Source organism: Ambystoma mexicanum, chromosome 6p (genome assembly GCF_040938575.1).
Source record: "Ambystoma mexicanum isolate Mex_15411 chromosome 6p, UKY_AmexF1_1, whole genome shotgun sequence".
Lineage (NCBI taxonomy): Eukaryota > Metazoa > Chordata > Amphibia > Caudata > Ambystomatidae > Ambystoma > Ambystoma mexicanum.
Window position 1 is genome coordinate 418,343,307 of NC_090935.1, and position 72,089 is coordinate 418,415,395.

Here is a 72,089-nt window from a genome sequence, read left to right on the forward strand (position 1 = left end):
CCTTATGGGATCTTATTAGACATAAGCTATCAAGGACAATTGGGGAAACTATTCCAGAATGTCCTAAGGTAGTGTTGTAACATATATAGTGGGGAGTCTGGGATTAGTGCCAGGGACAAATCCCTGATTAGAACAGCCATGGTACTGAGAAAGAAAAAGGTAGCAGTAGAATGTTGTTCCCCTACACCTCCAAGCTTTTGGAGGTGGTAGAGGAAATGGGCCATTGTGCAGAGTTGGGAAGGGTCTATAGGGACATGGGATGCCCGCACAAATTCAAACAAGTATGGGGCCGGAGGCTGGAGCTGGGATCGGCCTTTTCTCAAGTGCTGAATGATTGGGGGATGTGAGGGAGGGCAGATTATAGGGGAAGGTGGCGAGCATACGGGAGAAGGGATGTTGAGAGGGAGGGATGAGTTGAGTGGGGAGGGGGGAATTGGTACAGTAACAGGGATGCACCTGGTTATTGGGCTGGTTAACCTCTGGTTAAGTTGGTTTATGTTGATGTATGTGTTATTTGCAAGGAAAATCAAGAAACTTTATTTTATTTTTAAAAGTTACATTTACCTTTGACCATACTTTTTCATTTTCCCAGTCCAGGTACGCTACGTATTCCGCAATCTATTTTATCGCTGGGGACAAAGATTTTGCCTGGCTACCCATTAATTGGGGAGGGAGTTGTTACATAGGGTATTTCCTGCCTGCAGTGCATCGAACTCCCACCTTTCCAGCCCAGTCCCACTCAGAAGAAGTACTGCCTAGGAAACCTTGATTGCCGGGGTGGAATAGCTTATACCAGTTCTTGGAATTAAGATAAATAGAGACCGTTTGATCGAATTGTCAAGGTTAGTGGAGGATATTGCAAATGCCACTATGTCCTACTTGACTATCATCCTGGGAACAAAAAGCAATAGAATCCTGAACCGGTTCTTCAGAATCGTATGGCTCTAGACATTGTTCTGCTCTCACAATCGTAAAGAGTGAGTGCTGTACTTTCATACCAGGTTACTCAAGCAATATTACTGACATTGTCACCCACACATGTCATACTTTTGGGTCTTAGATTGAAGGTCTATTGGGACCTCTGGGTGTGTCTATTGGTCAGATATTACTCCTAACACTAGTTATAATTCTAGGTTTGTCTTGTCTGTCGATGGTTTGCAAGTGTATCTTTTATCGGGTATGCAGCACTTGTTCTGCAGTCTCTGAAACTGCCCAAGTGCTTTTGTCATGTCTCCCAGCATACGGCAGCATCACCCACCTGACTTGGCAGACACCATCCACCACCGGCGCTCACATGACTCCCGTGTCCATGCACACGAGCGGCGGCGACATCCCGCCAAACAAAGGAGACCCGTTCATGGCTGCCCGAGAGTTCTTCGCCCCTTTCTTCACTGGCACCTGCCATGGAGATTCTCACATGGCTGGCGCTGCCGCACGGGTACACACAGGGTCTCGTGTCACGTGACGAGGCATCCACAACAGCCGCTGTCAACATCACGGGTCACGTGACGCGGACCCTCACGTCTGCCCGTGATACGAGTCATGTGACTCTTCACATAGTTAAAGGGAGCAGAGAAACACGGAAGCACCGCTTCACAGCTGCTTCCTTCACGGACTGTTTGGCGTTTTGGATACTTTTGGATTCATTGCTTTGCTACGACCACGGAACGTTGTACGGATTGCCTTATCTTTGTCCCTGGAATCAAGTCGCTTTTGTTTGCCTTCCTGGAATGCCAATCCAAGATTTTCATAACCTGCTGGTTTTCATTGCTCGCTACTGGCTGTTGACCTCGAATCTGTTCCCTGGAGTGTCCACGGATTTCCTTTGTACTGAACACTTGAACTATTAGCTATCCTTTGGCTCTCGACCTCGGATCTGTTTTCCTGGACTGCTCACGGATTATCCTACGTATTTGTCTCAGGTGTTTTCCATCATTCAGAGTGCTGCCAGAACCTATCGACCAGTTTATGCTGTGGCCCCATTTGCCCATCCTTATCCATAGAGGCCGTTACCTTCCTCACACTTAGGTAAGCCCATTCTGAATTCTCAGATACACAGCATTATTGTCCATTGCTGCCCTGTTTTGATTAACGCTCATTGCCTTACAGTGGTCATGGGTCCTTCCGGCGTTTCTGGTTCCTGATTGACGGCACTCCTCACCTGTGGCCTCAAAGATTGCACGGGTAGTGTTCTTGATGTTCTACCCGTGTGGTACTTGGGGACTGAGGTAACACTAATCTGCACGACCATCAAGATCAGAACAGACTGTGAAGCCTTTTTGGTCATCCAGATTATGAATACCTCCACCAGGGACCCTGTGACCGCTCTAATGCAGGCAGTCACGGCCCTTAGGACAGACATGGCCGCAGCCACAACTGCAATCCACCACCACCTTGATGCTCTACAGAGTGCTTGTCACCCTTTACCTGAAGACGCTGAGTTCGGGGACACCCCGGCCCAAAACCCACTTCCTTCTACTCCCCCCACAACACCTACACCCTTGGTTCTCCCAACCCGGTTTCCTCTTGCAGCTCCGGAAAGATACCAGGGCGATCCTAGGAAATATCGCACTTTCTTAAATCAGTGCAAACTCCATTTTCTATGCCGACCCCAAGCATTTCCAGACTCCGTTACCAAGGCCACTTTTCTCCTCTCCCACTTGTCGGGTGTGGCAGCCACCTGGGTGACTGCTATGTTTTGCACATTCGTGCATACTTGCCAACCGTGACTATGGACTTGATATTGCTTGTTTGATAATTCTTTTTGGTGTCTTCGTGACTTTAACTTGTGTGACTTATGATTATATACAGGCCCTGATGAAGGATCTAGTCCGAAATGCATTGGCCTATCCCAGAAAGCATTTGCATTAAGAAGAAATATTAATTGATGACATTTGTTTGTTTTTTTGTTCGAATAAACAGTATATATATAATATAAGCATTCTGCATCAGATTGTGAGTACTAGTGAGATGGTTTTTTGACTCACTGAAAATAAGCCACTTTGCAGTGGACATAGGAGTGCAGCCCGCACCGCTGGCCTCACGGCCAAGGTCTTTGAACATAGCCACCTGGGTGAATCCTTTATTAGAGAGCGACCACCCTGCGCTTTACGATTTTGACCTTCTAGTAAATGAGATGGCCAAGGTGTTCGACACTAGGTATAAAGCACACTCCCGGGACCTGGAATTACTCGATCTCACACAGGGTAGACAAACACTCATCGAGTACATTACTCGGTTCAACCAACTCTCTGCAGAGACATCATGGCCGGAGAACAAAAAGGCTATTGTGTTCTACAGGGGTCTCTGTAGCGCCATGAAGGACGCTCTCTCTGTTGTTCCCTCTCTCCCGACCGTTTTTTCAGATCTGGTGGACCTGGCCCTGCAGGTGGATGCTCGACGCACGGAGCGGAAGGCAGAGGCCGATCTTTCCACTCAGTCGCCTTCTTTGGGGGACACAAACGACAAACCCATGCAAATAGGTGGGATTCAAAGTCCTATAACCCAGGCTGAGTGAGAACGCAGAAGGACAGATAACGCCTGTTTTTACTGCGGTATCAATGGACACTACGTCAAGGAATGCCCCCATCGCCCAAGAAACAAGAATCCGGGTTTTCCGAAGGCTCGCTCCTGAGACCGGGGGGACAGGCGAGCATTTCTTTGACCCCCACTGAGGCCTCCTTCGGTCCCATTAGACCAGTTGTTGTCCAGGCTCTGTTGAAACCCACCGGAAATTGCATCCATCCAGTGCATATAGTAATCGACTCAGGAGCCACGGGTTGTTTCATTGATATCACGTTGGCCCACCATCTCAACCTACCTCTGATAATGAAGGAACACCCAGAATCAGTACAGGCGGTGGATGGTACCTCCCTTGCTTCTGGCCCAATCAGGCAATAAACCGCCCCTCTGGAAGTGGTGATCCAGGACACCCACAAGGAGATTATGTCCTTCGATCTCATTGCCACACCGTAATTCAGGATCATTCTGGGTATTCCATGGCTGAGACAACACAACCCGTTGATTAATTGGGGCACCGGACAAGTTTCATTCGAGTATGAGGTCTGCCAGCATTACTGCCTGACAGAACCCGAGACACCTTCCAGTCCCGCTAGCGTCCTTGGGGCCATGGCTTCTTTACGCATGGAAAACGGGGACCCGACTGTTACAACACCGCATGCAGTCGGAGCTGTTCAGGCTGGAATCCCCAGCGAATATCATGACTTCCTGACTGTTTTTGACAAAACCTCAGCAGAAGGCCTGCCACCTCACAGACCGTATGATTGCCCCATTGATTTGGTCCCTGATGTCCCGATACCAAGAGGCAGGATATATTCACTATCCCAGTCAGAGGAACAGGCCCTAAATGAGTACATGCAACAAGCCTTGCGATTAGGTCATATCCGACCATCCAACTCACCGGCTGCCAGTCCTATTTTCTTTGTTCCGAAGAAGGAGGGGGACCTGTGCCCGTGTGTGGACTATAGGCGATTAAATGCCATCACTGTGAAGAACCGATATCCCACTCCCCTCATCTCCACTTCTAGACCGATTAACGCATGCATCCATTTATACCAAACTGGACCTCCGGGGGGCATACAATCTGGTCCGTATGCGCCAGGGGGATGAGTGGAAGACGGCGTTTTGCACCCGACAAGGCCTTTTTGAGAATACTGTGATGCCTTTCGGCCTATGTAATGCCCCAGCTACCTTCCAATGCTTTATCAATGAGGTGTAATGAGGTGTTTAGTGACGTCCTAGACGCATACGTTGTAGTCTAGTTAGATGACATTTTGATCTTCTCCCCCACCCTAGAAGATCACATCGTCCATGTTAGGGAAGTCTTGTCTCGCCTCAAGAAAAACGCCTTGTTCGCTAAACCTGAAAAGTGTCTATTCCACACAAAGGAGGTCGACTTCCTGGGTTTCCACATAACGCCCGGGGGTCTATCCATGAACCAGTCAAAGGACCGTGCCATCACGGATTGGCCTGCTCCGAAGAATATCAAACAACTGCAATCTTTTCTGGGTTTTGCTAATTTTTATCGGAGGTTCATTGCTGGTTTCTCCTCCATAGTGGCCCCCTTAACCGCCCTAACCAATCCTCTTGTTCCGTTCTGTTGGACCCCGGAACATCAGAAGGCGTTTGAGGCCCTAAAAACCAGGTTCATAACTGCTCCGGTGCTCCAAAACCCAGACCCGGAATTCCCTTTTGTTATAGAGGCTTCTTCTTTTGCTTTAGGCGCAGTACTCTCCCAGCCCTGCCCGACCACGGGCCGTCTACATCCCGTGGCTTATCATTCACGGAAGTTCACTCTAGCCGAATCACATTATACAGTTACCGAATAGGAACTGCTGGCCATAAAGGATGCATTGCAAACCTGGCGTCACCACCTCCATGGGGCCAAACACCAGACCGTGATTTATTCTGACCACAAGAACTTGCGTTAACAGCCGGCAGGTACGCTGGCATCTGTTTTTTGCAGCGTACGACTTTGTGATTAGGCATAGACCGGGTGCGGTCCACGGGAAGGCGGATGCTCTTTCACGTTCTCCAGGGGGGAATCCCTTCCGTTTTTTCCTGACACATTACTAGAAAAGGGCCATGTCATTTGAGTCTGTACCCCATCCTCATCCATGCTATCCACCATTCGCCACTGGGTCTCCCAACATCCACACGCGCTGGTGGAATGGGACCTGGTCCTCCAGGGGGGCTTACCGTTTATTCAAGACAAGCTCTTTCTTCCCACAAGTGACTCACGCAACCAGGCACTAGAGTGGTCACACGATGCCGCTATCAATGGTCACGCGGGGCAGCGTCGCACCCTAGAACTACTGAAACGTTGGTGCTGGTGGCCATCGATGAAACGCGACGGGGAGAACTACGTAAACACGTATTCGGTGTGTGCACAGTGTAAATCACGCACGGGTCACCTGCTGGGACTACTCCAGCCACTACCGATTCCCCCCAGGCCTTGGCACACTGTCTCGATGGACCTCATCACGGACCTGCCCCGCAGACAGGGTTACGACACTATTTGGGTAGTGGTAGATTCCTATACTAAGATGGCACATCTTGTGCCCTGTACAGGTATACCCTCCGCTCCTACACTGGCCCAGTTATTCTTTAAATAAGTTTTTTGCCTCTTCGGTCTGCCACAGGTCATAGTGTCGGATCGTGGTACGCAATTCACGTCCCGTTTCTGGCTAGCCCTTACCAAGCTACTAGGCATTGATGCTCGTTTTTCCTCGGCATACCATCCGGAAACCGATGGGCAGACTGAGAGGGTGAACCAAGCCCTAGAACAGTACTTACGCTGTTTGACTCTCCAGTACCAAGACACATGGCTCAATTTACTACACCTGGCGGAATTCGCTTACAACAATTCCTTACACTCCTCCACTGGCTTTTCTCCTTTTTATTCCATGTATGGTCAACATCCCCGCACTCTTCCACTCCCTGATTTCGCTTCCTCCGCTACCCCTGCTGCCAATGCCTGCGCCCGTGACCTAGTCTCGGTCCATGCACAGACACTTGTCCACCTGCGCGAAGCCCAGGTTTCCATGAAGTTGGCTGCTGACAGGAATCGGGTGGCAGCTCCCGAGTATCGGGTGGGGGATCGGGTATGGTTGTCTTCCCGTCATTTACACATCCCTGGCTGTCACAAGTTGCTTCCCCGGTTTGTGGGTCCCTACCGTATTGCTAAGATCCTGAACCCTGTGGCTCTACGGCTGTCCATTCCCTCTACCTGGCGTATCCATCCGGTTTTCCACAACGCCCTGCTCAAGCCTTGCCCAGGTCCTACCCACATCGCTGCCCCTCCTGCCCCTGTCTCGTTGTCCTCCCCTAATGTCTTTGAGGTCAGTGCCATTTTGGGTTCCTGCTTTATTCGGGGTCGCCTGCATTATCTCGTAGACTGGTTGGGTTACGGTCCCAAGGATCGCTCCTGGGTCCCCTCCAGGGATGTCCATGCCCCTCGGTTGGTTGCACATTTCCATCGGGATCATCCGTCCAGCCCACAGGGTCGTGGGCCTTTAGGGGGGGGGCTCTGTCATGTCTCCCAGCATACGGCAGCATCACCCACCTGACTTGGCAGACGCCATCCACCACCGGCGCTCACATGACTCCCGTGTCCATGCACACGAGCGGCGGCGACATCCCGCCAAACAAAGGTGACCCGTTCATGGCGGCCCGAGAGTTCTTCGCCCCTTTCTTCACTGGCACCTGCCATGGAGATTCTCAGATGGCTGGCGCTGCCGCACGGGCACACACAGGGTCTCGCGTCACGTGACGAGGCGTCCACAACAGCCGCTGTCAACATCACGGGTCACGTGATGCGGACCCTCACGTCTCCCCGTGATACGAGTCATGTGACTCTTCACATAGTTAAAGGGAGCAGAGAAACACGGAAGCGCTGCTTCACAGCTGCTTCCTTCACTGACTGTTTGACGTTTTGGATACTTTTGGATTCATTGCTTTGCTACGACCACGGAACGTTGTACAGATTGCCTTATCTTTGTCCCTGGAATCAAGTCGCTTTTGTTTGCCTTCCTGGAATACCAATCCAGGATTGTCATAACCTGCTGGTTTTCATTGCTCGCTACTGGCTGTTGACCTCGAATCTGTTCACTGGACTGTCCACGGATTTCCTTTGTACTGAACACTTGAACTATTAGCTATCCTTTGGCTCTCGACCTCGGATCTGTTTTCCTGGCCTGCTCACGGATTATCCTACGTATTTGTCTCAGGTGTTTTCCATCATTCAGAGTGCTGCCAGAACCTATCGACCAGTGTATGCTGTGGCCCCATTTGCCCATCCTTAGCCATACAGGCCGTTACCTTCCTCACACTTGGGTAAGCCCATTCTGAATCCTCAGTTACACAGAATTATTGTCCATTGGTGCCCTGTTTTGATTAACCCTCATTGCCTTACAGTGGTCAAGGGGTCCTTCCGGCGTTCCTGGTTCCTGATTGACGGCACTCCTCACCTGTGGCCTCAAAGATTGCATGAGTAGTGTTCTTGATCTTCTACCCGTGTGGTACTTGGGGACGGAGGTAACACTAATCTGCACGACCATCAAGATCAGAACAGCTTTACTGTAATGCTGCAGAAGAAATAATCTACTATGACCTGCCGGATGTGATGTTTATTCCCTTAGAGATGTATCTAATGAAACTGGAGTGAAGGTCTCATAAGAGGGGACTGTGGGGTACAGTTTGAAATTGAAAATGTTATGTACTCACCTTGCACATTACTGCATTATAATATTGAGGAGATACTGCAAACTGCCATGTTTAAACAACTGATTCTTGCTTGTGTGAGGTGAGGCTTTAGATTTTACTGCACATGTCTTTGTGATGAAGGCTCTTTGCCTAGAGTGTAGATATGCGGGCCTTCACATCTGTCGCTTCTGACGTGTTTCCCTTTGAGCATATGTAAGCGTGTTTTAGGCTCATGCTCTCTTAGCAAAAGCGGCTTTCGCAGACGGAAGTCATCATACTCTAAGCATTCTCACCTGCCTCATAGTGTGTGTGAACCTTTGAGGAGTACATTCAACTTCACTAAATGTATCATGTTATGCTGTCCTCCCTGCTAACACTGTTTTGCATGTAAGAACGCAGCTGCTTGCAGCATTGTTTCACTATGATTCCTTGCACTGTCAGAAGCACCCCTTCCATTGAATTTCATGTGTTCCTTTGGGTATAAGAAAGCGGTGCACAGAGGGATGGGGGTTCTCACTTGCTCTGAAGTCGTGCACTGTTGTTGGTTTGTTATGTTCTTTTGGTCAGTTTTTACTAATGAATTGTCAACCAATCCACCGAAAATACCATTTCTAAATGATTTAGGCAAACGCTGTTTCAGTGCAACCATTTCTGTGAAAGGAATCATTCCACTATGGGTAAAGTAACTTTTTGACCACCCCACCGCCTGCGTATATTTTATTATGCTTCCAAGGATAGTCTCTTTCCTTCCCTGGCAGCAATCCCCTAGGCTTCTGCCCCTGGTATCTCACAACACAACATCAGGTCCTTGTCCTGCCCTACGCCAAATGTATGTTATTTGGCACATGACAGAATCATATATTCACAGTCTAAACAATGTGTGTGTTTGTGTGTGTGTGTGTGTGTGTGTGTGTGTGTGTGTGTGTGTGTGTGTGTGTATGTTTCTGTGTATGCATGTGTGTTATGAAAGAAACTGCTTCATATATGCTACTGTTGTCTACAAAAAAAGACAACCCCCTAGATTTTACTTGATTATTTTTATTATTTACATTTTAAATACAGCAATACGACACGTGCGATACATACACAAAGATGCATGGCATTTTACAGGATGTCAGATGCATTGAAATTGCACATATGACACTAGACAGCAGTTACATAACTATCAAAATGAACTCATTATGAGGTACAATGACACTTTAACTAAGTGTACAGTAAAATAATATGAAGCTTTTATCTAAAGCATTTAAGTTGTATACTCCAGTGTAAGCCCACCACAGTGATTACTGAGTCAGTGTTGTGAGAAATAAAACATGTGATTATCAGGCATGGACAGGGTAGACTCGGTGCCCTTGTGGTGATATGGCAGGAGTAGGAGATCTATTAGGAAACCAAGGCTCTTACAAAAGGTTCAGTGCTGCAGATGTGAAGGGAGGTGATGCATGTTCATAACAGCAGTTCATATTCCGAAAATAGTGTGTCGGCAGGTATTTTAAAGATGGGAAACCCGAAAAGCCTTGAGAGACTATCATGCAGTTCTATTGTGGATCTTAACTTGTTTAATGAACAGCAAGTGTGTTCCCTTTATCCAATCAGTAAAGATAGTATACCTGAGATCTGCACGACTGCATCCTTGGGTGATGGCCTGTGACCCATGTGCCCACCATCGGCCAGCGTCTACGTAAACTGTGCTGGTCACCTGCCATTCAGCCAAATTGATTTATTTTGTGCAAACAGGTGGATTTTGTTAGTGTAAATTTGGACTCAAGGCACCTTAAAAAGTAAAGTTAGTGAGAACTGAACTTATAACCTGCTGTAAATACTTATTCAGTGGGAAAGGGCTGAGCAGAGACAGGCAACATGGAGGTGAGCGGATTAGCGGAATTGAAGGGCATTGAAAGTGAGCGCTTATTGTGCACCACCCACCGCTGACATGCCGCACAGGAGAAGGAGCAGCAGAGACCCACCTTGAGCCTATGCCAGCCCCAACCCCCATATTCTCACTACCAGAGGCAGGCCCCTGTGAATGCACTGTTGGCTTTGAAGCTGCACTATCCCCAAACCTAGAAAAGGCAAGCCTGTATCTAGAAGAGCAAAAGATGTGTCCATCTTTCCTGGATCTATGAAAGTTACATGCAACTCTGATACTACACATTGTAAAATGCAACTTGTTCATACTGTGCCGAAGAGGAACCATCTAATAACTCCCTGGAGCAGGGACCTACCTTGCTCTGAAAGCTTCCAAAAGACAACATGTGTACCAGAAGTGTCTCATCCATGGTGAGGCACTAGACTTTGAACAAGATGGCGTGTGGGCTTTGGGGGCAGGATGAGATTGGAACACAGACAGGAAGACGGATAATATGTAAGAGGGACAAACAGTGAACAAATATGCTACTATAGAGTTACAAGCTGAAGCCATTGCGTGGGCAATTACCAACCTGAAATACTACCTCATGGGCCAGAAATTCCAATTGGTCATAGGCCATTGTGCACTTCCATGGCTGGGTCTGGGGAAAAACTCTGACGCTAGAATAATGCGCTGGTTTCTAAATCTACAGACTTACTGCTTTCCAGTAGAGCATAGAAAGGGGAAAGAGCAAGGCAACATTGATTTCCGATCAACTGAGAAGGGGAAGCCAAACCTCCAAGGGAAAGGGTATGTGACAAATCGAGGGATTAAGTCACTTCTCCCCAGGAGGGGGAGCCTTTTCTTGTGAGGCTAGAGAGGTGATTCCTCTATGCAATACCATCCCTAGGGGTAGAGGCAAGCGGGACCGCACTGGAACAGACTCCCCCTGGAGATCAGTACACCCATTCCAATGAGGAACCCCCTTTCCAAACCAACCAGGATTATTCTATTGGAAGAGAACAAGAGAAATATACCTACATTTCAAATGTTATCTACAATGAAAACCAACTACCACCTAAGATATATGTTAAACAGTGTTCGAGGTTATAATGTTTGGAAGTTAGCCAAGTTCAGTAAGAACAAATAACCCAAGTTTAGTGAGAACAAATAACAGTTCACAATAATCACTGCTAGACTTATGCCTGAAATTGTCTTGGCGTGCTAGCAATTGCAAGGGTTTACAGTTGGTTCTCACATATTTGCATAATCAAGTTTGCTTCCTCTCTCACTGGACACAACGCGATTAAACGATTCTGCAGTTGGTTGTCACACATTTGCATTGCATTAAATGTGTTTACAATGTCCAATTCGGTTCCCCTCCTACTGAGAGACAAGATATGAATGATTATTTGTGAAGTGACAGATATTTGTTGATGACCGAGCTCACTCAGGGTGCAGCCTGCGCCTCATTCCTTCCTGTCTGCAGTGTCTTGATAAACTTCTTCTGCACCCTGTGCCTGCAAGCCTGGTCTTCAAGAGAAGAATCCTTATACAGGGCCTCATTACGAGTTTGGCGGTAGCCTTGCTGGTAAAACCGGCAAGGCTACCGCCAAACTCGCATCCGGGTCCGGCATCCACGAATGGGCTATTACGGGCCAGCCGGACTCAGTAATTGCCCTTTCGCTGGTGCCAGGCCCGGTACATCCCCATTCCCATTGAGCCCATAGCCCATAGGGCTCAATGGGAATGGGGAGGGTGGTAGCACCAGTAGCGTTAATAACGATACCGGTGCTACCATCATGTTCAGCTCACGGGTGCTGGTACGGCCACCAGGTCAGACCTGGTGGCTGCAAGGGCACCCGGGAGCAGAACTCGTAGTATGGCGGTAAGGTAGCAACGGTGCCGGTAATGATACCCTACGGTACGGTAGCAATGTTGTTGCCTTCCCTCTGATCTTTTTCCAGACTTGGCCTGACTGTAAATCAACACCTAACTCTGGCGTAACCAGTTATTGCACAACACAAATTTGGCATAATGCCGGAGGAAGGAAAAGATGGTATGACTTGGTACTGGAAAAAATATAGTGCGTTTCTGTCCTTTGAGGAAGTCATTATCCCTGCTCTTGGTCTTAAGGAGCTTTGTACAAGAGGTGCAGCAAACGTTGATGATGCCCTCAGTCAGAAAAAGAAGAAACACTGCCTTCCACATGTTTGCATTTGCTCCAGGGCCGGCATCTTTTTTTAAAAAATTAATAACATTACATCATTGAGTCATTGGAAACTTGGGCACTTTGCAACTCTTGTCTGAGTGACTGAGAATATTTGTACAGCACATGAAATACAGGTGTTAGCACGAAACTGGAGAAGGAGCACAGGCCGTGGAGGAAGCAAGCCCCCGTCATAACTGGGATGTTTGGAGCAAATGCACATAAAAAAAGGTGTTCACCCCAAAAGCCCTTTTCCTGAAAGAGGCCATGTTAAAATATGGACACGTCTGTAGGGCCAATATTCTAGGATTTCATTAACGTAATGCAGCCAACCTCACGTGTGGCCCCATTAACCAATGGGAGCAAGTGTCATTTTCCCTTTTCCCTGTGTCACGTGGCCTGTGTTCCCCCATGCCTTCACTTTTCTGCATTTCGATAAACTGATTTATTTACCATATGTTGCTATTGGATCAAGAAAAGTTTACAATCTATGGTTTACTCATTTAATAAATCTGTGTCCCAAGTTGCTCTCTTGGAGGTGGCCTGAAGCAAATCTCGAATGAACTGAAAACGTGTGTATCTATATCTTGCACTTTTTCATCTAAGAAGGAAGAAAAATAACAGTTGACAGTACATTGCGTTATAAAAATGTGTTATGCACAAGCGCCTGGAGGCCATACTAATGGGATAAAGACGCTATATAAATGACAAACTACTACTACTACTACATAACATGTACACTGTGAAGTTACCCCTTGGAGGCTACGCATAGTCCACAAATTAAATGCAAGGTCAAGGAAAAGAATGTAGGTTTCTGTATTTCTTTCTAACGTACTTCAGTCCTTGTGAAGTCACAAATCACAATAATGACATGAATCCTCTAAGATGTGCTCTTCTGCTCCAGCACGGTTTGCCAGGACCTTTTGATGGGGGTGCTTCTGGTGAAAGTTTGTGCCATCAAGGGTCTTTCTGTTTAGCGATTGATTGAAAGTTTACATGGTTCTAGGGCAGGGATCTGCAACCTTTGGCTCTCGAGATGTTATGGACTACAAATCCCATGATCCTGGATCATGGACTATGCTGGGTAGGGATGAAGGGAGTTGTAGTCCAAAACATCTGGAGAGCCAAAGAGTTGCCGACCCCTGTCTACACCCTGTACTCTTTCGAGCACTGACTTTCTTCACTGCCATGGAGACAGCTGGCTGCACATAAAACAACCTTCCACAGTACAAAATTGCAGCCTCTGTTTCTAGAATTTTGCACTGCTCCTTTGTGCTGGCATACTTCCGATCCTTTATGTAGCTCGCTAGTTCACTTCTTTGAAACGGCAAGGGGTGGAATAAAACTGCAGTCCGCAGACACCATTTGGTTACCATACCAACTTGAAGGTAATTGTTGATCTGATTCAGCAAGTACCAATGACTTCACTCAAATTTACCAATTATAGAGAATGGAGGGTGTGGGGACACCAAAATCCCATTATTTAAGTTCATCTTTTTCAACAAACAAACTGTCCACTGTCTCCACATTTAAGTATGGTGAAGAGCAAAAGACCTGTACAGTGGGGCTTTGTTTCCTGCTTGCAACATTATTTCAATATGATTCCTTGCCCTGTCTGGACCACCCCATCCATTGAAATGCATGTGTTCCTTTGGGTATAAGGGAACAGCCAGCGCCTCTCATTAGCCTTTGATCTCTGTGTATACCAGTCTTGCCGGTATGGAGCACAATTAGATTTAGAATGCTTAGATGGAAGAACACGAAACCTATGGATGGGAGAAAAAAAGCTGTAAAATCGTTTGCTTTTCAGCAGAATTCCACAAGTGTCTTTGCATTGTAGATTCCTTCTTTGACAAGCTGTGCACTTAAATACTATAAGAAACAGCACAACATAGTCAGACTGTTCGCAGAATTCCCCATCATGTTGCTAATGTCTGCACAGCATGCGTTTACTACTTCTGGTAAATGTCATTTCCTTCTGTCCTGGTGCTTGCAGCAGCCTTCTCCTAAATCCTTTTCCTTGTTTTAGATCTCCTCCTTTTTGTTTTGCTTCTCTTTGTGGCACTATAATTCTTCCTCTTGTTACCTCCGCATTTGAATTTCCTCCATTTCCTAACGTGTTTGTTTTTTGGATTTACACACAATGTTTTTTTTTTTGTGTAGAGCCTGCCAATTAAAACAAAAAAACTGTTATTATGATAGCAACTTGACCATGCCAACAAAAAGAAACATTGATCAATAGGGTAATGCCAGCATTGTTTTTTGTGTCACCTTTATCTTCATGAAAAGGTTACATTTAAAAGATACAGTAATCAATAAAAGATGCATGGACGCCTGCAATATCTGTATACAAACTCCTATATGTTTGACTTTTAATACAAAAGCTACTCTTTCCAATAATAAAAGCCAGGATTCATGGAGGACATATTCCACTTCCATGGCATCATAGTAGGGGAAAACAGCATTTCCTCTGCCTTGCCCAGGTATCCTAAACCAGACGAAAGCAGAGAAAGTCCAGTGCACTTCGCAGCACGACTCTCCTACAGTGTCGGAGCGGTGGGCCTTTCAATTTTCCAGACCGGCCACTCGTGCACGGTCAAACACCAGGAGTTATGCACCACATTAGGACTTTGGCAGTGCCGGGGCCGTGGCTTTCCAAAATCTCAATCAGATAAACATAAGTTAAGGGGGTTCAAAGTATGTACTTTAAGTAGATGGTATGGCATGTTACCTCTAAGGAGCACTGTTTCTTCAACATACATCAAACCGATGCAAATATACCGTTGGCTCATTGGGCTCACCAATGTACTTGTACTACTAACATTTATTCACAAACACAGTCCAATGTCACTCACTTGAAGAATATGTCACCTGATAATACACCTTTACAATGTCTTACCCCTATGTGATGTTCCCATAGTGACTGGCATTTGGTGTCCCAGAAATGACCTTAGGTCCTCTGTAAGAACCTTGATCAAATTCTTTAATGGCTTTTGAAAGCTTTCCCGCAACACTGCTAATATCTTGGAGACAAGGTATACCCTCTTGGCTGTGCGCATGATAGTCCTGCTAAGTAAGAGGACACCTGCCTATCATCTATGATAATATTATTTGTGGCGTTTGACCTCTTTTTTTGCCTAGATATACCTCAGCAAATAATCCATTTGTTTTCAGATCCCCTTGTGGACACGTGGTCAGCAATATCAGAGTAAAGTTTCTATCCTCTGAGTGTTGCCATGCTAATACATCCCTTAATTGATCAAATATTCATCTGTAAATTCATGTCGGCAAGATCAGCTACTCGATCTTCAGGTCAGCAACCTCTGCATAGACCCATCCTCTGCCGCCGGATGAGAGACCTCACAAGTCCAGGCCCAGCAGCAGGTAATTCCTGTTATGCCGGGGGAAACCTGGCAGTAGATTAAAGCAACTTAAATGTGATGTGTGGTTTTAAGTTTGGGGTTTAGGCAGCTGTTACAATCACTGGACTGGTTCGACAGCACTGAGATTTTCTTTTACATTGGAAAAATATTGTTTGCCCTGTGCCTGACCCCATCAGCTTACCGGGTCTTCACCATTCAATGCAGGTGCAGGGTAAACAAGTCATATTTTATCTTAAAGCAGGTATGCCTAGGATTCTGACAGTTCAAATAGGGGCCACTTAAAAGCAAAAACGTAGGAATTTGGCAGAATGGAGTTATATCACTTACATTGAGCACATTCCAAAAAAGGAAAAGGTAAGGATTGGGCCTGTACTCCACTGCACTAACCACTTCCTTAATTGAATGCCCAAAGATTATCTAGTTATTGAAACTTATAGGTTTTGTACCTAAGGCACCAAAGGGTCAAGATAAAGGCTTCAAACCCACAATCCTCAAAATTACATAAAAGACATAAGGTGTCTACCCTAAGCACCATGCACCTATTCAATTTTAAATCATAACCAATTTTAGCAGAATTAAAAAAAGCAGAACTGGGAGCAAGAGGAGGAAGAAAGCGGGGTGACGTAATGGCAGCTTGATGGCAAACATTATGCACGTGTGGTCAGAAGTAACTGAGAGTCGGGAGCCAGGAAATGTAATTACATTTCATCATTTGGATAGCACCTTTCACCATGTGTATGGTCCCAAAGCACTGTAGTTTGAACGCCCTGGGAGGGACCGAAGTCTGGAAAGTTAGGAGGTGCTAGTACGCGTGTGTGCATAATAGCCATTAAATGTTATGCCCCAAGCTTCAGTGCTTATACGGCAAAGGATATGCCAAGTTTCGCAATGTTGAACATGATCAATTCTGGAGCATGCTGTATGGGGCTGAATCGCTTGTTGTAGCCTCATGGGCGTACCATATTTGGAAGCTTGTTAAAAACAGATTATTGGACTGAATGGGTCTATAAGCTGTTTTAATTTTGTAATATTGTATATTCTATTAAGGAACTGTGTTGAATTGAAAATGTTAGATATGTATTTTATGAATGTCATTTTTATATTGTAGTGTGAAAGGTTAATACACCAAATGCACTAAATAAATAAAAGACTAAAACAATTAAAGGTTGTGAGGGCTTGGCCGGGTCTTTGCTAGCCAGCAATGTCTAAGGTACAATAGGAAAATATGCAGGGGGTGTTTAAGAGGATAGTCAATTATGTGTGCAGCTATAGTTCGAATTTTTTGTCGTGAAAGGTAGGTACGTTCTTGTGAAAGCTGTGTTGTCCAGAGTGTCATTCGAGTTCTATCTGAGAACAGATGCGTGTAGAGTGAGGTCACGCCTTTGGCTAATTCCAAAGGCGCAGATTGCAAGTCGAAAAAAGCACTGGTCACAATCAAGAGAAAGCCTAGAATTGTTAAATTCAGCATAATTCTAACACATCTGGGTTGATAACTGATGGTGGGTGCTTTCTGCATACCTCCAGCTATCATTAGGTGGTTACCCTCAAGACCCCACTTAGCCGTAGAGACAGCATTCTGCCAACACCTGCATTACAGGTAGTGGAGCACATTCTACAATCGCCTAGAGACCGTAACTAGTTCGCCCTCATGTACTTAGCAAGGCGTGGCACCCTGGTCAACTCTGAGACCGAAACTTTGGTCGTCATCATGGACTTGACTAAGTGCAAAACCCTGGCTACCTGCGCAACCATTCCAGGCTGTACATTGGCCATCCCCGGGGATTCCATCTAAGTGAAAAAGCTGCCCACTCTTGGTATCAATCTGAGTGCAATATATTGCCCAACCTCAGTGTTCATCTGAGTGTGAATATGCTGCCCACTCTCAGGACCGACTAACTGCAATATGTTGCCCCAATCAGACAGTTCGGGTGCAGAAAGAAAAGCCCACCTTCAAGATGCCTTAAGAGTAATTCATTATCCACCCCTAAGCAGTCCAGATGCAGCGCGTAGTCCACCCACAAGTCTGTCCATGTGCCACATATTTCTCACCTTCAAAAGTCAGTCCAAGTGCATTATTTTGCCCCCTCAGTGTTCTTCTAAGTGTGATACACTGTTCACTCTCAACTCTGTCCAAATTCAATATGTTACCCCCATCAAGTGTGTTCAAGTGCAGATGTAATGCCCAGCCATGGATAGCATTGAAGAGTAATACCTTGCCCACCCTTGGACAATCAGAATGCATCACCTAGTCCACCCCCTAATCCACTCAGGTTCGCCACATTGCCTGCCCTCAGGTAGTTGTTCAAGTGTGCCACATTGCCCCCCTCAAATCCATGCAGATGCAAAACCACGCCCGCTTTCGAAGGTCTTTCAAGTGGGGGAAGCCAGATGCCCCAAGACTCCACCGGGCACCATACCCTGACTCTTCTAGTGAGGGGAGAAAGTGGCACAGGGGAGCAAAAGGCGAGGCAGGGCCCCGATGAAGGATGGCGGACTGAAGTAAAGTAACTGAATGGGGGAGGAGGATCAGTGACACAGGGGACAGAAAGAGGAGAGGGTTGGAGCAGGGCCCAGAAGAAAGAGAGATGAGTGAAGCAACTAATTAAGTTGAGAAAATGAAGCGAAAGGGGATTTTGCAGTTGCAGCCCTGGGCTTGTGTCTGAGGGGTTGCAACTGCGTTTCAGGTTGTGTGGGGGGGCCAGGTTTTAAGGGCCTTCGTGAAAGATGGGTGATCCTCTATGAGACAGAGGGTGAGGGGAAGGCAGTTCCAGAGGGTGGGGGCTAAGATGGAGAAGGAGGAGCCTCCTAGTCTGGAGAAATTGAATGGAGGGGCCACCATGAGGTGTGCAGAACCTGATCTTAGGATTCGGTTGGGGCCGTAGCATGTTAATTGGTCTTGGAGGAATTCGGGCCCTTTCTTGTGTAAGGCATGATGGATAATGCACATGGCTTTGAAAGAGGCCTGACAGCTGGTGGGAAGCCAGTGGCGCACCCTCAGAGCAGGGGAATGTGTTCTCTGTGGTAGAGTGCAAGGAGGAGCCTTGCTGCAGAGTTTTGGATCTGTTGGAGTTTTCGGGTTGAAAAGCAGGGTTGCAGAAATAGAGAGAATTGGTGAAGTCTAGGTGGGATAGGATGATGGTCATGACTGCTGAGATCCTGTGAGGGTAGGAGAGATGGCGAAAGATATGCTTGAGCATGCAGAAGTGGCAGGATCTGGACACGGTCTTGATGTGGCGAGATAGGGTTAGGTCTGAGCTGAGGGTGCAACCAGATTTTTGACTGAGGATGATGAAGCGGTGGGTGTCCTAAGGAGGGGAAGGGGAGCGGTATTGCCGCAGATTAGGATTTCTGTTTCGCAAGGGTCGAGGAGGGGGTTGTTGTTCGTCAGCCAGTGGTCAATGTCTGAGAGGCAGGATGGAAGATCACGGTGGAGTTACGACAGGAATTTAGGAATCTTGAAGATTATCTGTGTTTCATTAGCATAGTTGAAGCAGTTAGGTTGTGGGAGAGGATGAGTCAGTGGGGATTGCTAAAGGTTGAAAAGGAGAGGGACTCTCCCTGAGGGACTCCATGGGGGACCGGTCACGGGGCATATTATAAAGGTTGTAGAAAGGTGATATGGGAGCGGTCGGAGAGGAAGGAGTAGTTCCATTTTAGGGTGGAGTCCATGATGCCTAGTGAGAAGAGTCTGTTAGAGCGAGTGGTGTTGTTGATCGTGTCAAAATCTGCCGATAGGTCCAGTAGGATGAGTGCAGCGCAGCCTTCTGAATCTGCTGTTCTTTTCAGTTCGTCCCAGATTGAAACAAGGGAGGCTTCGGTTCCATGGAGGGGTCTGAAACCTCACTGAGCAGGGTCTAGAATGCCAATTAAGTGAATGTTAAAATGGGGCAATAGTTGAATAAATGAAGGGGAGGGGAGGGTCAATAGGGTTTTTTAGTAGAGGTTTGACGTGAGAGGTTTCGTATGCTTCCGAGAAGATGTTTGATGTCGGTGAGTGGTTGATTAAGGATCTGGCAAGGTTGCATGCGCATGTGGAAACCCAGAGAGTTCTTGAGGAGGGCGAGATGGCAGCAGTCTCTGGGGTAGCCTGCGGAATGGCTATGTAAGAGGAGGCTTAGAAATTCAGAGTGGGAGATGGCTGAAAAGGAGCGGAACAGGGCATGTGACGGGGTGGAGGTGAGGAGAGGTAGGGGGAAGAGTGGGGTGAAGGATGCTAGTTTCTTCGGGATGGAGAGATTTCTTTAAATGGCTATACTGTAGTAGTGGTCTGACAGGGCATTTCGGAGTGCTTGGGAGATGTTGGGAGTGGGGGTTGTGCAGAGAGTGGACTTGAACTCTGTGATAATCTTGTTGAGTTCCTTACAGGGGTAAGTGGCGTTGGATATGCGTGAACTATAGAATACTTTTTGGGCTTTCCTGATTTCTATCCTGTAGGCCCTGGTCTGTCTAGCAAGGGGGACTTTGTTCTGGGGGATGGGAGTGCTGGCCCTCCATTGGCGTTCCAAGCATTGGTTGAGGGTTTTGTGCAATTTGATTGAAGGGGTAAACCACCTTGGAGAATTGTCTGTATGGTTGGAGCCGGGTCTTGTTGGAGTGAGGGGAGATAGGGCATTGGAAATCCATTGGTTGAACTGGTCGGGAGAGGGGATTCCTTCCTCCTTGTAGGGGGAGTGAGGGAAGGGAGAAGAATAGGGAGTCGGGCAAAAGCGGGGAGATAATTACCTTGTTCCAATGGGGATCCATTAGAGTGGGGATGTTGAGGGGTGGGGTGGAGTAGAACAGGCAGTTAGGAGTAAGAAATAGATACTGCAGTGATCAGTCCAAATTAGGAGGTTATTGAGGGAGGAGGAGTTTAGATTGGTGGAGCTGAACACTGCATCCAGGGTGTGACCTGCTATGTGGGTGGGCCTCGATATAAATTATAAGAGATTGAGGGATTGCAAGTTGTCAATGACGTGACGGGTCATGCGGTTGGAGGGGATATCGAACCAGATTCTCAGATCCACTAGAAGGGTGATTGAGGGGTGTGAGACCATGATGGCGGCTATGGGGTCAGAAAGGGAATCTGCAAAAGTTCAGTTATAGCCCGGGGATCTGTGAAGGGGTAAGGAGTGGGTGAAAGAGGGTGACATTTGTAATTTGACAAGCAGGGATTCTGAGTCGTTGCTGCAGGGTTGTTTCTCGGACTGTAGGGGTTTGAGGTGATGTTTGGGAGGATAGCGATACCCCCTGCTCTGCTGGATCTGTTGTGCATGATCAGGGAGTAACCGGGGGGGGAAGGCTTTGTGAACAGTAGGAAGGAAATTGTCAGAGAACCAGGTTTCTGTGATAAAGAAAAAGTCTGGATTTCCGTCGGATATAAGGTCAAATATCAAGGACTTGTTTCTACTGACGGATCTGGCATTGATGAGTATGCAAGAGAGGTGGAGGGGGCTGTGGCCGGAGTAGGATGGGGCGTGCATGGCACTAAGTGATGTGAAGGGGGGGATGTAGGAAGTGAGGCTGGCAGGGTAAGGGGGACATTTGAGATGGGGAGGAAAAGGTGGAGGGGGAGTGGAGGGAGAGGGGGGTAGTTTGAGGAGAAGCAGGCAGGCTTGCAGCTTGATGGGGGTGTGGAAGGGGGGCTCGAGGAGTTATCATTAGAGTCGAATAGAGGATGGCTTGTGTTTGGAGGGGTTTCTGTGTCTGTGATGAAAGGGGGTGCCAGGGGTGAGTGGGTGGGTTTGGAGGGGCTGTTGAGAGGGGAGTCCTAGCCAGGGCTATGCGGGCTACACTTCGAGATGTGAACGCTGAGTCTCAGGCAGGAGGGGGCAGTCTGGTGAACAAGTGCCAGATGGTGGGTGGCGAGTGGGGGGGATCAGTGATGAGGGGAGTTTTGGTGGGCTTGAAAGGGGTTTAGGGTTGGTTGGTGGAGGGGGCTGATTGAGTTATGTTGTGGAGGGGATGGGAAGGAATGGTGGAGGGGGAGTTGGTTGGTGGGATTGAGAGGGTGGGGTTAGATGAGGTTGCTGGCTGAGGTGTGTTGACGGGGGGGAGGGAAGGGAGTTGGAGAGGAGGTCTTCTGATTTCTGGTATGCCAGAGGGCTGCTCTGGCCTTGGAACTGTTTGGCATGGTGGAAGGGAGGTCAGGAAGCCGGGGGAGGCAGTGACACTAGGTTCAAAGTTGTACAGGGTCTGGCGATTACACCTAGAATCACAAGATGCAAAGGGTCATACCCAGCAGCATCAGTTAAATAGCAAAGGTGTTTAGTAAGTACACTTAGGTTCACAGGTACCTGGGCCTTATCAAGATGTAACAATTAAATGGTAAAGCTTTTTTAGAAAGTACGCCTGGATTCAAAAGATGCACAGGGTCTAACTAAGCTACAACAATTACATAGCAAAGCTTTTATAAGGTACACCTAGTTTCAACAGATGCACAGGGCTATTCGAAAGATCACTTAGAATCAGAGGAGCGCATGGCCTAAACCAGCAGCAACCATTAGATAGCAAAGCTTGTATAATGTAGAATGGCTACCTAGAAAGCACAACAAGCTTCAACACATTGTCTAACCAGAGAGTAAAGCAAGGTTCAACACAATGGATGTCTGTGGAGCACCGCAAGGTTTAACACAATGGCTAACACCACAACTCCTGCAGGGGACAGGAGTGTCCATAGATAGGGCACCATTGTGATGTATTAATTAGCAGCTTCGTGTCAGGGTTGTGATTCCTCCACTGCACCCAAATTGTGCTTAACATATTTCGAATCATGTGTATTGAATTTAGGTGTGCACTGATTGATGCTCAAGGTTAATTGTTTTATCTGGAAAGCGCGGCAGGGTTCAATATATTGCCTGACTGGAAAGTACAGCAAGGTTCAACAAAAAGGCTCATTGTAAGGCGCCAGATGCAAAATTATTACAGAAACCTTAATTTAGCCAAAATATTGAGTGTAAAACCGTTTCTGGAACATTGCTAGACTTCCTTGTAGGTGTGACAATACCGAAGCAGTAAACGTGTCTGGAATGCAGCTATGTACAGAGAGCAAAAAAAAAGCTGACAGCTCAATATCTATTTGTGTCTGAAATTCCTTCCTGTGCATTTTTCACATTTAAAGTCTTTATGTACCTGTTTTGACATAATAGAAATAACACAGGTCTACTTTAGTACAATAGTAGTCCCCAGAAAACGCTACACGTCAGAACAGACCCCATTGTTGACCAAGTATGTCTAGCCCATTGTTCTGACGTAGGGCTATCCCTTCCGTTACCAATGTACAGAGAGCAAAGCAGTGCCTGAAATGTGGTCAGAGGACGAGTGAGAGCAGAACCTTCACTCTGTTTAGGATTAGAATGTGAAACCAGCGCCCGAGCTTTAGAATTAACCCGTACCTACAATGCAGCTACAGCTAGAGAGCAAAACCGTACCTAAAATGCGGCTAGTGGGCACAAGTCTTATTTGTAGCTGTACTCAGATAATGTGATTAACTGTGGCTAAAATTGGAAAGTGAAACAGTTCATGAAATGGTGATAGAATCCGAAGTGTAAAACACCAAAGCAGTAAATCCGAGCCTATAGGCTGCTATATTCAGAAAGCATATCAGTACCTGGAAAGCAGAAAGATCTAGAATGGGTATGGAAACGTACGTGTAGTGGTATTCATGGCTGTATTTAACGGCAGCGAAAATAAGAGTGAGAAAAGGTTTCTAGGTTCAGTGGTGAGGCACTACCTAAGCAGTGAGCTGTACCTAGAGTGCAGCTCCACTCGGAGGCAAAGCGGTACCTGAAAGTTGCTAGATTCAAATGCAAACAATTACCAGACAGCAGGAGTCAAAACAGTGAGACAAATGGCGGCTGTTTTCAGAGCGGATATAGAGACTGAAGTGCTGGGTAGGAACAATAAGGAGGTAGTCCCTAAAGTGTAGCTAGGATCGGGTCATGATACATGTCCAAACAAACAGAAACGACGCGTTAATGCGAGTGGATTGAAGCAACTACACTCAAGTAGGAGAACAACTTTGATAATTACATTGGTGGTCATTGCCTTTTTGTGAGTAGACAATGTTATGATGGGGTGGCCTTGGTCAAACACGGGCAAATATGGAGTTTTCACTTGCCCTTTTCTGCAGCCCTTCTTGGCTGCCCTGGGGAATCCCTAGAAAAGGGTGGGTTCTGGTAGCCAGGGCCGGTGGCGACCCAATGGGAGCACCGTGAGGGAGGGAACAGTTGCACCAGTAAACACAGTGAAAAGGCCCAATAATGGAGGGGGGGGAAATGTAAACAAAGCGCAGGCAAGTGTGTGTGTGTGTGTGTGTGTGTGTGTGTGTGTGTGTGTGTGGAGCCCGAGGCTGATGCCTACCTGCTCTTCTGAGCTGTGTTGGGCGGGAGCTCTTCCCACAGAGAACTGGGGCACAATACCACAGATTTTTTTTTATCGTGAGAGTCGTAGCTGAGGATATTTTTCCTGAGTCCCTTCCTGGAACTGCTACACGAGGGCACTTACCAGGGCGACAAACAGAAGGACGAACTTAAAGGTCAGTCAGGGGACCATCCTGGCATGGTGCAGGCCGGTCTTGCAGGGCTGGAGCAGAAGGTTTGGCCCCACTCTATGAGTGATTATGGGACTGGTTGGTTTGGTGGTGGCAATGATATGGCCACAGCAACTAAGGTGGTGGCATTTGGTGCCCTGGGAGTTGGGCACGGTGCTGCCCTCCAGTCCTTATTCCCCCTCACCGCCCCATGTAGTGTAGACGCCATCCAGGTAGAGTTCCGCAGAAGCACTATTGGCGGTATTCTTTTCAGGACTTGCGGCTTAGCGCCTCCCCTCTGCTGACTTTGAGGACCTTTGGGATTGGAAGTGGCGTGTCATGGCAGCTCCACACCTGGCCTGTCTTCCTCCTGCCCCATCAGGGGCTTTTCTTTTGAAGGAGGTTCCATGCATCCAAATGTGCAATCATTATGGGCAAAGGGGCACTCCTGGGCGTCGCCTCTGACCACCACTCCGCCAAGTTATATCGGTTTTCTTTTCCTCATGCTGCCATACGCTTTTGTTGCCATTTGCTGTTTTCTGATCGTGTAATTGTTGTTTTACATAGTTTGTGTATTTGACTTATTGTACACCTTCTCTGCAGTGCCAAGATTCGTCTTTCGGGCTGAACGAGTGCGCTTTCAAATAAATAAGCATAGATAAATAAGTTAAACATCAATCTCTTGCCTGGGAAACATCACGCATGCCCCATGAGCAATGGATGGCAGCTTCAAAGGCAGTACATGATATGACATGATATGAAATTGTATTTGTATCCCGCTGGTACACAAGTGTTTCAGAGCGCGACGATGCAAGGGAGGGGAAACAACAACAATGATCTTACTAGGCCCAGTGACATTGAGAACGAGCAAGTGCATGGGAAAGGGGGAAAAGTGCATGAAAAGGGGGAGAGTGGAAAGTGCAGAGCAGAGGAGAAACAGAAAATAAATAATAATAAATAAAAGAAAAAAAAGAAAAAAATAGATAATGGAGGCAATAAACAGTGATAGTGCTGTGTTTATGGCAGCAGACTGGGTAAGTCTTGGTAAGTCTGATATTAGAGCAAAGCTACTTACACCACAGCTGCAATGTTACACAGCCCGTCCTCTCGCTGAATCTCACACCTCTGCACTCTTGATAGGATCTTCCTTGAGATGTGATTGCCCACTTCGGTACAGCAGCTGATGCCACGAGAGTTGATTGCTGAAATAAATGAGGTAAAACATCATCAGTAAAGGCGTATGGCGCAATGCAGTGACATCATGAGAGCTATGCACCGTTGTACCCCTTTGTGGGGCATTGTAAAGCATGTGCTTCCGTACACCCTGGGTTCCCCGGAGCTGCACCTTGGATTGAAGTGCACTCCTGCGCACGTGCCGTGTGGGGGACCCCTCCAAAACTAAGCCATGCATTATCTGGAAAGGCGTGAGCGGAGCGCCATTAATGCAGTCGATAGAGAGCACGACCCTCACCAGTGCTCTGCTAGGTGCCCACAAAGCGAACTACTTTGTTGATCCTTCCTTTAAACCTGCTGCCCCATGCCCATTAGGGGCAATACGCACTTCATATTAATGTCCCAGCCAGGCTTCTTGCAATGGTGCCAAGAGGCACGGCTGATCGCTGCCATGGGCCTGGAATCCTTCTTGGTGCTCCCCCTGTCGAGCACTATTGTGGCCTGGGCTGCATCTGTCACTACGTGGCGCGTCACCGGCGGGCCCATGCTGAATCCCTGGGCCGCACCGGTTACGCGGCTCGGCTGAAAAGGCTTTGGCTGCTCAGTGCTGCTGCTGACGGTGCTGGGCCACTCCTGGCATATGTGGCTTAGGAGGATATTATTGCCTGGGGCCTCTAGGCTGCTGCTGACGGCAACAGCGCCTTGAAACCCTTGTGTATAGGCGCGTCATACATGCCATATCATAACAGTCCCCGGTCTCGCTTGCCTACACAGCCTGACTAGGAAGTGTCACAAGGGGCCTCCACATCACCACGACTACCCCCAAACTGAACCAGGCAAGCATAGCAAGGGTAAGGACTCTGTGGGGGGCCCCTCCAAGCGGTAGTTTCCCTGGAACATGTGAAAGATTAAATACCGGAGCAACCTGAACACTCTACTACAGAGTGGTCATTCAGGCAGCCCTGGCCAGGCTGCCTGTCAAGTTAGAACTTTATAAAGATTGTGGGCTTCATTATGAGTATGCTGATCTGGAAAAAGGTGCCGGTACCAACATGTAACAGCATACTCTGGTTCAGCCGGTAGGGGCAGTGAATTACCGGCAAGTCTGACCTACACATAGTTCAGGCCCCTGACGGCAGATTATTCACTGAAGCACCGGCACTGTTAACAACGGTCCCGGTACTTCTGCGGTTCCCATCCCATGGGACTCCATGGGAATGGGAACTTATTGTTACTTTGCCATCCTTAAAATCCTGGTAATACTGTGAAATCAGGTGGCAGAAACGGTAAACCGAGATTGCCCGATGGCTTACCGGCAATCTCGTAATGAGGCACTGTATCTATCTTAAATGACTCTTTTTAGATTCTTTACTTTGCATATGCAGCTGCATAGTAATAGGCTTTATTAATAGTGTGTAGTGTGCCTAACCCTTTAGAAAGCTTTAAACTGCTGGTTTACTGAAGCTGATTGAATATAGATCTATAACATCTGATCACTAAAAGACCATACGCCAGCATATACCATTATCTGCCTTTCCCTGTGCTGTGTTGTGCTTTAAGTTAACCGTGGGTTTCTTTTAGAGGTTTGTTGGTGTATTCCTGCACCTATCACCTTTCCTGACCCATTCTTTATCCCATTGCAGCATACCCAGGGTGATCCCAAGACTCCGGCGAGCGGGCTTGCTGGAGACAGATAAGGGACAGGGTTAAGGACAAAGAATCCAAGCCAGAAAAGTGTTGTATTGTGCATACCTACACCTGTTCACCGCCAAGTAGAAGTAGAACCACCCCCGCAACATTTATTGGAGGCACTGCTGAGATCACCCTTTGGTGTTCCTATACCTACCCTACCTACCTGGTCTTTCCTATCCCCTTCATATCCACCATCTTGGGGTTAGTATATATATATTGCCAGATTAAGTTCACTTTTTTTATCCATGAGTTATTTTCAGCAATTTTGGGGGAATGAGGTTGAATTGTACATAAACTGAATCTCTATGTTGTGATTTTACCGGATTTGCAACCCATGGGCAGTCAGGCACCATCCTCATGGATCGGCTTCATGTAGTTTGCTGGGCTGAGGGTGAGGGGATTAAGCCAATACATTTCTTCATCATAGGTGACCCCTCTATCAGGTGCTCAAACTGAAAGAGTCCCTAGAGTCCCTTATCGGTCAGGTAAAGTGCTTGGGTCAAGGTTCTGATCTAGCTGGGACAGGTGTCCTTATCCGCTGTGGCCCTCAAGAAGTTGACCCTGAGGCATTGCCCCTTATCATACAATGGAGAGACCCAATAGTGACCTATACTCTTTGGCCTTTAAACACCTGGACAGGGCTGCAAGCTAGCTCACCATCCATTCCTAGACCAAGCCCTGCCTTGGCCAGTGCTGTGCCCAGTCAACCCGCAGCAGCCAGCGTAGGTACCATCATGGCCACTCTGTGCCTAGTACTTGTGTCAGTCAGTTCAATAACCAAGGTTAGGGGGTCATGACTGATCGCTTCCTCCATGGCAGGCAATTTCAACATCATGTTATAGGCGACCATTGCTACACCATCTAAGCATGAACTCTACATCTGCCTGAGACTCATCTCGGGAGAGAAGCCTAACCTGAGAGTTGAAGAAGAATATCAGATTTGCGTGGACCAGACCAATCAGATGATACACGATTGGAGAGCTCCTGACCAGGAGAAGTGGTGACGAGTGATCAAGAGTCTGCGAGGTCCTGCTCTGAGAGTCATCAGGCGCTCTGTGCAACGCATCTAGACCAAACCAAAGAGGCTATAATGTAGATGCTGGATGGAGTCGTTGGAGCTACAAAATCAGGCACAAAGCTACGGGTGAAGTGTTGCCACACCCGCCTCCAACCGGGTGAGAGACTGTCAGAATAACTGGCCAGGATGGAGACGATTCTTCAGCCTGCCTTAGCGCAGAAGGGGTTTGATCCAAACAGCCTGAATCTGGCCAGACTGCAACAAGTCTTGCGTGGAGCAGGATCAATGACTCTGATTCTAATGCAGCTGTGATTCCCGAAATGGACCCAGAAACCACCTCTCATTCAGGCACTAGTCCAGGAGATGTGTACCTTGAAAGGAGAGATGGAGGACACAGTGTATAGGCAACCAAGTCAGGTGGGTCCCCATATACAGCCCCCGAGTATGACCTCAGACATCAAGTGGAGAAGTTGCCTCAGACCATCCAGGCCATGGAGATGCAGAGGGTACCTGCCGAGACATCACTCGTAGTGACATCCAGGCCACTAGAGCACTGAAGAGGCTCTGCACCGCCATTCAATGTGAGCTCTTCTGGCATGCTCAAGAGCCGGGGCAGCGGCAAGAGTGCCAATGGTGAATAAGCATCACTCAAGCCCTGGGAGTTCTGCTAAAGGCATGGGCAGGAAGGCCACACCTTCTGTATTTACATGAACCAGCTGGATAATATTCAAGTTGTGGAGTGGTTCCAAGCATTGAATACCTTGCCCGCGCAATTGTGGGAAAAGCCAGTGAGGCAGAGGAAGCAGACCACCTCAATTCTTTATAGTGCTATGCTAGAACCATGTAGATACAAGGAACATTGAGTCTTTGCCACCAGACAGGCCAAGGCTGCAGCAACTCCACTGGTGTGCAAGCCATATGGGGATCAGCATCCACCCAGCTTGGCAAGTACACCCAAGAGGAACAGTGCCTCCAGTATCATTACCAGTAAACGCAGCACCCCAAGATCTTGTAGAGTACCTGAATTACTTATTGGACAACCAACCACCCTAACAGTTACTATCACTGGACAGCAGACACAAGCACTACTGGGTGGCAACTTTCAGATGACCATCGTGTATGAGTCATTCTACAGTTAACACCTGATGCAAATCCCCTTAGATTCAGTGTCTGGACGGAAGCTTGTCGGCATGGGAGACAACTCCTGTAAATATCTGGGGTACATCCATGTCAGATTGTAGTTTCCAGGTAATGTAGCTGCAGTCAGCACCCTAATTTACTCCCTGGCTCTTTTCTGCAGCAGTTGGAGTGCAGAACCTGCAATGCCGGTGGTGATAGGAACCAATTCCTGGATTTCAGATGCGCTGGCTGCTCATTGTCGGGCGATGGCCGGACCGCGGTATACCAGCACATTGTCCATGCACCCCATGTGCCAGCAGGCCTACCTACATAGAGAGATTCGGTCCAGAATTCCACCTGATAGGCATATTGGAGATATTTGCACCATCCGGTTCAGCCAGACCAAATTCCTAGCACACCACCATGATGATTCCTGGCAGAGTGCGACTCAGAAGGGAGCAACATCCAAGACGTCTGGTGATACAGGCACCAGAGCATGGGTGCTCCCAGGGGGTTTACTGGTACAGCGGACCCTGGTGACAACTGATGTCATAGACCTGAAGACAATCAAGGTACCGGTCATAAATGTGATTAATCACACCAGCTGCTTACCAGTATGAAACCATCAAAACACAGTGCCACCTAGGCAATTTTGTAGCTCGAGTGAGTGCTATCACCAGCCCATCCAAAACAGTGTTGGATCTGAAGACACTGAACTTTGCAGACTCACCGATCTCAGAAAAGGGCACGGATCATCTGAAGAAATAGTTTCCCCAGTGGGCCTACATTTTCTCCACCAGCCCCATGGACATTGGCAAAGCTGACGGAGGGGCCACCCGATTCGTGTGAGCGCTGAGACGCCCTTCAAGGAGAGATTATGATGCCTGGCCCCACGAGATGTGAAGTATACAGGCCACCATCTGGATGATTTTCTGCAGGCAGGAATCATTCAGGAGCCCAGGATCCACTACTCCTCGCCTATCGTTGTTGCCCAGTAGAACAGGGATGTTCAGATGTGCATTGGCTACCATCATTTTAACAGCTGCACTATTCTGGACCAATACATCATGCACAGTGTAGATGAGGCATTGGTCTGTCTGATGGGAAGTAAGGGGTATTCAGTCCTGGATCTGCAGTGTCGCTACTATCAAATCGTGTTCCATCCAACGGAGCATGATAAGACCATGCATATCTGCCTTCTAGGATTTTACAAGGTTGTCAGGATGCCACAGAGGAGGGCATGCCAGCGACATTCCAGCACGTTATCCAGAAGACATTGGGAGACATGAACCTCCTGGAGCTGCTGGTCTACCTCAATGACTCAATGTGTTTGGCAGGACCTTAGAGCAATAAAACAGGAGACTCGTGAAGGTGCTGGATCACCTACTGGAGCAAGAGCTAAAGATCAGTGTGGACAAGTGCCAGTTTTGCCAGGATGAGGGCCAAGTACATTAGACACTGTCTCTGTGGAAATTGCTTACACGCATGGCATTGCCGTGGATTAGAAAAATATTGACGCTCTCTACACCTGGCCATGACATCAGTCCCTGAAAGAGTTGTAGAATTTCCTGGGATCCTGCCACTTCTACCAGAGGTTTGTCACAGGATATGCCAACATTGCTTAACTGCTTGTGGACCTCACCAAAGGATTCACTCCTACCCAGAGGGGCAAATTGACTACCACCAGCTCTGCAGACTATTTGCTCCATTCATGGGAGCTCTTTGGTGAGAGGTCAACTGGCTAATGCCAGCATGCCTTCGAGGAGCTCAAGCGGACAACAGCACCGGCTCTGGCTTAAGCGTATCCTCATTTATCGAACATGTTTCACTTGAAGGCAAGTCTCAAGAGATTGGGAGCTGTCCTTTAACAGGAGACCAATGGTGAGATGAAACTGATAACTTTTGCCAGCCATGGCCTACGCGTGGCGGAGAAGAACTACCCAGTCCACAAGTTTGAATTTCTGGCATTAAAGTCAGGTTGTTACAGAGACGTTCCAGGATAACCTATACGGCGCCCCTTTCACTGTGAGGGTAGATAATAACCCCCCAACATATGTATTGAAGTCTGTGAAGCTCAATTCTACCAGACACTGATGGTTCACTGCATTGTCCACCTACAAATTCAGCTTACAGTACCAACCTGCGTGCACTAACATCGATGCTGATGCCCACTCGGAGAGGCCTCATGCTCCACCAGATGATACAGCTGAATTAACCTTATTGAGTTGTCTTCAGCAGGAGTCAGAGCTATCTGGCAGGTGGTTAGTCAGTAAGAGCCAGATAGAGTCAGGAGTATGGACTGCTTGGTATCCCCAGCTGAGGCTGTGCCAGCCATTCACTGCAACATCACCAATCTGGAGGTATATGAGCTACCGCATCTGACCCAATATGTGATCTATTAGTCACAACTAGCAGACCTTGGCATCGCAATGTTCCTGCAAGCCAAGACCACGGCTCATGCAGAAGGGTGGAGTACTGTGTAAGGAAAGCTGTGTTGGAGACAGGGTTTTTCCAAGCTGTACTGGATTTTGCCAATAGAACTTTTCCCTCCCCCTTAAGCACTCTCTTGTGCACCCCCTTCTAAAGAAGCCCTCAGCGATCCTTCCTCTCCGGCTAACTATCGTCCAATCTCCATCGCTCCTTGCCTGGGCAAACTCTTGGAAAAGCAAGCCATCTCCCAGCTTAATCTACATACTGAATCTGTTGGTTGCCTCCATGTCCACCAGTCTGGCTTCAGAGCTGCCAGATGCACGACAACTGCTCTCCTGAACACCTGTGAAGACTTGCTCTCCAATCTTGACACTGATCTCCCTTCTGTCATCATTATCCTCGATCTATCCACTGCTTTTGACATAGTCAACACCTCCATCCTGCTCAATCATCTCCCCAACAACCTTGGTATTTCTGATCAGGCTCTGGCCAGGTTGACCTCCTTTCTCACCGACTGACCCTCTCTGGTCCAACTGGGGTATTTCCTCTCTTCTGTCTCTCTCTTGTGGTGTTCCCCAGGGGTCTAACCTCTATCCCTGGCTCTTTAACCACTACCTGGCACCTCTTGCCCACTGCATTGCTACTTTCTGCTCCAATTTTCAATGTTATGCGGATGATACTCAGATCGCTTTCCGGCTCCCTTCAGCCACCTCTGCTTCTTCTCTCATACCAGATGTCTGGCCGCAATTCAAGAATGGTGTGATACCAATTATCTCTGCCTTAATGCCAGTAAGACTGAGATCCTCCTCATTGGGACACCCACTCCCTCTGTTCCTCTCTCTCTCTTTGGCTGCCCACTCTGGGCCCTATTCCTGCTCTTTCCTGTGAGGCCAAGAACCTTGGTGTCATCTTCGACGCCACCCTCTCCTTCTCTCCTCACATCTCTAACGTCTCCAAGAAGTCAAACTATCAGCTGCACCTCCTCAGAGGTATTCTTCAATGTTTCACTTTCCCCCAGAAGCTCATTGTCTCCAGAGCTCTGGTCCTCTCTAGGTTGGACTATTGCAACAGCCTCTTTCTAAATCTTCCTGCCTCTACTCTTCGACCTTTACAACTTATCCAGAACAGGACTGCAAGACTTGTCCTTGGCCTCAAGCCCAGGGATTGTATCTCTCCAGCTCTGAAATCTGTTCACTGGCTCCCTGTGGCTGCAAGGATGAACTTCAAGACCTTCTGCATCATCCACAAGGCTTTCCGGGGCCTGGGACTGCTCGACCTCCAGCATTCTCTTACAAACCATCTTCCATCTCGAGCTCTCTGCTCATCGACCTCCAACACTGAGAGTCAGGCACTTCTCCAAGCAGAGAGTTGGGGGCAGATCTATCTCCTCAATTGGGGCCACCCTCTGGGACAGCCTCCCTGCCTCTCAAACTTGAGCAGAACCACCTCTGGTTCCGGAAGTAACTCAAGACCTTCCTTTTCACTTCTGCTTTCTCTGTTCCTTTCCGCTGCTGATGCACATGACTGCTCCATGCACTGGTCACCTGGTCACCCTCTGAACTCGGGCCCAGGCTCCTGCATGTTCAGGTGCGCTTGCACTGCTTCTGGCCTCCCCAGCACTTAAGGGTCTGTATCTGCAACCCTACAGTCCCTTCTCTCTGCACTTATGAGCCACCCGCTGGCTGCACTTGTGAGTTAACTGCACTTCTCCCTTCCCCTCCCACCTGGCACTTCTCCCTTTCCCTCTTCCCCGCACTTGTGCCATTTGAATGACACAAGGCCTAGTAAGATCGTTATTTTGCCCCCCCTTTGTTTGCTCTTCCTAGTCTTGTCGCGCCTAGAAACACTTGTGTACAGGCGCATTACAAATGCCACATCATATCATATCATACTGTATGCACTCAACGACCAGCATGAATAACCCAACAGTGACAGAACCTTTGTGTTGCTCTGCTCAAGGTTTTTCTGGCCCAGACTATACACCAACAGAGTATTATTGCCAGTGCTGCACCAGGTGTGTCACCAGGAAGACTGTGACACGTCCTGCAGACTATTTACATCCCCTGCAGAGCTACTGGCCCATGAACATTGTCTGTGTTGACTTCCTCAGTTTGTAGAGGGATGGGCAAGGTGTGCAGAATATCCTGGTGATGACAGACGACTTTATCCGCTATGTGCAGGTGTTTCCCAAAAAAGATCATTGCAACACCACAGTTTCCCACATGCTGCTGAAAAAATACTTTGTGCACTATGGATGGCCGGCCAGGATTCATTCCGAACAGAGACCTCATTTTGAGTCAATTATCATCAAGCAGATGTTAGAGCTGGTAGATATCTAGAAGACCTGTATGACTCATTACCACCCTCAGAGGGATACCCAAGTGGAACAGTTTAATCGCACTCTCTTATCGATGCTGGGCACCCTATGGCCAGAGGAGGAGACCAGGTGGAATCAGCATGTGGGTACCGTCACCCATGCTTGCAACTGTACCAAGGTAAAGTCCCACACTCTTTAGCCTCGCTATCGTGTATTGATCTACAGCATGGGAAAGAGAGGACAGAACATGGTGGAGAAAGAGTGGAAATCACAACTTTTCATCATAGAGCATCAGCTCGGAGAGCTCCCTGTCTATAAACTGCAAGAGGAAAAATGGCGGATAAACACCAAGACCTTGCACAGGAACCCCCTGCTCCCAGTTGGAGATGAGGCAGTAACAGGATAGGCATCACCCAAGAGGCCAATGGCATGACAGTAGTGGATCGACAGTGACATGCCAGAAGATGGATATCTTTCTTTGTGCCATCCCGGATGCTATCTAAGCAACCAAGAGAACGAAACCGGCGGGAAACCCTCAAGAAGACAGTGAAGATGCCGAAGCTGAGAGTGATCAGAATGGCGTCTGCAGTGACACTTTTTCTGATAAGTCAGTAGGGTGGGTTCTGCCACACACGGGTCCAGACCACACGCCTGGAGAACCTGATCCCAAACATGTAGTTCTTCCTGCGGAGATTCATTCTGTGTGATCCGGTTATGCTGGATGTGGCAGGGGAACCCTTAGCCTTGCCTCCACGGGTAGATAGGAATCCTGACCTGGTACAATGTTCACAGCCGGGTCACGGGGGAATGCTAGATGAGGCCCCGGATGCTCTCCGTTATTCCAGATGCACTGTCTGGCAAGGTGCAAGTGGAGCACGGCTAACACAGTTGATAGCACAAACCTCACTCCGGAGGGTCAGGCTGGTGCTACACTCATCGCCTACAAAGCTACCTGGTTGACCCGGTTTCTCTACATAGTTCAATTAGTGGAAGCAGATAGTGTGCCAAAAGAGGACAGCTGGATGTCATTCTATTCACATTCTAGTGCCAAACTGTTTGCACTACATGAAGCTTCGCTTAAACACGTCAAGAGAATACAGCAATCGTCCTTGCAGTGCACATCCGAATCGGGTTTTATAGGTTTTATAGTTTGTCACTACAATCAAAAACAAAATACTAAACAAACAATTCACTGTGCAAAGACTGCGGGATGTAGGGCACATATCTTTCTACACGTGCATGCCTGCACCTACATACGCACAAATACCCCTGTAGACTTGGAAGGACGCTTTGTATGTGTAGTCCTGGAAGCAAGAAGTGTGCCCTTAACTTACCACCGTGCAGACTTATTTAGACTGGCGCGTATCTCCTGGGAGTGTAATGCTTCCTTCCTTTCCGATAGGTTATGTGACTGGCGCGTATCTCCTGGGAGTGTAATGCTCCTTCCTTCCCGATAGGTTATGTGACTGGCGCGTATCTCCTGGGAGTGTAATGCTCCTTCCTTCCCGATAGGTTATGTGACTGGCGCGTATCTCCTGGGAGTGTAATGCTTCCTTCCTTCCCGATAGGTTATGTGACTGGCGCGTATCTCCTGGGAGTGTAATGCTTCCTTCCTTCCCGATAGGTTATGTGACTGGCGCGTATATAGGTATGTGACTGGCGTGTATCTCCTGGGATTGTAATGCTTCCTTCCTTCCCGATAGGTTATGTGACTGGCGCGTATCTCCTGGGAGTGTAATGCTTCCTTCCTTCCCGATAGGTTATGTGACTGGCGCGTATCTCCTGGGAGTGTAATGCTCCTTCCTTCCCGATAGGTTATGTGACTGGCGCGTATATAGGTATGTGACTGGCGCGTATCTCCTGGGAGTGTAATGCTTCCTTCCTTCCCGATAGGTTATGTGACTGGCGCGTATCTCCTGGGAGTGCAATGCTCCTTCCTTCCCGATAGGTTATGTGAAAGGCGCGTATATAGGTATGTGACTGGCGCGTATCTCCTGGGAGTGTAATGCTCCTTCCTTCCCCATAGGTTATGTGACTGGCGCGTATCTCCTGGGAGTGCAATGCTCCTTCCTTCCCGATAGGTTATGTGAAAGGCGCGTATATAGGTATGTGACTGGCGCGTATCTCCTGGGAGTGTAATGCTCCTTCCTTCCCCATAGGTTATGTGACTGGCGCGTATCTCCTGGGAGTGTAATGCTCCTTCCTTCCCCATAGGTTATGTGACTGGCGCGTATATAGGTATGTGACTGGCGCGTATCTCCTGGGAGTGTAATGCTCCTTCCTTCCCGATAGGTTATGTGACTGGCGCGTATATAGGTATGTGACTGGCGCGTATCTCCTGGGAGTGTAATGCTTCCTTCCTTCCCGATAGGTTATGTGACTGGCGCGTATCTCCTGGGAGTGTAATGCTCCTTCCTTCCCGATAGGTTATGTGACTGGCACGTATCTCCTAGGAGTGTAATGCTTCCTTCCTTCCCGATAGGTTATGTGAATGGTTCGCTACCAGACTGACCAATTTTATTAGGATTTTATGACTTTAGCTTTTTTGGCTTTGATAGATGGTTGGGGCTCACCGCCATCACCCTCATCCCGTGTCTTTCCTTTTCCTTTTCCGGTTTTCGTATCCCACTTTTTTTCTTCCTCGTTTTTAACTAATTTTCTCTCACCTTTCTCTTTTTACCTCTGCGCGAGGTGGTTATTTTTTCAGCAACATGGTGTTGTCAATCAGGGAGCTGTGCTTTGATTCTCTCGGTATCACTGAATACAATCTGCGTGCTTGTTGGGACTGGCTGCGTGTTGGCTAAGGCCCTCCGAGGTGCACATTTTGTCTGCCTTGTGGCACCACAAGCAGAACCAATACTGTTTTAACATTTGAATGATCTGATTCTTAGCCATCACGCATGGAAAGCATGCAACACATCGTGGGCCTGATTTACAACGCGTTTTTCAATGGGAATGCACCATTGTACAAAGCTTGTGTAAATCAGGCCCAGTGTCTCTTAGGAACCACACTAAATGTGGCACAGGTAATACTAAGGTTTTATCTGTAAACCACGTGTGGGCAGGTACTCCTTTGTTCATTTAACATTTATCAATGGTTTAAAAAGCTGCTGTTCACAAGTATCACACCTAAATGCTCACTAGCCAATGGCGAGTGATAATTGATGGTTGTTGAGTAAGAAATGCGCTGTGCCCATGTAGATAACGGAGGGGGCAAGTGATTTGTACGCTTTATAACGCACTTAATACCCAGAGGTTTCTAAGCGCGGACCAGGGGACTGAACCTGTGGTGCTCCTTGTCGTCTTACTACCAAGGCGAGCACGCTGCCCCCGAGCTATCCTCCCGAGCTTGGCTGGTACCTGGCTACTTGAAATCGTACCGGCTGACGTCTTTAACATGGAATATGGTGTTTTAAAATGTATACTTAAATGCTTCTTTTTGTGTTTTAAAATACATTTGTGGTTTAATAATAATTAATTGAAGATGTGTTATACTACACAAATAGCATTCACCACTCTATTGTTGCAGGCATACGGGGCTGCGTGTGCTTTGTGTGCACTACAGACAGCTGAAGCCTGTTGCCTCTGTGTGGTTCGCCTAGGGGTAAGTTGAGGCGGTGAGGGTGGTCGGGGAGTTGTGGAATTTAGGACAGGCTTCATTGACCAAAAGACAAGGCTATGACGCAAACGCTCTTCGTTTTCCCTTTGAGACAATACCTAATTGGTAACTCTGTATTGCAAGTGCTTGCCACCTGGATTTTTATAAATTAGTTGGTCATCCATGTGCACGACAAAGAGCGCCTGCTTGCACACAGCTCTGCGTAACCTGACAGGCATAAAGGACAGACTAACACACGGCACCGTAGACATGCTAGCAGAACGCGGTGTTCTTCCCTGCTACTCTCCAGTGGCGTCACTGCGCGTTGCACAGGCATACGTGTATCGCACGGCCAGTAATTGCGTATCTTACCGTTTGAGAGCTGGAAGCAGCACACGAGCAGGGCAAGCAGCGCCAGCACGTTTGCATTCATCTCGCCTCTCTTGGCGTCAGTCAGAGTAAGGAAGGACTACCGTCTTTTCTGAGCACAGCCGCTTCTTCCCCGTGTACCGCCGCGGCCAGGCATTAAATACTGCACGGTGCCAGCCCTCCACCCCCGCAGCGGCTGAAATATGATCCTCCTAAGGGCACGTGTCACCTGAAGCAGCGGGAACACAGCGCGCTATGAAATAGATTTGCATGCCTACGTTTAACTTTTTTCCTAAAACCTTAATTTTGTTCTATTCTTAGGTGACAGAAGACTCCGCAATGGGATTTTCTGCATACCACAAATCTTTTAAAACGCAGTACTGCATCCGCTTCTTCCCATGGGCGTCACTGGTTTACAAAATATTATACAAACTATAATTCCGGACCTTGTTAGCACAACGGAGCTTCTCTCCCTTGTGTAAGATCATCAGGCGTGGACTGGCCTAGAGGGAGCTCTGGAGATTTCCCGGTAGGATTACTCTGCTTTGATTATTTAGCGGTACATCTTCATTGTTGAGTCTGAATCCTCTCCAAAATAAAAGTAGCAAAGCAGTTTGGGTGATCGAACACCCCAGGTAGGGCATACATGCCAACACTATCCAATCCATTGAGGAAACACTATAGTCATGGTTTCAAGTTTATCTTGGCAATTTCTGTAACTCCCCTAACCCCCTAACCACCTAACCACAATCTTCTCCAATACCAAAATAGCAAATGTCATGATTTTAACTTTGGACTCTGGGACGTGTAGTCCTGGGGATTCTAAGGGAGAAATCGCGGACTACAAGTCCCAGAATGCAAAATTAAAAACCAGAACTGGACTAGTGTCTCCCGAATGGAATGGATAATGTTGGCATGCATGGGAGGGAGAGCTGGTGTCAGGATTGTGAAGGGGAAGAGAAGGAGTAGGCGTAAAGAAGATTACTGGTAAGTAATCAGCATGGCTTTAAGTGGGGTAAAAAATCGAGGGGGGGCTCATTTGGGGGCATAGCTTCTGGGATGGGCGTGGCCTAAAAAAGCATGCAACCGTGAGGTATGCACACAAATATATATAAATGTTATATATTTATGTGCGTACCTTACTATGGGTTGTGTAATATGCAAGCCATCTATCTTTTCTAAACATAGAAATATGTAACATATTTCTATGTTTATTTATCTAATGTATTTATTTTATTTTTATTTTTACATTTGTAAAGCGCACAAAGCAGCCCTCGGGCATCGTGGCGCCATTGCAGGAAATCTTAACTATATAAAATATGGCTTGAAAAGTACCCAAACCATATAGTAAGGTGTGCACATAAATATATATATATATGCTTATTTTTAAACATTTGCTTGCGTGCCTCACTATGGTTTGTGTACTTCAAGATGGCTTGAAAAGTACACAAACCATAGTAAGGTACGCACACAAATGTATAACATTATGGTTTGTGTACATTTCAAGCCATCTTTTTTCTATGTTTATAAAAGATGCTTGAAAAGTACACAATTCAATCCATCTTTTATAAAGCTTTGACGACGGACAAAGCCCGATGCATCTTTGTCCATCGCAAAACTTTATAAAACATGGCTTGAATTGTGTACTTTTCAAGCCATCTTTTATAAACCTCGAAATATGTCGAGGAATCCCCAGGTTCACCAAGGTTTAAAGACGCCTCTGCGACCTGGGGAGGGGGTGGGGAAACAAAGGACAGTAACTTCCTCTGGTGACCCTGTGCGAGGGGTCACTAGAGGAATTTACAGCGACTGACAGAAGTGCCTGACTTAATAGCGGGCGCATCTCCCATCGCGACTGCCGCCGTGGCGGGGTAATGTGTCCTGCCAATGTTGCAGTGGGAACGAGGGGCCCCGGCTGGCCCTGACCCACTTAAAGCACCGGTAATCAGAGAATTACCCCCAAGGACTCACTTCCTCTTTCCAGTGCATACTTTTGAAGTGCACCAAATACCACCAGTGATACTGCTGACATATTAAACACGCATTGGCAATGCCAACATTTTGGGCTTTTGTGTAGGCAGCTAGACATTGGATGAGCTACCAAACACCCACAAACGGTGTCCCTCCTCACATTCAATCCTCTCCGGTTCTACCTAATAGCCAAAACTAAAAAGGGACTGGGTATAGGAAAGATTAATGGACAAATGGAACAGTGACACAATTTAGGACCTGCCCCCATCTATTACCAAGATGGACCGGTTTAGAATGACATGTTCCCCACGGCCCAATTGCGAACGTTTGGGTAAAAAGGTAACAAAATAAAACTTGGGGGGTGGGAGGAGGTGGATATATATAAAATATTTTCTTAAATGTGATTGACTAGAATTTTAGGATTTCTCATATGCTGTGTCTGGCCTCAAGATAACGCTCATACGAAGTTAAAAGGATGTTTACGCACCCTCCCCCACTTCAAAGAGCTGCTCTTTGTGACTCTGGGGAAGAGGCAGTGATCGAAGTGTACGAAACGAAGTAGTGGAACTATGTTCCCTACTGGCCTGCCCCTGCTCCCCACAAACCCCATCGCCATGCTCCCTCCCACACACAATATAAACCCTCAAACACATGTGCCTGATTCTTTAAGGGAACGTTCAGTGCAGTTTCAACTTCTTCTTACACTTTTATGGAGTAGGGGGAGCCAGGGATTTCATGGGTAGGGCTGAGCTTGGGGGTCAAGGCTGACTCTAGGAGACTACCACGGGCCAAGCCTATGAAATCCCTGGTTCCCCCCCAAAAAACGGAAAACAACGGGGCCCTTGTGAGCCACCATCAGGGGCGCGTTTTTTTTTTCTCCAAATATGGGCATTTCTTTCTATTTTGCCGGCGCTGCAAAATAGTCAACAGTTAACTTTGAAAAAAATAAATGGGGCCCTGGTGCCCTCTCGGCACCCGGGCCGCCATCAGGGTCGCGTTTATTTGTTTTCATGTATAAGCATTTCTTTCCATATGTGGGCATTTTTTTGCCCACGCGGCACATGCAAAATGGAAACAAATGGTCTAATGTGAAAAAAAAGTAAATGGGCATTTCTTTCCATTTTAAAGAAATGGCAATTTTTCTGTTTTTTTGTTGCTCTGGGCAGCCATGGAGGGGCCCGTGGCATCTGGGGTTACCGGCCCGAAAGGAGGGTCGCGCTGGAGCCCGGGCCAGCCCGGGCCTCGCCGGGCTCGCCCACCTCTACACTTTTACTTTAAAATGAAACGAACGGTTTCTTTTAAAACAAATGTATAGGAACAGTTCACCTTAATTAAAAAAGTGGCGGGGCACTGGTCCAACCACTGGGAAGAGGACTGAGAGAAGTGCCAAATAGGCGGAGAAAGGAGGGGTGCCCCAATAAATGGAGAGGTAGACAGACAATGGGTGTGTCTACCTAAAGGTTAGATGGCTCCGTGGGTAAGGGGCTTGCTGCTGAGTTTAGGAGCTTGAGGTGCTCGCCCATACGACGGAGTTGTTACAGCAATAAGAGAGAAAAGCTCTGGAAGGCCATCTAGCAAAATACCGTGATACCCACTTCAAGTGGCAGCCCTTACATGTGTGAATACCGATACTAAGCCCTCCTAATTGTGACCCTAAAATGCATTAAAACATCCCCGGCTGCTGGGAACAGGAAGAGTCCATTGCGTTCATCGGGAGGTTCGGTGCTGATTACAATAATATCATCACTCTTTCCCCTGGAGACCAGAGGCGCCATCAAGGGGTGGCCACCCTTATAAAAACGCTGCCCCCCACCTGCCTGCCGGTCTCTTAGGTGTTTGTTTTGGTGTGCCACCCCAAGATTTCCAGTGACCTCATCAGGCCACCCCAATGAAAAATGTCTAGGGGCGCCACTGCTGGAGACATGGCACTGGATTGTACTCGGGGATTAAAGAATACAGAAAAGTGTTCTGTTATAATGAAGAATTGTGTTCCATCGGTGCACTCAAGCAACGTGTCAACTTTCTAGCGCTGTGAATACTGGCCTGGGGGTAGTAAGAGCATGCATTTCTCAAGTGGCAGAGGGAGCTTTGATTCTACGAAAGCTGCCGGGAAATGTCTTTAAAGAAGGGGAAGCAGTGCCCATATAATGGGATCAGGGTCCAGGGTCGAGGGAAAATAGGGAAAGGAATTGTGTTAGCTGGGGCGGAAGTAGACCATCTTGGTACAAGAGTTACTGTTCATAGTTCAGTGTTAAGTGTGAGTCACTTAAGGTGTAGCACAAACCACATTGGGCCTTCCGGTGTTTGCGGGTATTGTCCACACTAGGACGGTGCAGCCATGCGCTCCTGGGGAACATAAGCATTGGCAAAGCCAACAGTGTTGGCATTCATATGTAAGCATTGGAAAGGCATTTGCCAGGCACTGACTTGACTATACTACCTGGCCATAAGATAACAACAGCTGGAAAATAGTAAATTACCCGGGCATATGATAGCAGCCCCTGGCAAATGCCTGTATAATACCTACTCACCAGCCAAAACTGTTGGCAGTGATAATGCTTGTTTTTAATAGGATATCAGTGCAAGGAACAGCTATAAATCAAGTGGCTGAAGGCATGCATGGTTAAGACATTTTTTTGCAACAGAAGCATGTTTATTGCTGCACTTAAGCCATTAAATCTGAGCAGACGCCCTTGAATAAACACTGACATGCTAACGTTTGATGTTATTGCTTGATACAGCAAGCTGAAAGAGATCCCAGACAGATGTGGTTTGGGCAGGGAGGGGCAGGTAGCGAGTGGGAATGGCTATAGGGATTAGCATGGCCATGGCCAGTCAATGGGTGGGTAAATAACCAAATAACTTCCAGAAGCGTTGTGCTCCTCCTCACACGTCATCTCCCACCTAGCTGTACTCCAGAGCAGTCGTGTCGGGCTTATAGGTGGTGCTTAAACCACCTAATAGACCAAAGTTAAAGGACCCATATATAAAGTCAAACCCGGAGAACATTTATTACCAAAATCACATCAGAGATTGACGGCTTTGGGCAAGACCACCAAGTAGACCAACAAAGATGAGCTCCCGAATCCCCGATTTGTCTGGTAGAAGTTCTAGGAACCAGGTCGACGGCTTTGAAGGGAAGATGCTTTAAATCCACCAGTTGAAGGGGCTCAGAGATGGGGCCCCGCAGGGCGCTAAGCACCAAGGGTAGTCTGAAAGGGTAGTCAGCGTCTTGACCCTGTGGCAGAGAATGCGAGAATCTCCGCAGGAACTTGGAATTTATGCTGTAGGCCTCATTGGACTCTACATAAGGACCCTCCATATCCCAGCTCGCCGGCCACTGAGCTCTAAGTGAGGAATTGGCCAGCCCTAAATTGAAACCCTCCTTTAGAAAACGAACCATGTCAGATGTACGACAATCAAGAGGTTGCTCCTGCTGAAATATAATCTAAGGGCATGTGTCACCGGAAGTAGGGAAATCCCCTCCATGCTATCAAGTAGATTTGCATACCTATTTTTAACTTTTTCCAAAAACCTGATTCTTTTTCTATTTTTAAATATTCTATTTTTAGGTGGAAAGGAGACGCCACAGTGGGATTTTCTGCATACCAGAGTATTTTTAAATTCACTACTGCATACGCGTCTTCCCTTGGGCGTTACTATGTTACAAAATACAAACTATAATTAGAGCCCTTCTTAGCAAAACTGAGCTTCCTGTCGATTGCGTACGATTACTCTGCTTTGATTACCTAGCAGTCAATCTTCATTTTTTTGTCTGTAACTCCCCTAACCACAATCCTTTCCAATACCAAAGTAGCAAAGGAGTCGGGGTGATCCAATCCATTCGGGAGACACTACTCCAGTCATGGTTTTAACTTTGCATTCTGGGACTTGTAGTCCTGGGTTTATAATGGAGAAATCCGGGACTACAAGTCTCAGAATGCAAAATTAAAACCAGAACTGGACTGGTGTCTCCGGAATGGAATTGATAATGTTGGCATGCATGGGAGGGAGAGGCCGGTGGCGGGATTGTGAATGGGAAGAGACGGCCTAGGTGTATTCTGGATAACTGGTAAGTAACTGGAGAATGACCCCATGGCCTCAGGTCCTCTTCCCAGTCCTTACTTTTGATTTGTACCAAATATCACCAGTCATCCTGCTGACCCATGAAAAGAAGGCCCACACGTACAGTGAAATCCAGTAAACCTTTATTACCAACATCACATCAGAGAGGGAGCACTTGAGGCGATACCACTAAGTAGACAAAGTTGTGCACCTAGCCCCAAGCCCTCTGGCAGAAGGTATGGCAATCAGATGGCTTTAAGGGAAGATGCTTTTATACAGCAGTTGAAGGGGCTCAGAGGCGGGGCCTGGGAGAGCTCTAAGCACCAAGGATGGTCCGAAAATGGAGTCTGCGACTTGAACCTGGGTCAGGAGATGGGAGAAGCTCTGCATGAGCTTGGAATTTATGCTATAGACCTCTTTGGACTCTACCTAAAGACCCCCAGTATCAATGGAGTAACTTTGCTGAAAATGTTGGGGGGACATGACATCTGAAGAAAAGGTGCCTCAGCCAAATGAGTGGGACAAAACGGTGTGCCATGAAAGTTGGGGGGGACAAACACCACTGTGCCCCCCTAAAATTACGCCGATGCCCACTATCCCAGCTAGCCGCCCATTGAGCCCTAAGTGAGGAATTGGCCAGCTCTAAACTGAAACCCTCCTTTAGAAGATGAACGGAAAACAAGAGGAAAGAGGTTACTGCTATATGATGACATGAAAGCCCAACCGTGTCCGGATTAGGAGATTCGTATGGAATACCTATAGGAACCCTGCATTGATAAGAAGAGAGAACCCATTAGGCCTCTCACTGGAGGCCCTCTCAATGTTCAAGCCGACCAGCAGCAGTTGTCGTTTCAGAAGTTCTCCAGGAGCAGGATCAGAGATTGTGATCTCGGTAGGAGCATTCAATGGATAGTAGCCAACTTTAACAGGGTTGCTGGGGTTTCAGGGTTTGGACTTATCTTTGCAGAACGGCTGCATAGGTCTTAACCAAATCCCTGTTGATGGTGAATGTTATCCAAGAGTGCGCTACAGTCCACATCCTCCTCCATCTAGGTATAAAGCTCCTGAAGTCGTCCAGCAGGGATTTCATCATGTAGATTGCATATGTTGAGGAGAAAAGGGTGGGATACTTGGGCCCCAGCACCGGTCTTCCTGAGGGCTCCATGAGTCTTTTTTTCCCACTCTGTAATGGACAGCCACATTTTCGGGTGACCTGGAAAGACAATCGTTGAAACTAGATATTATCCAATCTACTTACTTCTGATTTTCCCCCTGAGGAGACAGAATTTGTACATTACACTGGGAACAGATATTCAGTCGGATTCTTTCCTCTCCTTTGGTAATTTGGCTCCAAAATCTGGAATGAGAGGGTGACCCTTCTTGATGCTCTTCTTAACATGATGCGCCCTGGGCTTGGCATTGTGTCGGCCGTTCTCCTTGGAAAATTCCATGCACTGGGTAACATGCCAAAGCACTTTCCCCACAACGTCCTTATCCAGACACTTGCCCATGGAATCCTTAGAATTCTCCTGTGAAGAAAAGGGGGGAGGATAAGGCGAGGATGAAGGAAAATAAGGGGTGTGCCTTGTTCTGTGTGACCTGCGATTACTTCTGTGCTTCTCAGTCCTTTCCTCTAGAACTGCCTACTATAACCTCTGCAACTACAACACTGATATATCTGCTGCTCTTTCTGTGTTGCTATATGTGGGTATCTAATATGTGTCAAAACCAGCCAGAAGTGATACGTGTGCCTTCTGCCGCGCAAAACGCACCCTGCTCACACTGTCGTACATGCTAATATGTTTTTGTAAGCCTGAACCGTTTTGCCTGGCTGGGATGCTGTAAGTCTATCCCAACAGCCTCATCTGACTTAAAGAATTCAACACTGCGATAGGAAACTGATAACTATAGCAAATAGCGTCTAGTACCTGAAGATTAGAGCTGAAGACAGCGGTGAAAGAAAAGCTCTCTCCAGATCGATCCCCTAACTGCCACCTGTGTGGAGTCCCACGAGGATTCAGCCCCTCACCCTTGATCTTCAACCTCTACATGGAGCTCCGGGGATCACCTTTGCCAGCCACAACATTCACATCCTTCAATATGCAGACAATACTCGACTCTACCTCAAAATCTTGTACATCAAAGACATCCACTACCTCAAGTAATGCCTCACCCTTATACAAACCTGGATGTCCAGCACATACCTCAAACTCAACCAGACAAAGCAAAGTTCCTTCCTTCTCTCCAATAACACAAACACACCCACATTCACAGCTGGCTGTCCGCCATGAAGCTACAGGGTTTCACTCTGCTACGGAAATCATGCGCAATGTCCATGAGGATCCACATTGACAGTCATTCCTCCTTCAAAATGCACTTAGCAAAGACATTCTAGACGACTTGGAAACATCCCTCGCTTTTGCAGAAAGTCAAGGCCTTTCTTCCAGATAATACCTTCCAATGTGCAGTACATGCCTTTCACCCATGCATCAATGAAAGGCATCCTTCATGCCCTGGCCTGCCTAATTAATTTTGACGACATTACGCCTGCAATTCATCTAACTACACTTTTTTTTATTTTTTTATTTGGTTGACTGATTTTATGAACCTTTCACATTCCATCCAAAATCATACATTCAATTAATTTTCATTACATTATTCACTTTTGCATTATTCACATAAACAACTCAATTTTTAAAAAATCTTACAAAATAGGAGTCAAATAAAATGTGCCCAACACAATACCAGCTAGGCCTATATCTCATTACTAAATCATTGTTACTCTTTTCACTCTTTGCACATCAATATTCGTAAAGTCAAGAAACAATTTGGAACAATTTAACAATGAGCCAATGTAGTTATTTTCTGCATTGCCATATCTAGGAAGTTTACAAGGGCAATCTTAACTGACATTCTAGGTGTTGAAAACAAAGTTTGCCATATTTCGTTGGTGGACAGCGGGCAGTGCATCTCTATGGTATTCTTAAAAAACATTTTACGTTCAACCTTCAGCGCAGGACACTACTACCAGGTGTTGCAACGTTTATGTAAAGTTTCTTTACAAATACAGCAAAAATTCAGAGCTTTGGGTATAATACCTCGCCTAGCTAGGATCTCATTCGTTGGCCACAAGTTCAGCCATAGTCTAAAATATGGATTTCGAATATATCAGCCATATTTTTTAAAAAAATTAAGTCCAAATATTAGCACATTAAAATCTGCATACGTGGTGCATTTCTCTTGCGTGCATATCCAGTCATAGCTATATAATGTAAGCTTTGCTTTACCTGGATTATGTAATAATTCATCAATAGATAAATCTGCATTGGTCAAAATATCCAAGACATTATTCTTCCATAAGAACGGAAACTTGTCGGTTGATGTTAGCAAGTAATATGCCACAGTGCTCAATACATCGTTTGAATCAGTGCCCAGCAAGCATTTCCTAAAGAAGCAGCACATGTTCCATGCGACATGAATGAAAAGATCTTATAGATGGGTTAGCTGAGACCCGCTGTAAGTCACTCTGGGCAACAGCATCCTTATTGATAGCATGATCATTTAATCTTGGCAAGGGGTTTACACCCTCTATTGTTCCATTTATAACATTTGGTGCCTGCTCCACCATGCCCTTAGTGAATGCCATTGAATTTGAGTTCGCAACTGCGGTGCAGTTCAGATGCTTTTCTTGTCAAAAGAGGCGTATATCTGAATTCGCTGTTGTTTTCCCTTTCTCAGCTACCTTGAGTTTAACTGGACGGGATAGTGGCGTCGAACACGCCTGTGTCGTTTTATGCCGGTTCATCAGGGAATCAGTGAACTTTCTCCTGTTGGTGGGCTGCTGCCCCAATGCAGTCGCCGGCATGTCTGAGCGCAGCATATATGCGCCTCGCTTCCTATGTTGCAAGCTAAATGGAGAACAAGATTTATTTACTACACTGCAAAAAATGCCGGCCCTGTCGTTAAAACCACCAGCGAGACACCGGCACCGCTTGACCGCTGCGATGCGGCAAAGCAGTGCTTCAAGGTTCTTCGCTAGGTGCGTGCGCGCTGGTGCGCGCATGCTCCTATTCTTAAAGGCTCCTTTGCACAAGGGCGGAGCTACGCTCAGATTGACACAATCAGTAATCCAAATGTAAAATAAATGTATACAATTATAAAGTAGCACTGATATGTAATAAGTCCACAGTGATACAAGCCTCTCTGGAAGGTATATATGTACCAGTTTGGTGAATAACAGGAACGGGCTCCAAAGGTCCAGACGGAAAGCAGAAGGAAGAAGCAGAGATTGCGGCAAAGAAGTGCTTCAAGGTGCTTCGCTAGGTTGCTTGCCCCTACAAGCATGCATCATCTTCATGACCAGCTGCATCATATTCAAAGCCAATGCTTTGCATGTTCCCTTCTACTCAGCCGACAGGGTGTCCATCTCTAGCGGCCAATGCTCAACAAGGTCCAGGACCTGCATTAGAGCTGCAACATTAGACTGGGATCCATCCTCATGCAATTCAGAAAGGAACTCAATACCTTCCTCTTCAAGGAGAAGCTTCTTCCCACATCAGAGACACCCACGATCCTACCTGTGGCTGACCTCACCTCACCCCTAATTACGGCTCTTCTTGCCTAATTGTATGTAACACAACCCTGCTGTTACTTGTACTGGCTTATCTGTATTCCTATCATTCCATTGTTTTACAGCACTCCACTGCTTCTCGATACTCAATAAATACCCAAAATAAATGATTTTGTTTAATCATAAGCATCTTCAACATATGGGTGATGTATTACAAGGAATTTTAGCCTGCTTAATAAGAAGGCTCCGGTCTTGATCTGGAATTGATAATCCCCCTCAATAGCGCGAGTGAGGGGTTAGATTCTATGAAGAGAAACAAAGGTGAGTATTATCCCTCCCATGCAGTCTTGTTTCTCTCTCTTCCAATGTTGATTTGATGAAGAGGGCATACCGTAGAGATCCAATACCATGTAGATGATCCCCAGAGGATTTTCTGTACTCCCTTATTGGATGGGTCATCTTTTGGTTTGGGATTTGTTTGGTTATCAGAAGTATTCTTGGAGCTACAGAAGAAGGTTTTGCACTGTTGTATGCCGGGCGTCTGGTAATGACTGGTTATTCAGGGGCTATCGCCTGGTCTATGGAATGCGGGTAAAATACAGTTCTCTTTTGAACAGATGTGTTCTTGGCAATTGTTTTCTTTGCTGCTGGCTGGGAGTAAAGCAGATTTTAATGCACAATACTCTCCTCTGTATCTCTTAAAAGAAACGTAACTTCCACTCCCTCAAATGAACGGGATTATCAATTCCTGACACCAGTAGGGCTATAATCCAAGTCTCTTTCAAGCTTGAATGAGCCAGCTGACTCTTGTCTCTTGGCATGGAGTTCAGAGGAAATGTTCTAGGTCTCTGTACACAGGGCACTCTGAGCAAGTCACACCTCATCCAACCTGCGAACAGGTAGCTACAGGGTTGCCTTATTTGCTAAACTTGGCACAGGATTCTCCCGATGTGGTCTTTGGCAATTCAGACTTCAGGAGCACAAAAGATGCTGGAATAATAGGCCACACATTGGTATAATATCCGAGTAGTTAGTATTTGTAACAATCTGGCAGCAGCAGATTATACCTAGGAACTGTTTGCAAACTCAGACCTTGTGGCTTCCTTTACCTTACATCATGAGTTCTAACATTCGCAGCTATCATTAGCTATCAGATGAACGTTCTGAAGCGAGTGTAAGGCGGAATGCTGGTACATTGTTTGCAGACTCATCCATGGGGCTTTGTGCAACTTCTTCATTCCATAACCATCCCTCGCATGCATGGCGTGGCTGCGTATGGACCTAAACACAAACAATGAACCTCACAATCCCGACACCAGACCTCAGATCTGTAAGTGACTCCAATCAAGCAATCCCACTAAGTTAGTGCCTTGTCTGGGATGCCCAAGGGAAGCCCTTATTTATGTATTTTTATGGCAAGTTATAATCTGGATGATGAACCCTTGTATAACACCCCTCTCTTAGAATCTCCCTTGACCCCACTGAGGCAAGAAGTAGGCTTGTTTTGCAAATTTAAAAGGTTTATTTGAAAAATTAAACTATATATATATATATATATATATATATATATATATATATATATATATATATATCACACTTCTATAAATACATTGATAATGGATAGTACACTTGTGAATATGAGCAGTAATCAGCAAGAGGTAATCCTACAGTAGCACAGTTCTTGGTTACTTATGAATAGGAACAGAAGAATGAGGTGGGAAAGAATGCTTTATATGGTTCAAGGAAACGCAATGATGAATGAAATGCAGTACAGAAAATAACTTGATATGGCTTTGCAATATAAGGAGATGGAAAGAAGACACATAGTTCTCAGGAATATAATCAAATATAATTCAGTTCCCCCCTAGCAAGCTTAGAGGAAAACAGGTATGAGTTTTAACACAGGCAAGATACTTTGATGTGGTTGCAATTAAGTGAAAGATATGCTAAAAAGGCTTTTAATTCCCTATAGGGGGTTAGGGTTGGGTGATATCTAGTTTATATTAGTTCAGGCTCACTTTAGCAATGCTCTATGAGTAACCAGCAGGTTAAAACGAATTTTAGCAAAGGAAAGCAAGGAGCTGCTGATTTTTACACGTGGCTGAAATTGTGCAAAATGTCAAATCGCGGCAAATTTAATCGCGTGCGTCGAGCGTAATTCCGGAGGCCCTATAAGGATTAGCAAGTCGGTTCTAGGTTCTAAGCCTCGAATCTTAGCTTTAAGATAAAAGTTAAATTTCGCTCCTAGCGCAAACGGTTCCGGAGATACGAATGATTTTGTGAAGGTCGTTTTTCGGATTTGAAATTTAAAAGTTCAAAATGACAGGTGACAGTTTTCAGCTTTGAAAATGACAGAATGACACGATTCTAGGAGGCAGTTCTAATAGGCTAAAATAGTTTGGATTAGATTATTTTAAACTAAGAGATTGGTTTTGCACAGTGAGTACTCACACTATATTTTTGAAATAAGCCGTCAAGTTCTGGTCAGGTTGGACGGGACTTCCGGCGGGTGGTTCTGAAGTCCCGTCTATCTGGGTCAGCTCTGCTCTCTGGGTCTGTCAAGCACCGGTTCTGCTCACAACGGTCTGGTTTGTGGTTCTCTCTGGTTCCGGATACAGCACTGCTTTCTGGATACTGCTAGAGGGTCTTGCAAAAGTTCTTGGCAAAAAATTCAAACAGCTTGCCCGGCTGTTGAATAGTTTGGTTGGTTTTGAGGCCTGCTGAAGAGGATTCAGCTTGTGGATTCAGGCCTCTCTGCTACAAATGCTGGAGTTAATTTCTGCTACAGGTTCTGGAGATTGATGGATTTGAAGTCTGGATCTCTTGATGTGAAGTCTAAAGTCTCCCGGCAAAGCGTCCCGCAAGAAAGTGGAAAGTGAAATTCCCTACCTGTCCTGCACTGTCTGCTTTTATGTGTTTAGAAAGTGGGTGTGTGCGTGGCATAACTGAGCCTGCCCCTCTCTACTTGTCATTGGCCCAATTCTCCCCTCTCCCATTATTGGGGGAAGGAAATGGATTGTCATCATGATGAGGTCTGTTTATGGGTCAGAGGATCCTCCCCTGGTCAATTTGCCCACAAATCTATATTTGATTCAAATACATATTTCCCAGATACACAAGTGGTTGACATTACATGTACATATTACAGATGAATTAAGACAGGTCTCTGTTCAAGCCCCATGTTCCTGCGAGCTGGGATTCAGAAATGATCACATTTTGCGCTTTTTGGTCGGTTTACCAATATCGGACATTTACCAAAAATTACACAAATGTGCGCAAGGAGTATGGACATTAACTGATGAAGTGTCAGATTTTTAACTTGCAGACATTTGGAGTAAGACCCTATTTTCTGCTAGCAACCCCCCAGAATACACCACAGGGTCCTAACACCTCTTAAAATGTGCACAGAAAAATCACAAGAATAATTATATTACATATATAATTCTGACAAGTCCGTACTAGGAATTATCCATCTTTTTTTAAAATTATGCTCTGGCCCAAAGGGGTGTGGTTTCCCCCAAGCACATGGTGGAGTTTCTGGTTTGTCCACTTCCCCCAAGCTCAGCTTGCTAGCAGAGGCACTGCCCCTCCCATTTTCTCCCAAGAGGAAGCCATTTTACGACAACCCCAATATAACATTTGCCTGAGTCCAGGACAGGGCTTTGTTCAACTTCCTGCAGTCCCCAGGTGCTCCTCCCCTAACCCAATCAGAGAGGTGTCATCTCCTTTTGGCAGGGGCAGCAGGATGCAGCTAGGCCTGGGAAGAGTGGCTGAGCCGGTTTCTCCTGTCGGGGGTAGTTGTCAGGCAGAATTCAGCTAAATGTCACTTTAGTTCCCATTTTTCTACATTCAACCCAAACTTACAATTTTTACACATGCAGCTAGAACACTGATTCTAAGTTCAAAACTATGACATTTAAACAATTGCAACCTATGTGACACTCACAAGTAGGTCACTCTTTTATTCTAAACATTTCGATTTTAGTGGCTTTACCCCCAAATTCACTTAAGCTGCTGACATCCCCAGCTATTTTTTTATATATATATACATTAAATAATGACTTCCTTCAAATCATTTCAGAATATAGTTTTACGTTGTATCCACCTCTTAGCAAGTCTTTCCTTGGCCTGGTTTGGGTTCATTTGTTCAGTTTTACACACAGTCTGGTGGTTTTAAAACGCCGGCTTTCCGATAGTGGTGAGCACCGGTATTGCATCCATTTTTGACATTAAGAAAATTAATTCCCCACAGTCCTGGGTTGCTTTTGGCAATCGGCATTGCCATTCCCAATGGTTTCAGGCTACTGTGTGTGTAGCCCAATGGTGGTTTTAGGCAGTGCCCTCCTGTGCTCACAACATAGGCAAAAATGGGTGGCAGCCTATTCTTCATGTTTTCCCTGTGCACTCTCTGGGGAGTTCTGGCCATCATGATGTTTTCAATGCCAGTAACGCACAGTTTTATGGTAGGGCTTGGATGCATGGGTAAAAACATCCCACAAGCCCCCCCTCTTGCGATGGCCATTCTGATCTTTCACTGATGGAACTCGCAAGATCTGGGATGTTCGCCTCATCTTCTTCCAATTCCGTAGATGGCACAGTTCAGCATCTTTTCCTCCCTCCAGTTGATCAATCAGTTCTCCTTGCTGGTCCTGATGGGAGGATTGGGTGGTACCCCGGGCCCCTCTGATCTTTGCTCCCGGTCCCCGGTCGTCCTCCTTGGCCAGTCTCCAGGTTTTCTTTCTCCTAGGACGACAAAGCAAAAGCGGCAATACCTATTCATTGACATTTTTCCACCACTATTGATATAGTGGGGCGACATATACATTTTATAAATCACGAGAATAGATCATAGCATTCTTATTTTGAAAAACAAGATATCATCATGAAACATTTTTTTTTCAAATCATAATATTTTAGAGACTATATGTGGGATATTTTAGGATGGGAACTGAATTACTCTGGGGCGGCCCCCTCTGGGATTCCAGAGGATTCCTCCAGTTGTTGCAGAGTGTGCCTGGGATGGCAACACTTTAGCTGATTAATATGGACCCACTTGTCTTCCCCTTCCGCCAGACTATCTTTGGGGATGCAGATCTTATAGGCTACAGGGGAGATTTTGTCAATAATTTCAAACAGTCCCTTCCACGTAGGCAAACATTTTCGCTGTTTGGCCTGGTTTCTATGGAAATTGTATAGATAGACCCAGTCTCCCACAGTATATTCCTTCCTGGTGGTCTTCAGGTCGTAGTGGGTTTTCATGCTTCCAGCTGATCTTTCTAGATTCCGCTGAGCATAGGCAAAAGCATGTTGAAGGTGTTTCCTTAAATTCTCCACATACTCATGAGTTGTGGAGGCATTTATCAACGTCTGCTCTTGGGTGACATTTTAGTTGCAGATGAAGGGGTAGATCTGATGGCCCAGAATCTGCCACAAACTTTTTTAAGATGCTCACAATGGTTCGGTGTTATCTCTCCACTGCTCCAAAAGAAGCTGGCCTGTAAGCAATGTGTAGCTTCCTTTTAACCCCCAGTATCTCCCACATCTTTGTCATTACCTCGCTGGTGAAATGGCTACCTCTGTCTGACTCAATCCTTTGAGGTAGACCAAAACGGGAAAAGATGTGGTTAATCATCGGGGCAGCTGCTGTTTCTGCCTTGCAGTTTGGGGCCGGGAGACATTCCACCCATTTGGTAAACAAGCATGTGACGGTCAACATGTACTTGTTTCCTCTAGATGAGCGAATTACAGGGCCTACAAAGTCGATTTGCAAATCTGACCATGGCACTGTCATCCCCCTCTTTGGGAGAGGCGCACGGTGTGTGAGGGATGATGGCTGAAATTGTGCACACACCAGACACCCCTTCAAGTATTGGTCGAGGTCCTGCCCCATGTGTGGCCAGTATGCAACCTCTCTTAAGATTTCAAGTGTTGTATGAAACCTCCTATGACCGGCGGTGGCCGCATCATGGGCGTGACTTAACATCAGGCTTCGGAATGAGGTATGAACCACCCACTGATCATGGCCAGCTTGGGATTTCCTTACCAACAAACCTTCTTGGATTCGGAAACTTTTTGGACATTTCATCAACACTCTTAGGTCCTCTTTCCCAATGTAATCGGTATCCGTCAGGGGAAAGGTCTAAGGGTCCTCAATGTGTTGGTAAAACTTACAAATTATTGGATCCCCCTTCTGAGCTGTAATTAAATCAGCATCAGGGGTCACCTTACTCCATTGGGCAGTTGAAAGATCATTGTGAGCATTTGTCTGGGACCTAGTGATAGCAGTGACCTGGATTTACCCCAACAGGGACTCTATTTCTATTAGCTCCCCTTGGATGGCCCCGGTTTTGGCCAGCTGATCAGCTAAGTCATTTCCAGTTTTGTCTGGTCCCTCTACTTTGGAATGACCCTTGATCTTTTTCCAGTAGATGGTCATCCCAATCGAGGTGACCAGATCATCAATGTTTTGAATTAACTTCCCATGTTTCAAGGGCTTGTTATTAGCACATAACATGCCTCTGGTTTTCCAATTAACCAGGTGCTCCACGAACCCGTTCCGTACATAATCCGAATCTGTGATTATGACCAGTTCATGGAGTTGTTGTTGGACAGCAGGGAGGATGGCTTGATGCACAGCCATCAATTCTGCCACCTGACTACTTCGGGGACCAATTGTGTATCCAGCGGAGGGTTCTGGGGACTCATTCACCCATGCGTTCCCTACGCCGGCCACGAGTTCTTTTTCCCCGTTGTTGTCAACATGGTAAGAGCATCCATCCACATAGACATTGGGCATTCCCTCACACTTGTCTTCTTCAAAGACTTGGTGTGGGGAATTAAGGTATGCCTCCATTTTGTCCTTGATTTTTAGACTTTCGTCCTCGAGACAGTTTTCTCTGGCACAATCATGCAAGTCAGCCAGACCTTGCGCGAGGGGACTCTTCTTGTTTTGGCCATATCTGACCTCCACAGGAAAGCCTTGCATTGACAGAATCCAAGAAGTAATTCGGGAATTACTCACATTTCCAGGCCGGATTCTGTCACTTTGGAGATATTGCAGAGGCTGGTGTGGAATCTCCACTATGATGTGTTCCCCCTGGATAAACGGGCGGTAATTTTTCAATGCCTACACCGTTGCCAGGAGTGCCTTCTCACAATGGTTGAATTTTTCCTCCACAGAGGATAAAGTTTTGCTCGCATAGGAGATTACTTTATTGACCTTGTCATGCTTTTGGTATAATACTGCCGTCAAGCACGTATTAGAGAACCCTGTCTCCAGGAAGAACTCCTTGTTTCTGACAGGGTAAGCTAGGCAAGGCGCTTGTGAGAGGCTTCTCTTGAGTTGTCTTACTGCCTCGGATTGTTCTGGACCCCATTCCCACTTGACCCCCCCTTCAAGAGAGGAATCAGGGGTCTAGTGATCTCTGCATATCCCTCAATGAACTTTCTGCTGTAATTAGTCAGTCCAAGGAGGCTCCTTAGTTCTCACAGAGTTGTGGGATCCTTCAGTTTCTGGAGTGCTTCCACTTTCTTTTCCTGGGGACAGAGACCCTGAGGAGTAATCTCATGCCCCAAGAAATTAACACGGGTTCTATACCACTGTGCTTTCTGAAAGGAAAGTTTTGCTCCGGCGGCCCTCAGCTGTATCGGAACATAACGGATCTCCGACATCATCTACATAAGCCAGGTTACCTCTCGCACCCAGGTCGGGCATGGCCTTATGTAGGAAAATGTTGAATTCATTGCCGGAGTTGAGGTATCCAAAGGGAGTCCGGGTCCATGTGTACTGCTGGCCCCCAAAGGTAAAAGCCAGTTTGTATTGGTCCTCCCTACTGACAGGCACGGTCCAGTATCCATTGGTCAGGTCTATTGCTGTGAATACCTGTGACCCCTGAATCTGGGCCAGCCCTTGGTCAATGTAGGGCAGAGGCCATCGGGAAGTATGGACCCGTTTGTTGAGCTCCCTAAGGTTGGCGCAGAGTCTACACTGGCCGTTTGGCTTCAATATTCCCAGCACCGGATTATTGAAGGTGCTGTGTACTGGACGGATTATTCCCCGGGACTCAAGGTTCTTAATTATTTCAGTAAGAGACTCCATGGATGCGAGAGGCAAACGATATTGCTTCACAAACACTAGAGTCATTCCAGGGTCCGTGGGAATTGTTGTGGTGTGGATGTCGGTGTGACCACAGTCATATGAGTCTCCCGCAAAGAGATCTTGGAAATCCAAGAAAACGTGTTTCAACTTTTGCTTCTGTTCCAGAGTCACGCAGGCATCTGCTAGGTTGCCTCTCTCTCCACCATCTGCCTGAAGCCTGGAAAGACTTCTGGTTTTGCTATCACAGCGGCCTCCTCCAGCTGGGTGGAGAAGTCCCTGGTCAGAGTGCTGATATGGACTGGAGGCTTCAGGTGGGAAAGGCAGCCCTCATGGACCTGGAACATCACCTCATTCCTCCTGAAGTCACAAGTCACATCTTCCTTACCATAAGGGCAAGAAGTGTACACCAGGAAGTTCCCCCCATGCGGGGTGAAAATCCTGTCTGGTGTTGTATTGTCATCACTGTCACTGTCAAAACAGTCCTTGGAGATTTGTCCTAACAGTTCATTTCCTAAATCAATGGAGAAATGTCGGTCATCAACCGCCATTCCAATGATGGTGCCTGCGGCTAGAGTAATACTCTGTAAGTCGCTGTTATCCACCTCTATTGAAATGGTGTCATGTTCTATGTTGACTAATGGTGTTGGGTTTACCCCTAACCCTTGTTGTTGGAGAGAAGCATTTAGATGAATATAAGCATCAGGGTTTTTGAATTTTCGTCCTCTTTTAACTTTCACTTCCAGGGAGAATTGACGGGTCTTTTCTGGGATGGTGACTTCCTCTTTAATCTGAATTTCAACTGCATAAGGTAGCAATTGAGCTGACCTAAATGCTTTTTCTGGATCATCAAAGCCCATGGGATTATCCGCTAATCGGGACCAAGCTTTGAAGTTTATTAGGTCCAAACTAATGGCGAAGCGATTGAGAATGTCACTGCCTAAGTAAAAGGCGGCAGTGACGTCTCGCACGACCCAACAATTATGGACTATGCTCTTGTTGCCAATGGAGATTTTGAGCATACACCTGCTTGGCAGGAGATGTTTGGAATTAGGTGCTTCCAGGTCCATTTCCCATTTGTCTATCAGTTTGAATGTGGGAATGGCTGGATCTTTTGGGAGTTAGCGGAACATGGCTTCGCTGATGAAGCTCTTACTGTTGTTCACACACACTCGAGCGAGAACAGAGTCCTTCCCATCATTTAACTGAACAGGGATGAACAACTGATCTCCAATTTGCTGAATATCAGCCAGGCTCTGAGCTGATTTCACATCTTTCTGGACTATGGGAGTGGGAGTGTCTGAATGTGGATTGGTAAAGAATTTCAGAGTGTTTCCTTCCAGTGTGGAATACCACCTTAAACTGGAAGGAAGGTTGATTTTCAGAAATAGAGAGGACCCCCCATCACCAGTCTGTTGGTCTACTGCTATTACTGTCACATCTGGAATTTGGTTGTTCTGGAAGTGAAATTCTACTTGGTCAGATTTTTGTTCAACCATGTGGCAGGTGCCATTTAAACATGGTTGACACTCTGTTTTCATTTTATTGGTCGGCTAGTCTGGGTCCAGAGGACCTTGTTTACACAATCTATTAGGGGTGACAACCTTCTCAGGAGGTTGTTCCCTATTAGACAAGGTGTGCCCTCTGGAGTCACTACTATGACCGGGTGTTTCACCTTGTGTCGCCCAATTTTGATGTCCAAATCTGCAGTCCCCTCGACAGGAATTTCCTTCCCGTCAAAGTTTTGCAGTTTTGCAGTTTTCCAGGAAGAGAGGTGAAAGGAATACGGTAATTCTCCCCCCTTCCTGCATTTAGTTCATCAAAGGCCCTTTTGGACAGAAGGGTAGCTTGGGATCCAGTGTCCACCAGTGCCAAAGTTGTACCCTGCCCCTGTCCTTGTACCGGGGCATAGTATCTTCCCTCCTTCTCCTCAAGGGGGCACAGATAATGCACATTTCTGGACAACTGGTGGGATAATTTTCTGGTTCTGGACATTGCTAGCGAAGAGATTTGGGCAGAATTCTGTGGAGAGCCTGGGGAATCTGAAAGAAAAAGTTGGCAACTGGAAATGGTTTCGGGTTCTGGGCCGCCCCCCCTTTTTGGAGGCAGTCATCAGGATGGGTTTGAACCAGGGGTTTTTGGTTTTGTTGGTTCTGGGATAGGATGATGGGTGGCGACAGCTCAATCCCCACATCTACCCAGTCTGGATTGGAATCTCTTGGGACCCATTTTTCCTTGGGGGGAGTTCCCCCATCTCTGAAGGAGAAGATCCTTTTCCCAGCATCCTCTGAGGATCCCTCTCCCTCAAATTATAAGACCTGTACCTCCTCCACAAAATGGGTCTGTTTGGGTCTTTTGTTTCTCCTCCCCCCCTCTGCTCCTTTGGAGGCAGACTTTCAGGGGCAGGAGATTTTGTTTCCGGTTCCTGGGCTTCCAGGGGCTGTTTACAAGTGAGGAAGGAAGCTTCCTCCAAGGCTTTACACCCCCCTTCCCTTTGTGCCTCCTCCCTGGGAACCGGTGGGTTATCGGGGTGCCGCCCCGTCATTGTTCTGGAGCACCAGGTCCAGAGTTTGGGGCGTTCTGTGCCGGCATGCCCATCTGAGGGTTCTGTTGCGCCCTCCGCATGTGACCCAGATCCCGTGCCATGTTTTGGAACTGGCGCTCAATTTGTGAAACCCGCTCAGGCTGATACGGGGTTCTGTTTTCCCCACTGGGCTGATCCCGGGAAGAGTAGCTATCCCTTCTCTGGTAATACCTGGGTTGGGAAGATTTGGGTACCCCTCCACCCTTGGCCTCCCCTCTCCCGGATTAGGTTGTCTGGGCTCAGGGAATTGGGGAAAGAAGGATGGATGATTTTGGGGCTGGAAGTTGGGTGGATACCTGGGGAAAAATTCTGTCCAGGGTTTGGTGAATTTCTGCCCTCCTGGGGGAAGTTAGGAGGGAAATTCCCTGGGTTAGGTGCTTGGCCGGATCCCCCCCCTTGGGCTGGAGGAGTCCACACATAACCCAGGATGGGTCAGTTTCCCTTGTAGCAGGGACATAATCAGGGGTGCGAGGGACCCCATTTGTGGGACTACCTCCTTGACTCCCTGTCTGTGACTGGCCCGAGGGCCTTCAGGTGTTAGAGTTATTTGGTGCAGGCAGGTTTTTAGGCCCCCCATCTCCAAATCTAAAACGGGGGCAACCTTTACCTCTGCCACCTTGGCAGCAGCAGGGGTGCTGTTGATTTTGGGGTTTTTCTGTGCATTATTTTTATTTTCTATGGGCTTCTGCACCTCATAGGTCCGGGTAGCCTGTTCAATGACCCAGTCTAGTGACCTCTTCTCGTGAAAATCTCTCACTAGCTGGGTCATGATGTATTTGGGCAAGGCATGGAAAAAAGTATTGACAAATTCTTTGCTGTCTGTGCGCACCCTTTTGGTGGTCTGCGCAAAGGCACGCTTCAATTCTTGCACAAATTCTTGTGGGGACTGATCCTCCCCACATTGCAAATTGTGGGCTGCCTTGCGAGCCTCTTGGGGATTTCTATGAACAGAAAAATGTTTCAAGATGGCCGCCCTATATGTGGACCATCTTGAATGGTTTTGGTCCTCCAGCCCTGCAAAGAAACTGGAGTATTCTGGTGAGAATGTCCATTTGACGTACTGGATGCAGCTACTGCTGTCCTTCAAATGGAAAGTCTCTATCATTTGCTCATAGAGTTCCAAGTGTTCCCAAACAGAATACTTGGCGTTCTTATGATAAGGCGTGATGACACTCCTTATTGCCTTTATTTGTTTCATTGGGTCCTTAGGCAAGGCCCTTTTTGCCTTATTGGCCTTTTTGGTTCGGGTAACCCTGGTCCATTCATCCTCTGACTCAGAAGCACTGCTCCTAGAGGTGCCCGTCTGATCTTCCAGGTTTTCCCGGATTCTGCGAGCCTTGGAATGGCTGGCAATATGTGGGAACCTGGTCTCCTGTGTCCTGTGACGCTCAGAGGAGTCTTCAGATCCCTCCTTGCTGCCATGAGTTGATGGGTACCCGCCCCACTGACCTAACTGGGCAGAGGTTTTCAGGATGCCCTTAGTGGGCCTACTCTCCTGGGGTTCCCCACTAAATTGCACTGTGCTTGGGTGCCCATACCCGGATGCCCACCCCTCCATTCCTGGGTGGTACTGGCCTATGAGCCCCATACTTTTAGCTGGATAGTAATCTGCCATCCCTGTGACCCCGTGCTCATGTGTGCCAGGGAACATGGGGGTGGCAGAGTCCAGGGACTGGTAGAGATGAAGGCCTCTGGTACTAAGGCTCCTGAGGTTATGCTCAGGCGTTTCCCTTTCCCAGCGAACTACATCTCTATCAGCCCCTGCTCCCTTTTGCAATGCAAGAGCCTGGGCTTTCAGCCCCTCATCCAAGGCCTTACTCGACTCTATCAATCTCTCCTGCATGGCTACCTGTTGCTGGAGCCTATCATTGTGCTGGCAGAGAGCCTCATTCTCTCTCTGTGCCTCCTGATTGGTCCTGGAGTACTGGGCCAGTCTTTGCTGCAGGAGGGTTACCTCCTGCGTCCCATCCCTACTGGCCTGCTACTTTCTTGCCAGAGCCTCTTCCACCCTCCTGGTGTGCTTTAACAGGTTCTGATGCTCTTTTTGGAGGTCACCCAGCCCCTGGAGGGCCAAGTGATTTTCTTCAGTTTTTCTTTTTAAATGGCAGACTTCCTGGCCTAAGGTATCCCTTTCCTGACCAAGAGCCTGCATTTGTGACGCCAGGTCGTCCCTCTGCCTTTGAAAGGCACCAGCTTTCTGGCATTCTTCATCAAACTCTGCCTGGCTATCCAGGTCTTTCAAAATCAATGTATTGCTTTCCTCTTTCTCTCTGTCTAGTTGGATTTGCAGGGTGGCTACCTGCTCTGTGCATGCCATGTTGAAATTGATCTGTTGCTCCAGCTTTTTCTGGCACTGCAGTAAGGAGTCCAAACTGTCTTGGTGCTCCTTCTGCAAAGCCAGAATTCTGGTATCCTGGTCAGCCTTTTCCTGTTGCAGGATATACATATGCTCCTTTATTTTAATGATGTACTGTCTACTATCATTTTCTGACTCCTGGCTCCTGTGTAGCCTCTGCTCAGATGAGTCCAGATCAGATTGGGCCTTCTCTAATGCCACCTGTTGCGTATTTGCCAGATCTTGGCCTTCACCACATTTGTCCTGTATGGATCCCGTATATAAATATAAATATGCCGCTACCCTGGCAATCTTGTTGTGCTCATCATTGGCCTTAGGGGCCATATATAGTTCACTCAGGGCCACATGTAATGGACCCTGATCTCTCCATGTCTCTGACCCTGTTTCAGTGACCTGTTGCGCGATTGCCTGCAACCAGACCGTCTGGTCCTGGTGAGTCCACTCACCTCTCACAAATAGCTTATGTAAGAAGTGCTCTCTGGCTATTTTTATGTCTACCAGTGTCGTCATTCTGGAATTTGAGTTCCTTCTTGACTTACAGAAGTTTGTATTTTATTTTGCAAAACAGACCTTTTCCTTAGAACGTTCCTTTGAGGAGTTCTTTACAGCGTACCACAGCGTGGTGATCCGACCGGTTGTATGTATCCCGCCAGTTAGCACACTGTATTAAGCTGCAAAAGTGGTAAATCTAACCCAGAATCTCCCGGCTCCGAGCCCCCACTCTGTAAGTGACTCCAATCAAGCAATCCCACTGAGTCAGTGCCTTGTCTGGGATGCCCAAGGGAAGCCCTTATTTATGTATTTTTATGGCAAGTTATAATCTGGATGATGAACCCTTGTATAACACCCCTCTCTTAGAATCCCTCTTGACCCCACTGAGCCAAGAAGTAGGCTTGTTTTGCAAATTTAAAAGGTTTATTTGAAAAATTAAAGAATATATATATATCACACTTCTATAAATAAATTGATAATGGATAGTACACTTGTGAATATGAGCAGTAATCAGCAAGAGGTAATCCTACAGTAGCACAGTTCTTGGTTGCTTATGAATAGGAACAGAAGAATGAGGTGGGAAAGAATGCTTTATATGGTTCAAGGAAACGCAATGATGAATGAAATGCAGTACAGAAAATAACTTGATATGGCTTCAACAAAAGACAATGTAATCACTTTTCCTTGACAATTCACTCCCCCCCTTTATGCAATATAAGGAGATGGAAAGAAGACACACAGTTCTCAGGAATGCAATCAAATATAATTCAGTTCCCCCCCTAGCAAACCTAGAGGAAAACAGGTATGAGTTTTAAGACAGGCAAGATACTTTGATGTGGTTGCAATTAAGTGAAAGATATGCTAAAAAGGCTTTTAATTCCCTATAGTGGGTTCAGGGTGGGTGATATCTAGTTTATATTAGTTCAGGCTCACTTTAGCAATGCTCTATGAGTAACTAGCAGGTTAAAACGAATTTTAGCAACGGAAAGCAAGGAGCTGCTGATTTTTACACGTGGCTGAAATTGTGCAAAATGTCGAATCGCGGCAAATTTAATCGCGTGCGTCGAGCGTAATTCCGGAGGCCCTATAAGGAGTAGCACAAACGGTTCCGGAGATACGGACGATTTTGTAAAGGTAGTTTTTCGGATTTTAAATTTAAAAGTTCAAAATGACAGGTGACAGTTTTCAGCTTTAAAAATGACAGAATGACACGATTCTAGGAGGCAGTTCTAATAGGCTAAAATAGTTTGGATTAGATTATTTTAAACTAAGAGATTGGTTTTGCACAGTGAGTACTCAAACTATATTTTTGAAATAAGCCGTCAAGGTCTGGTCAGGTTGGACTGGACTTCCGGCGGGTGGTTCTGAAGTCCCGGCTATCTGGGTCAGCTCTGCTCTCTGGGTCTGTCAAGCACCGGTTCTGCTCACAATGGTCTGGTGTGTGGTTCTCTCTAGTTCCGGATACAGCACTGCTTTCTGGATACTGCTACAGGTTCTTGCAAAAGTTCTTGGCAAAAAATTCAAACAGCTCGCCCGGCTGTTGAATAGTTTGGTTGGTTTTGAGGCCTGCTGAAGAGGATTCAGAGGATTCAGCTTGTGGATTCAGGACTCTCTGCTACAAATTCTCGAGTTAATTTCTGCTACAGGTTCTGGAGATTGATGGATTTGAAGTCTGGATCTCTGGATGTGAAGTCTGAAGTCTCCCGGCAAAGCGTCCCGCAAGAAAGTGGAAAGTGAATGTCCCTACCTGTCCTGCACTGTCTGCTTTTATGTGTTTAGAAAGTGGGTGTGTGCGTGGCATAACTGAGCCTGCCCCTCTCTACTTATCATTGGCCCAATTCTCCCCTCTCCCATGATTGGGGGAAGGAAATGGATTGTCATCATGATGAGGTCTGTTTATTGGTCAGAGGATCCTCCCCTGGTCAATTTGCCCACAAATCTATATTTGATTCAAATACATATTTCCCAGATACACAAGTGGTTGACATTACATGTACATATTACAGATGAATTAAGACAGGTCTCTGTTCAAGCCCCATGTTCCTGCGAGCTGGGATTTAGAAATGACCACATTTTGTGCTTTTTGGTCAGTTTACCAATATCAGACATTTACCAGAAATTACACAAATGTGCGCAAGGAGTATGGACATTAATTGATGAAGTGTCAGATTTTTAACATGCAGACATTTGGAGTAAGACCCTATTTTCTGCTAGCAACCCCGCAGAATACACCACAGGGTCCTAACACCTCTTAAAACGTGCACAGAAAAATCACAAGAGTAATGATATTACTTATATAATTCTGACAAGTCCGTATTAGGAATTATCCATCTTTTTTTTTAAATTATGCTCTGGCTCAAAGGGGTGTGGTTTCCCCCAAGCACATGGTGGAGTTTTTGGTTTGTCCACTTCCCCCAAGCTCAGCTTGCTAGCAGAGGCACTGCCGAGGGGATGCCATTTTCTCCCAAGAGGAAGCCATTTTACTACCCCCCCAATATAACATTTGCCTGAGTCCAGGACAGGGCTTTGTTCAACTTCCTGCAGTCCCCAGGTGCTCCTCCCCTAACCCAATCAGAGAGGTGTCATCTCCTTTTGGCAGTTGCAGCAGGATGCAGCTAGGCCTGGGAAGAGTGGCTGAGCCGGTTTCTCCTGTCGGGGGTAGGTGTCAGGCAGAATTCAGCTAAATGTCACTTTAGTTCCCATTTTTCTACATTCAACCCAAACTTACAATTTTTACACATGCAGCTAGAACACTGATTCTAAGTTCAAAACTATGACATTTAAACAATTGCAACCTATGTGACACTCACAAGTAGGTCACTCTTTTATTCTAAACATTTCGATTTTAGTGGCTTTACCCCCAAATTCACTTAAGCTGCTGACATCCCCAGCTATTTTTTTTTATATATACATTAAATAATTACTTCCTTCAAATCATTTCAGAATATAGTTTTACGTTGTATCCACCTCTTAGCAAGTCTTTCCTTGGCCTGGTTTGGGTTCATTTGTTCAGTTTTACACAAAGTCTGGTGGTTTTAAAACGTAGGCTTTCTGATAGTGGTGAGCACCGGTATTGCATCCATTTTTGACATTAAGAAAATTAATTCCCCACAGTTCTGGGTTGCTTTTGGCAATCAGCATTGCCATTCCCAATGGTTTCAGGCTACTGTGTGTGTAGCCCAATGGTGGTTTTAGGCAGTGCCCTCCTGTGCTCACAACATAGGCAAAAATGAGTGGCAGCCTATTCTTCATGTTTTCCCTGTGCACTCTCTGGGGAGTTCTGGCCATCATGATGTTTTCAATGCCAGTAACGCACAGTTTTATGGTAGGGCTTGGATGCATGGGTAAAACCATCCCACAGATCAAAGTAAATACTCTTTGCTCAGAAGGTACATACTGGAGATCCTCTTATATGTTTGCTACGTTCTTGGAAACATTGGATCGGGGAGTACAAGATTCGAGCAAAAGGTATTACGTTCGGCCTTCGCTCTCGAGAAGAAGGCTGTGAGCACCTTGAATTCTGGGCGCAGCAACCATTAGGTCGACCCCTTCCTTCATTTCCCCACAGCCAAGTTTTACTTTGCGCTTTCATAATCTCTCTCTAGATTATGCTGTCTTTTCTATGTCTACCATTTTCCATCTGCCCAATCACCCACTGCCCCCATCCTTTGAAGGGAAGAACCCTCATCCCGCATCATATCATGAGCCTTCTGCTTTATATGATATTGGATTTGGACCGCGCCTCTACACAAGCGTTTTCGAGACGCTACAAGACACATGAGGGGAAACTGTGGAATTACGGAACATACGATCGTACTAGGCCTTGTGACATTCAGATGGTGCAAGTGCAAACGAGAAGTGCAGGGGAGAGGGTGCGGGGGGAATGAAGGGGAAAGGAAGTGCAGGCAGGGCAGCTAGGGCGTCTATTCTACTTGAACACATCAGATTTAATGATATCCATAGACACTCATTTAATGGTATAGTGTACTATAGATCTGGTGTCAAATAATATACCTCGCCCCTCCCCCCTCGAAATCCACACTAAGAACCTTTGATCTCTCCTTCTTGGACATATATTCTTTAGTAATATGGTTCCAAAGTTGATGCTAAACGTAATCTGCCTGTTCTGACTGCTTCTTCATACATGTTCACTTTGTGGCAGGTTCCCTGTAAGTCTATTGGAGGATATGAAAGCATTACTAACTCTTCTTTGTTAGGAGAACTGACATCATGGTCCTGGTCGAGCAGTGCATGAAGCAAGCTAGAAAAAGTTAGCTATAGACTTTGATGAGCTTCACAAAGCCCAGGCGAAGGTTGATTATAGGTGTTGCAGGACACAGGATGTGCAAATCAGACTCCCATCCTACTCCTAGCCTACAAAAATTGCTTTGCTTCCCTCAGCTCTGGAGTGGAATCTGCCAAATCCTCCTACTTCAATCACCTCCGCAAACTTTCATTTACCCTACAAGTTTTGCTTAAACATCCCAAACCAATTCCCATGACCTCCTCCTTTATCTGCGGATACATTTGCTCACTATCTTTTCTCTAAAAATCTCTAAAATGCATGACAAACTCACAGCCCCCCTATAGCTCCCTCCTACTCTCCCTCCTACACCATTTCTCTGTCCACGACCTCTCCCCACTACTTGTAATTTTGATGTCCATCTTGCTCTCCTATACACACTTGGTTCTTAACAGTCGAAGACTTAGGCCCTCATTATAAGTTTTGTGGAGCAGGAAAAGTGCTGTCAAAAGTGGCAGTAATTCTGTCACTTTTCCCACACCACAAAACTAATAGTTTGCCAGTGGGGGTTTGCTGGCAAATCAGGCCGACACCAGCAGAAAATAGCAGGTATTTCCGTCACTGCTATTACTGGTGCCGGAAATACCTGCAATTCCCTCCATGGAGTCCTGTAGGACTCTATGGAATGGGGAATTACTGCTGTTGCCGGCACCTGGAATATCACAGATTTACTAGGATATCAGGCACCGTTGATGGTAGGTCCATTTCTCAGTGTCCCGCCGGACTTACTGGTGGGATACCGAGAAACTTATAATGAGTGCCTAGTCTCAATTAGGGGTGGGTGAAATTCCCACCGGACAAATGAAGTTGGTGAAATTCACCACTAATTCTGGTTCACGGCCTGTCTGGTTTTTCCGTTTTCCATCACATTTTTGGCAGATTTCTTTTTTCCCTGAAATTTCTTTTTTGTGTTTTGTTTTGTTCCGAAGCACTATAAAAAAAAATATTTTGGGAGAAAAACGAAATTTCAGGAGGAAGTTTCATTTTTATTCATAAACATGCAACATTTTGGAAAATCAATATTGAAGGTGGGAAAAGGCCTGGAACAGCCAATTTCCCTCGGCAAGTGAAATTGGTGGATAGGGCAAAGTCTGCCCAGAATTCTCCAATTTTCCTGTTGAATGATATTAGTCATTTTGCCCACCCCTAGTCTCAATTACCTGCCCTTATCTCTTTGAGAACATTTACTTCTCCCTCCGCTACACTCTTCCCTGCCACCTTCAAATCAGCAACTGCCCTTCACCATTTGAACAAACCCTCTGTTGACACAAATTTCCCAGGGGACAATCGCATGTTTCCCTCCTTCCCTATTATTCAAAGGTCCTTGAGCGTGTCCTCTTCAAGTGGATTACGAAGTACCTTCACGATAATGGCCATGGAGATCTCTTCAATCTGGTTTCTGTTGAATGCACTCTCCACTGAGACTGCAATCATGCAGGTCTTCAGCTTTCTATCTGATGCTCACCACTCTAAACTCTCTTCTATACTCTTCTATACCCTTTTAGATCTCCAGCTGCTTTGGACACCCTCTCTTGTCACCTTCTCAATCTCTGAGACATTTGGTTTCAAAGATCTGCCACTGCCTGGATTGCCTCCTACATGGAAGTTTGTTATTTTAAAATTGCTTGGCACTCGCAAACCTATGACCCTAGCCCATTTCCTATCACTGTGCCCCAAGGATCAGTCCATGGACCTCTACTCTTCACCTTCGATAGTTCTGCCATAAGACGACATATCTTTTTTTCTTGCTTCCACTTCTTTGCTAATACTCAAATCTTTCGCCTTTCCCCTCCTTCACCCCAGCCAACTCTGAGTGGATTACCAATTGCCACACTGCAATCCATCAATGGATTTCTATTCGCTGCCACACGTTGACCTCTTCAAAAACAGAACTCCTCTTTCTCTGGGCTTCCAAGACCATTACTACCCTGCCCTCCCATATGTGCTTCCCAGCAGAACTTCTTTCTCTATCGCTCAAGTCTTGCAAACCTGGGTTCATCTTTGATAGCATCTTCCCGCAGAGCCTCTGCTGTCCATATTAACCTTCTCAACATTCATGAAATTCATCAATTTCTTACCACTCTGTGAAAACTTGAATCTCCACCCTCATGCTCTCCAAAATTGACCTCTGCTCATGCCTACTCCTTGTCCTTCCTTTCAGCTCTTTCCTCCCTCTAGACAAAGTCCTCCACTTCACTATTCACTATCTACAACCTACCCAAACCTTCCCCCACTTCTACCTACCAACACCAGGCTAGTTGTCTCTCCATGCACAACCGCTCTGTATCTAAATTCCTTCTATTATAAAAAGCTAGCAATGGTCTTGCTCATGCATACACATCTGACTGTATCTTGGTCTACTAACCATCTCCTTTACCCACTCCTCATTTTCACTCAATCTTACTGGCCCATGCCTGCATATTCCTCCTATTGCTTCCACTCTATTTCCTTACTCACCTCGCTCCATTGGGAACTGCTTCCCATCACAATGAAAAATGAAAACCAGCCCAACTATTGATCACTTCAAAGCTCGGCATCATCTCACTCACTTGCTAAAGAGGCAACTCCACCTGCTCCTTCCCCCATTCTCCATACCCTACCCCACCCCACCACTTCTTCTAGTGCTGTGTAATGACACAAACCTTTATATTTGTACGGTACTCCTCTTTAGTTTAATGCACTTGCCCCTAGATTAATGTTATCTTTGTAACTCGCTTGTTTCTTATATATTATTTAGGCAATGTAACCCAAGCAGGGGGGGGGCATTACCAGTAAAGTAATGCCCCCAGTGTCATAGTTAGAAGCCCCAGCTCAAGAAACCAAGGCTGAACCCTGACTACCTTATTAAATGACACTGCATCACACAACTTTCTTTTCTAGGCAAGACCCTTGATAGAGCCGTAGCCATCCAACCTCAATCCCAAATCAATGCCATTGGCTCCCTACAAACCTATCAATCAGGCGTTGGAGCCAGATGCAGCAAAGAGACAGTCACCTTCCAAGTGGGAAACCATGCAACCTGCTCAATGTGCTTTTTAACAACATCATTAGAGCCACCGCCATGGTAAAATCAAACAAAACAAGGAACCTAGAGGTCACAAGGTTTGAGACGTCCCACTTGGTGACAAAACATACACACGTAAACATATGCTGCGTACATAAATATATGCGACAAGCTCTGCTGATTACTGGTGCCCTTGGTTTGAAGTGCTTCTGTTTCTTCAGGACATCTCCCTGGAGGGCCAAGTAACACAGCCTTTGCTAAGCAAAGGTTATTTTCTGATTGGTCAAGGGAAGCAAGCACCATGACCTGGACTCTCTCCAGTCACTGAACAAATTTGAGTTGTACAGACACTGACAGATTTTCCTTGCCAGAAGCAGTATAGAAAGACTACAGGTTCAAAGAGTTTTCTCGCGATTCACTGTTAGGTGCTTTCCTCTTTCTTCAGCTCTCTTACGCCAGGTCGACAACTAGGGTGCAGTGCAGGCCCACCGGTTCAATAGGAACCTGGCAGCCTATGTGGTTCTATGCTTTCCAAGTTCAGGGATGCATCCTTTCAGGTGGTGCTATCTCAAGGCTGCGGGGGATGCACAGATACTGAGCCTGAAATAAGGTTCAAGAGTTTTTATTAAATAAAAGTTAGACAATAAGCATGGTGCAAGGCTTCAGGATGGCTGTAAACTAGAAGCCCTTCAGATATGCAGTTCTTGGGTTCCTTCAGGAGTACGAATTCCATTGGGAGGCAGAATCCTGGATTGAAACACTATGAGCCTGTTTTCCCCTCGATTATCTCAATTTCTTTAGTTCAATCTGTGATCTAGTTGCACCACCAGCTCAAAATGTACAGAACTTTCCGCTGGGTAGGGGGGTTTACCAGCTGGGTTAAAATGTCTTTCATTTCAGTCCTTAGCCCGCTATAACAAACATAGGCAATGCCAATAGTTTTGGCTTTTGAGTAGGCATGGGAGAGGCTTTTGCCAGGCACTGTCGTAGTGGTATTAACTGGCCATTGATGGGAGCAGCTGTAAAATGGTGCGAGTACCTAAAAATCTAATAGCAGTGCCTGGCAAATGCCTAATGCTTAATATGTATACACAAGCCAAATCTTTTGGCATAGTCAATGCTTGTTTATAACAGGACTGCAGTGAAGGACTTTCCTGAGCCCGTTTGCCCTGTTGCTCCCCTTCTCCCATCCCCGTTCCCATGCTCTCCTTCCTCATTTCTGCCCCTCCCTCCTGCCTCCCAGCCCGCCCACCACCCCTGATTGGCTTCCCGTTCATCACTAACTGGCTGAGGGCAGTTCTCTGCCTGGCTGCCCCTGCGGCTAAGGGCCCCATGGCAAAGGGCGGCTCCTCAGAGGCGGCTCCAGCTAGTGTCTGCAGGTGTCAGCAGAGGAAGCCAGTGGCCAGCCGTCAACCAGCATCGACTGGGGTAGGTAGGAGCGGCCCAGGTTAGGTTTAGAACCTCACTCTACCCTACAAACCTGTACATACAGCAGACTCTCAAACTTAGTTGCGTTTTCTTCCTGTTTTTAAAATTGCATTGTGAAAGTATTTAAAATTGTATTGTGAAAGTATTTAAAATTGCACTGTGAAACCTAGGTCTTTTCCCCACTATTCAGGACTCTCAAACTTAGGTGTGTTTTCTCCTGTTTTTAAAATTGCATTGTGAAAGTATTTAAAATTGCATTGTAAAAGTATTTAAAATTGCACTGTGAAACCTAGGCCTTTTCCCCACTATTCAGGACTCTTAAACTTAGGTGTGTTTTAACTTCAAGTTGTTTGTATTCACATATCCTTGAACTGCGTCTAGTTTGCGTTGGAGGCCGATCGGAGTTTGATCTAGAATTACTAGATCGTTGGCGTACAACAACCAACTTATCGGCCTTGAGTTGAGTTTTGGAGGGAAGGCTCTCACAGATTCGATTGCTTCTCCAATGTCGAAGATAAAAAGGCTGAAATTGCAGCTGCCAGCGGGCATCCCTGTTTCACTCCCTTGAGAGTTTTGATTTTAGCGGATAGGGCGCCCAAATGATCAAGACAAATTGAAATTTAGGTGTCTGTATGAAGCTCTTTGATTGACGCAAGTAGATCTGCCGGACACCCCCACCCTTCCAGTTTAACACATAGCGCTTCGTGATCTATCATATCGCAGGCCATGGAAAAGTCAACAAAAGCTGCATACACCTTTGTGTTTGTGTGCAGGGCTTCCATTTTTAGCAGGTTTAAGATTAGCAGGTTCAGTGAGCAACCCACCATTTTCACAAAACCTGCCTGTCTTTCGTCCACTTTTTTCGTTGTTTGTGCCCAATTAATTAATTTGATTTGCAGCAAAGATGCGTAAAGCTTGCCTAGGACGTCAAGGAGGGCCACTGGTCTTTAATTTTTTGGTGACGCTCTGTTCCCTTTCTTGAGTATGGGCACTATTATCCCTGACTTCCATGATGTCGGTACTTGCTTTTGCGAGTTTATTCTTGCAAAGAGATCGAAGCACAAATCAGCCCACAGGTCTGGGAACTGTTTAATCATAAAGTTCGATAGGCCATCAGGACCTGGGGCCCTAGAGTTTTTCTTTCTCATTATTGCATCTCGTATTTCGTCTCTTGAGAATTTTAGGTTCCAATCTGATTCGATGGGTGAGTGTGCATGCGGGACAAGGGACTTATGATATAGCGCAGTGAAGTGCTGGACCCATTGAGCTTCCGTCACCTGACTTATAAGTAATGCCTCTTGTGGTGATTCCATCGTGTTTATTGTTCGCCAA

General features: G+C 46.7%; 1 protein-coding gene across 1 annotated transcript; it reads right to left on the bottom strand.

The window, feature by feature from the left end:
* Window positions 1–9,245: 9,245 nt before the first annotated feature.
* Window positions 9,246–38,031, bottom strand: CCL28 (C-C motif chemokine ligand 28). Its single transcript, XM_069627231.1, has 3 exons — window positions 37,893–38,031; window positions 25,249–25,375; window positions 9,246–14,447 (listed from the first exon to the last, which is right to left on the bottom strand). The coding sequence occupies exons 1-3, from the start codon at window positions 37,951–37,953 to the stop codon at window positions 14,288–14,290; spliced, it is 348 nt and encodes a 115-aa protein (XP_069483332.1). The 5' UTR covers window positions 37,954–38,031; the 3' UTR covers window positions 9,246–14,287.
* Between the last annotated feature and the right edge of the window lie 34,058 nt (window positions 38,032–72,089).

Excerpts from the sequence above, each read along its gene's own strand:
- CCL28 (XM_069627231.1), bottom strand. The coding sequence starts at position 37,953 with ATGAATGCAAACGTGCTGGCGCTGCTTGCCCTGCTCGTGTGCTGCTTC. Across the intron at positions 25,376-37,892 it reads CTGCTTCCAGCTCTCAAACG|CAATCAACTCTCGTGGCATC; the intron begins GTAAGATACGCA and ends CATTTATTTCAG. Across the intron at positions 14,448-25,248 it reads TGTAACATTGCAGCTGTGGT|GCTCTACACAAAAAAAAAAA; the intron begins GTAAGTAGCTTT and ends TTTAATTGGCAG.